The following is a 72,089-nucleotide window of genomic DNA, read 5'->3' as shown; positions in this document are numbered from 1 at the left end:
ATGTATGTATGTATGTATGTATGTATGTATGTATGTATGCATGTATGAATGGATAGATGGATGGATGTATGTATGTACGCATGCATGTATGTATGTATGTATGTATGTATGTATGTATGTATGTATGTATGTATGTATGTATGTATGTATGTATGTATGTATGTATGCATGTATGTATGTATGTATGTATGTATGTATGTATGTATGTATGTATGGATGGATGGATGGATGTATGTATGTACGCATGCATGTATGTATGTATGTATGTAATGTATGCATGTATGTATTTATATACGCATGTATATACGCATGTATTTATATACGCATGTATGTATGTATGTATGTATGTATGTATGTATGTATGTATGTATGTATGTATGCATGCATGTATGCATGCATGCATGTATGTATGTATGTATGTATGAATGGATGTACGCATGCATGTATGTATGTATGTATGTATGTATGTATGTATGTATGTATGTATGTATGTATGTATGTATGTATGTATGTATGTATGTATGTATGTATTCCCAATCACGTTAAAGACTCCCCCTCTATCATCCAGTTTAAGAGAAAAACAACTATGTACTAAATAATCGACTCCTTGTAACTTTAATTATGCTGACCTTCCTATCTGTATTCAGACTGAGCCTACCATCATTAAAGGTGATTATAACGCTAGACATAGGAATATTGGTAATTCGCAGTTCAGTACTCGTAACGGCAACTAGTGTCACTATTAGGTAGTCACGATGATGCACAGATTGTGGGTGACCTTGAACCGACGCATATCTACGGAGGTATTCCTGATCTATGTCTCGGTTTCAACGTCTCCCACACCGTGTGCGCCTCGTCAATAGTGCCAGTTATGGCGTCTGATCATCTGGCCATATTAGCCACTATAAGCATTGGCCGTTCTATCCTCCCTGGTGGAGTGTTCAAGCGGAAGAGGCTGGCTGTGCCCATCGATCAACGAGACAATCTTGTTGCTCATGTGTCAGAATGGTGCAGTCATCTGAGCCTTCATCAGTTGAAGATTTTAACAATGAGCTCACAGGTACTATCAACCAGTTTATAGAATCACTTGATCCATCGTCCAGGCCACGTAACCCAAATTACACTGGTCATAGCACTTATGTTTATTATAATGATTCTAAATTGCAGACACTAAAACGCACTGCCAGAATAATTGGACTAGCTTGTAGAAGGACCCGCACTGCTGAAATGCTTCGGCTCTTTCAAGCGGCTCTGGCTAAGGCCAGGGAACGTATGGTGGAGCTGAGGCAGACAGACTGGGAAACTTTTGTCCGTGGTCTCAATTCTCACACGCCACTAAGTCGGGCATGGAAGGATATCAACAAGATCAAAGGGAAAAATGCTGCAGAGATCTCGTACCCTAATCCTCTGCACAGAGCAAATGAGCTTGTTGGTGCTTGGGCCACGACTTCCAGCTTTGACAGTCTTCCTCTACCCTCACAGAATGAATTAAATGATAGATATACTGATAGGGCAAGGCTCCTTGACTTCATGCTTCATCAAGAGGATGACTGTGACATGCTTTTACTGAATACGAACTAGATTCTGCTCTACATATAGGCAAAGCTACATCACCCGGGGAGGATGGAGTTACTGACGGCATACTGCATATGCTTCTGCTAGTTCCAGGGAATACCTTTCTTCAATTGTATAATATGAGCTATGTAACTGGGGAGCTTCCTAAGTCATGGACCAACAGTGTTATTATTCCCATTCCTAAACCTCACCAGCCGAGTGCTTTTCGCCCAATCTCCCTCACTAGTTGTCTCTATAAGTGTCTTGAGAGGATGGTTCTCAACCGTCTCCTTTACAAAATTATTAATATGTTGTCTCCCCAGATATATGGCTTTATGCATGGAAAGAGTGTACATCACTGTATTACCACATTCCTCACCCTGCATACTGATAGGTCATACACCACTTTCCTAGATCTTAAGTCAGCCTTTGACATTGCTAACCCACACGTCATTCTGAGAGAACTTGCTAAAATAAATGTTGGAGGATGGCTTCTACGGTGGATAAGAGGCTATCTATCCAACAGGAAGTCATCTGTACTGTTCCATGGGCATAGGAGTGTAACGAGATTTTTTGAACTTGGCACTCCACAGGGAGGTGTCCTCAGTCCTACTCTGTTCAATGTGTTAATCAGTGCACTTTTAAACTTTGTAATTAGAAGGTCCAGCGAACACATCATTAGCTATGTGGATGATAAACTGATCCACACCAATGGGTATACCAACACCCAAAATGTTCTGAACTCTGTATTGTACACATGTCAGGAACTATGCTTAGTCATCTCAGTAAAGAAAACAAAGATCCTGAACCGACACCCACCCAGACGGGGTGGGGCCGATCGCAAAATGCAGTTGGATGATGGCTCTCTGCTCGACTAGTTACCAGATACAAATACCTTGGTCTTGAGGTTCTACTGTACCGCAATGTTTAGCCAGACTGGGTCGCCAATGTAGAGAGAGGCTCCGTGCTCTCAAGGCTGTGGCAGGCTGTGGCAGGCAAACACAACTGTACTGTACAGTGTTATATATTTATTTCAATTTGAACAATTTTTAACATTAAAGGATACCTGGTTGATGGGGTTCTGGGAGTTCTTCTACTCCCCAAGCCCGGCCCGAGGCCAGGCTTGACTTGTGAGAGTTTGGTCCACTAGGCTGTTGCTTGGAGCGGCCCGCAGGCCCACATACCCACCACAGCCCGGTTGGTCCGGCACTCCTTGGAGGAATAAATCTAGTTTCCTCTTGAAAATGTCCTCGGTTGTTCCGGCAATATTTCTTATGCTTGCTGGGAGGACGTTGAACAACCGCGGACCTCTGATGTTTATACAGTGTTCCCTGATTGTGCCTATGGCACCTCCGCTCTTCACTGGTTCTATTCTACATTTTCTTCCATATCGTTCACTCCAGTACGTTGTTATTTTACTGTGTAGATTTGGTACTTGGCCCTCCAGTATCTTCCAGGTGTATATTATTTGATATCTCTCTCGTCTTCTTTCTAGTGAGTACATTTGGAGGGCTTTGAGACGATCCCAATAATTTAGGTGCTTTATTGCGTCTATGCGTGCCGTATATATTCTCTGTATTCCCTCTATTTCAGCAATCTCTCCTGCTCTGAAGGGGGAAGTGAGTACTGAGCAGTACTCAAGACGGGACAACACAAGTGACTTGAAGAGTACAACCATTGTGATGGGATCCCTGGATTTGAAAGTTCTCGTAATCTATCCTATCATTTTTCTGGCTGTCGCAATATTTGCTTGGTTATGCTCCTTAAACGTTAGGTCGTCAGACATTATTATTCCCAAATCCTTTACATGCTGTTTTCCTACTATGGGTACATTTGATTGTGTTTTGTACTCTGTATTATGTTTAAGGTCCTCATTTTTACCGTACCTGAGTACCTGGAATTTATCACTGTTAAACATCATGTTATTTTCTGATGCCCAGTCGAAAACTTTATTAATATCAGCTTGAAGTTTTTCAATATCCTCAGCCGAGGTAATTTTCATACTGATTTTTGTGTCAAATCCTTTAATTAAATCCTTTAAAAAGGATAAATCCTTTAAAAAGGATAAATCCTTTAATTGGTTGAAATTGGTTTTAACATTCGAAATCTAATTTGTTGATGTTAAATAATATAATATGTTGATGTTGATAATATAAGGTTCAAATTTATTAAGATACATACTTTAAAAACTATTTCGATTTGATACCAACAGTATCACGTTAAGAGAAGCGTCTCGCCTTGCTAACCCAAGTATAAAATATATAAAGAAACGGTGCAACTGTACTGGTATCTGCAGTACAAATTTATGTCCCTATTTAAAAAAAAAAAAATAAACTGAACCAATCACTGCCACTCCTCACACCAATGCAACAATAAGGAGAGTGATAACAGTGCTTCACATTCGACAATGTTATGTGACCTCATCAAACAAACTGTGCCAAACCTAGAAGGCCTTCATGACCCAGCGTGGTAGCGGGACCTCTCCTGGCCAGTTACAATTGGTGAATTTATTCAAATTATCCAAGTTGATGGTTGTCACTGGGCCACCGTTTCCAACATTGGAGTAACTGGACAAATTAACATATACGACACCAGGCATAAATTACCATCCAAATCTACTGAAGTTATCTTGTATGCTCTTGCTAATTGCCAGGATGATAAGCTGATATGCAATATAATGAATGTCAGCAGACACAAGGACTCAAGTATGAGTGGGGTATATGCTGTGGCGTTTGCTGCATCACTTGCAAGTGGTGTAGATCCGGTGAACCTCGTATGATATGCAGAATGAGACAACATCTTCAAGAGAACTTTAAAGGAAAGTGTCTCATCTCATTCCCTGCAGCTCAGACACTGAGAAGAAAACGAATCATCCGGTCATGCTCGATGGAAGTGTACTGCATTTGCAGAAAGCTAAATGATTTGAAGCTGATGGTATGCTGTGACCGTTGCAATATTTGGCACCATGAATCATGTGTAGGTGTTACAGAATGTAATGATGATTCGTGGATTTGTTTCTTGTGCGCTAGCAAGTTGTAAATTATAATTTAAAATACTTAATTAATACATTATTATTATTATTATTATTATTATTATTATTATTATAACCTTACCAAATGCTTTGCTGAATCAAATAATGTTATTACTTTCAATGTGTTACAATAGCATAATTAAGTGCTGCAAGTGTCAGGTCTTTTATATAGTCGGTATTTGTTATATTCTGTACTCTTTTAATGTTATTTAAATTTCAAATAGAAATAGTTTTTAAAGTATGTATCTTAATAAATTTGAACCTTATATTATTTAACATCAACAAATTAGATTTCGAATATTAAAACCAATTTCAACCAATTAAAGGATTTATCCTTTAATGTTAAAAATTGTTCAAACTGAAATAAATATATAACACTGTACGGTACAGTTGTGTTTAATTATGTTTTGCGATTCCTTTGGGAAAGGTATTTGTGCACCAAGTACTACTAGGTCATTATGAGATATGCTGAATGTTGTCAATATACCATCTGAATACGCCTCACTTTGCGTTAATCATTGAACGTCCTAATGATTAAGGTCCCCAAAAGGACTTAATCAGACCTCAGTGGATATTTTTACTCTCCCTCTCTCTCTCTCTCTCAGAGCATCCCTTTATGTGTTGTATGTGGGTGCTGAAGTTCAGTCTCTTGTCTATGTACCCAAGCAAACCCAAGCAAACTACTGTGGAAATGTGCAGGACAAACATATCAATTGTGACACTAGCTCTCCACATATAGCATTTGCTTAAGTTAGAAACTGTACTTGTGGTCGATCTCGAACACATGTTGTTGATGTGACGATGTGTTATGAATTTTGTGGCTAGCTCCTCAAGATTGTAACTTGCTTAGATAAATAAATTGTGTGTTCAGTCCCTGAACCCATTATGTGATAAATTAAATAAACTAAAAAACTATAGTATGGCGACGAAACCTGAACTGCATAATGTAAATAGGGATTAACCAGAAAAAGATATAGGTGAAGAATAACACCAGGTAACTGTAAAGCTGCCGCCCAGTTGGGTGGGTGTGGAGCACATGACTGTAAAGCTGCCGCCCAGTTGGGTGGGTGTGGAGCACATGACTGTAAAGCTGCCGCCCAGTTGGGTGGGTGTGGAGCTAGACTAGTAACTGTGCGACTCCTCATAGATGTAAAGTGCCTTGTATAGTGACTGTTGTGAGCCTCTTGTTGAATCACTTGTGACACAAAAGATTACTGATGTGTGTATTTGTGTGGGTGATTAAATATGTATGTGTATTTATATATGTATACGTATGTATATGTACATGTATGCATAAGTATGTGTACATTAATAATTTTGTAACTAGCGTCAAAAGATTGTTATTTGCTTAGCTAAACGAACTAGAGGGTTCAGTTCCTGAACCGATTATGTGCCTCTGTAATCATTTACACCACCGCCCACAGGATGGGTATTATGGGGTGCATAATAAAGAAAGAAAATGAATGGACCGAACCCCACAATTCATTTAGCTAAGCAAGATACAATCTTAATGAGCTAGTTACAAAATTCACTATAAGTCGTCAAATCATAAATGGGTTCGAGATCGACCACAAGTAGTGCATTATATAATTTATCAGTATTGTGCAGCCTGTGATCCCCGCCAGGCTGGATACTGATACCTAGGTAATTTTCATGTGTCCGGACACCGGCGATAAGGTGGTATTATTTATTTAACTTAAGAGATATATATTTTTAAATGTTGTCACATTAACGACTACATCTTCCTTTCTTCTGACATAGATTTTTAAGATTAATTAAAATATATGGAAACTAATTATACAATTTATTGGCTGGTGTGCAGGGCTTCACACTCTCAGAGCAAGCCATCAAGTAACTATCAAAACGCATATATCTTCGTTTTCACTTCAGTTATATTTATGACAAAGGATTTTACATGTATCCTATATTTCTACCTTTCTGATGACATAAATACTTTCGTTAATTACAATATCTAGATCAAACTAACATTGATTTTCAAAAGGTTGTATATTTTCCATCAATGTGTAAGTTTGTTACAAATGGAGAGCCAAGAAACCTTCTTTAAAATATGAATATCTTTCCTCACCTAATAAGACCTAATCTCTGAATAAAACGCAAAAAAAAAACTTGTTTGTAACCTATCCACCCCTGCCCATTGGATGGGGGAGAGGGGGTTATGTGTAGGATAAACATATCAATTGTGACACTAGCCCTCCATATAAATCAGTTGCTTAAATTATAAACTGTACTTGTGGTCGGTCTCGAGCCCATTGTTGATGTGACAATGTGCATTGACTTTTGTAACTAGCTTATCAAGATTATAACTTGCTTGGCTATATGAATTGTGGGGCTCATTCCCTGAGCCCATTATGTGCCTCTGTAACACTCCACTATCGTCCATAGGATGGGTATGGAGTGCATAATAAATGAACTAAACTAAGCTCTGCCTTTTTGATAACATATACAATTATTAGCTTTATTTGTGAATCTCAATTAATTAAACAATATATCACAGAGCCTGTAGGGTTCGGTGAGATGAGCGAAGAGACATGGGAGATTTTACATAAGTACAGTACATGGTAGTTTAAGTAGCGAACGCATGTCAACGAATAACGAGTATATATAACAAAACCATTGTCCTATGAAGTCGATTTAACTTCCAAACATATATTTTTTAATTAATGTTAAATGTTTTCTGGCTAGTTATGTTAGATTTTATTAAAAATACGTATTCTACTTGTTAACATTATAATTTAAATTTGTGATAATTTGAGCAGAGAAGTGCGACAACTGGATATGCCAACAAACACTTTCCAAACAACGATATATCTTGGATAAGTCGCTCCACAACATTGCTGCTTGGACCATCGACTTCCTTTGATGCTACTTATTTCATAATGAAATTATATTAGTTTGGAGTAAATATATGTTTTCTCATGTTCTGCATTCAGCACCCACATTATAGTGAGTAAATATACCATATTACTTCATTACTTAAATAATGCTTGGAGGGTTTGAGTAGCTTTGGGTATTTAGTGCACAGAATCTCCAATAGATGGGGCGAGAGTCGCCCCATCTCCCTCTCACCCGAGAGAGAGTCGAAACTTAATTTAAAATTGATATATCTTTGTTCTCGAACATGATATATTTCATTTGGTGCAATTATAATAATGTTCATATATCGGTCTTTCTGGAGGCATATAAGATTTTAGGCTTTATTAGCGTATCTTTGTTAATTATACAATATATCGGCAAGTGCGTAGGCGTCTGCACTCCATGCCCGACAAGCTACTGAGCGCTACTATAAAAACATATGTATCTTCACTTGAGCTATAAATATGTCTATTGTAATGTATTTAAAATGAAGCTCTTATTTCTATCTTGCTTAAGACTTATAAAACATTTGTGTTTATTAACGAATTTACGTGAAATAAACATTGATCTGAGAGAGAGTTGCTCTGTCGTTCAGTCTGTACGGGGTGGGAGCTCCGTAATTTTTAAAATACAATAATCTTCATTAGAAATTTAAATATGTCTATAGTAAAGTGTTTAAAGTGAAGCTTATATGTCTGTCTTTCTTGAGACATAAAAAAAATATATGTTTACTAACGAATTCACGTGAAATAAACATTGTTCTGAGAGAAAGTTGCTCGGTCGATCGATCTGTCCGGGGTCGGAGCTCGGCTATTATAAAAGTACACGTATCTTCGGTTTAAATTTAAATATGCCCATGGTAAGGTATTTAGAATGAAGCTTATATTTCTATCTTTCTTGTGACATATAAAACTTTTACGTTTATTAAGGAATCTGCGTGAAATAGGCATGGTTCTGAGATGAATGCTGCGGTTTTCGAGCTCGACGCGCGGCAATGGACGCCATATACACATCCAGTGGGTTATTGGACCCCATACCCATTTTATGGGTGGTTGGAGCTCCATACCCATTCTATGGGTGGTTGGAGCCCCATACCCATCCTGTGGGTTGTAGTGGACGCCATACTCATCCTGTGGGTGGTATTTGACCCCATACCCTTCCTGTGGGTGGATGTGATCCCCATACTCATCCTCTGGGTGGATGTGACCCTCATACCCATCCTGTGGGTGGTATTGCACCCCTTACTCACCTAACAGGTGGTAGTGGACAATATACCGATCCTGTAGTTGGTATAGTAGACACAATACCATCCTGTTTAGAGTAGTTTACCCCATAGACATTCCAATGAACCATCGTTTTCTGTTAGCGTTCCTACAAAACATCCTTTAAAGATTTGTAAAGCACCAACTATGGTATATAATATTGATTGGTGAAGGACTGTTATTCTATGTAATAATTTTTAGTGCTTATTATAATTTACTAAGAACAACTAATATTTCTCAAAACAAAACTACGAACCTTCAATAGGAAGTAGCTGATCTATAATATTCTAAGAGCATGGACAATAGTAGGTAAATTTCACAACCCATGTGGGACCTGAAAAGTACAATTTTCCTTATAATTGAACCAATCACGACTATTCTGCTATCTAGGTTGACGGACGGGTACTGTGAGACGCAAGTTGGTACGTGAGGAAGAGTTTGGGCCTTGGGAAAAAAAAGTAACTGGGAATATATCACATATTTACTAATTCATATTCAACATATTGACTTTAAGCATTAAGTCATATATGTGCTGTCTTGTGTGAGAACGGGTTGGATATATATGCGAGAGGACACCCGTACAGGGTTGGGATATATGAGCGAGGGCACCCGTACAAGGGAGGGATATATGAGGGCGAGACCCCATACAAGGGTGGGATATATGCGGGGGGTGCACCCATACATGGGTGGGATATATGAGGGCGGGAACCCGTATAGAGGTGGGATACATGCAGGCGGGCACCCGTACAGGGGTGGGATATATGAGGGCGGGCACCCATACAGGGGTGGGATACATGAGGCCGGGAACCCGTAAAGGGGTGGGATATATATGGGCGGGCACCCGTATAGGGGTGGGATACATGCACGCAGGCACCTGTACAGGGGTGGGATATATGGGGGCGGGCACCCATACAGGGGTGGGATATATGACGGTAGGCACCCACACAGGGGTGGGATATATAAGGGCGTGCACCATAACAGGGGTGGGATATATGAAGGCGAGCACCCGCAAAGGGGTGGGATATATAAGGGCGGGCACCCATACAAGTGTGGGATATATGAAGGTGGGCACCCATAAAGGGGTGGGATATATGAGGGCGGGCACTCGTACAGGGGTAGGATATATGAGGGCGGGCACCCGTATAGAGGTGGGATATATATGCGAGAGGACACCCATACAAGGGTGGGATATATGCGGGCGGGAACCCATATAGGGGTGGGATACATTCAGGCGGGCACCCATACAGGGCTGGTATATATGAGGGCTGGAACCCGTACAGGGGTGGGATATGTGCGGGCGGGCACCCGTATAAGGGTGGGATATATGAGGACGGGCACCCTTGCAGGGTTGGGATATATGAAAGCGGGCACCCGTACAGGGGAGGGATATATGAGGGAGGGCACCCGTACAAGGGAGGGATATATGAGGGCGGGCACCCGTACAGACCTGAGATATATGAGGCGGGAACCCGTACAGGGCTGGGATATATGAGGGCGTGAACCCGTATAGGGGTGGGATATATGCCGCCGGGCACCTGTATAAGGGTGGGATATATGAAGGCGGGCACCCACATAAGGGTGGGATATATGCGGGAGGGCACCCGTACAGGTGTGGGATATATGAGCGCGGGCACCCGTACAAGGGTGGGATATATGAAGGCGGGACCCCCTACAGGGGTGGGATACATGCAGGCGGGCACCCGTACAGGGGTGGGATATATGAGGGCGGGCACCTGTACAGGGGTGGGAAATTTGACGGCGGGCACCCATACAGGGGTGGGATACATTCAGGCAGGCACCCGTACAGGGCTGGGATATATGAGAGCGGGAACCCGTACAGGCGTGGGATATATGCGGGTGGGCACCCGTATTAGGGTGGGATATATGAGGGCGGGCACCCATACCGGGGTGGGATACATTCAGGCGGGCAACCGTATAGGGGTGGTATATATGAGGGCGGGCACCCATGCAGGGGTGGGATATATGAGGGCGGGCACCAGTACAGGGGTGGGATATATAAGGGAGGGCACCCGTGCAGGGTTGGGATATATGAAAGCGGGCACCCGTACAGGGGAGTTATATATGAGGGCGGGCACCCGTACAAGGGTTGGATACATACGGGAGGTCACCTATACAGGGGTGGGATATATAAGGGGCACCCGTACCGGGGTGGAATATATGCGGGCCCGGCATCCGTACAGGTGTGGGATATATGATGGCGGGCACCCTTACAGGGGGAGGGATATATGAGGGCAAGCACCCGTACAAGGGAGGGATATATGAGGACGGGCACCCGTACAGGGGAGGGATATATTAGGGTGGGCACACATACAGGGGTGGAATATATGAGGGCGGGCACCCGTACAGGTGTGGGATATATGTGGCCGGGAACCCCGTACAGAGGTAGGATACATGCGGGCGGGCACCCTTACAGGTGTGGAATACATGCGGGCGGACACCCTTACAGGGGTGGGATATATGAGATTGAGCACACATTCAGGGGTGGGATATATGAGAGAGGGCACCCATACAGGGGTGGGATATATGAGGGTGGCACCCGTACAGGTGGGGGATATTTATGGGCGGGCACCCGTACAGTGGTGGGATATATGTGGCCGAGCACCCTTACCGGGGAGGGATATATGTTGGCAGGCACCCGTACAGGGGTGGGATATACGTGGGGCAGGCACCGCACAGGGGTGGGATATATGAGGGCAGGCACCCGTACAGGGGTGGGATATATGAGGGCGAACACCCGTACAGGGGCGGGATATATGGTGGCTGGCACCAATAAAGAGGTGGGATATATGACAGCGGGCACCCATACAGGGGTGGGATATATACAGGCGGGCACGCGAACAGGGGTGGGATATTTGTAGGTGGGCACCCATAAAGATGTTGGATATATGAGGGTGGGCACCCGCATAGGGGTGGGATATATTAGGGCGGGCACCCATACAGGTGTGGGATATATGCAAACGGGCACCTGTACTGGGGGTGGGATATATGCCAACGATCACCTGCACAGGACTGGGATATATGAGGGCGGGAACCCGTACAGGGATGGGATATACGCGGGCGGGCATACGTATAAGAGTGGGATATATGAAGACGGGCACCCATACCGGGGTGGGATATATGCGGGGGGGGGGAGGTACCCGTACAGGGGTGGGATATATGAAGGCGGGCACCCATATAGGGGTGGGATATATGCGGGAGGGCACCCATACAGGTGTGGGATATATGAGCGCGGGCTCCTGTACAAGGGTGGGATATATGAAGGCGGGACCCTCTACAGGGGTGGGATACATGCAGGCGGGCACCCGTAAAGGGGTGGGATATATGAGGGCGGGCCCCCGTACAGGGGTTGGATATATGAGGGCGGGCACCCATACAGGGGTGGGATATATGAGGGCAGGCACCCATACAGGGGTGGGATACATTCAGGCGGGCACCCATACAGGGCTGGGATATATGAGGGCGGGAACCCATATAGGGGTGGGATATATGTGGGCGGGCACCCGTATAAGGGTGGGATATATGAGGACGGGCACCCCTACCGAGGTGGGATACATTCAGGCGGGGAACCGTATAGGGGTCGGATATATGAGGGAGGGCACCCATACAGGGGTGGGATATATGAGGCCGGGAACCCGTAAAGGGGTGGGATATATGAGGGCGGGCACCCATGCAGTGGTGGGATATATGAGGGCGGGCACCCGTACAGGGGTGGGATATATGAAGGCGGGCACCCACGCAGGGTGGGATATATGAGGGCGGGCACCCGTGCAGGGTTGGGATATATGAAAGCGGGCACCCGTACAGGGGAGGGATATATGAGGGCGGGCACCCATACAAGGGAGGGATATATGAGGGCGGGCACCCGTATTGGGCTGGGATATATGAGAACGGGAACCCGTACAGGGCTGGGATATATGAGGGCGGAAACCCGTAAAGGGGTGGGATATATGCGGGCGGGCACCCGTATAAGGGTGGGATATATGAGGACCGGCACCCTTACCGAGGTGGGATACATTCAGGCGGGGAACCGTATAGGGGTGGGATATATGAGGGAGGGCACCCATACATGGGTGGTATATATTAGGGCGGGCACCCATGCAGTGGTGGGATATATGAGGGCGGGCACCCGTACAGGGGTGGGATATATGAGGGCGGGCACCCTTGCAGGGTGGGATATATGAGGGCGGGCACCCGTGCAGGGTTGGGATATATGAAACCGGGCACCCGTACAGGGGAGGGATATATGTGGGCGGGCACCCGTACAAGGGAGGGATATATGAGGGCGGGCACCCGTACAGGGCTGGGATATATGAGGGCGGAAACCCGTAAAGGGGTGGAATATATGCGGGCGGGCACCCGTATAAGGGTGGGATATATGAAGACGGGCACCTTTACCGGGGTGGGATATATGCGGAGGGAAGGCACCCATACAGAGGTGGAATATATGAAGGCGGGCACCCATATAGGGGTGAGATATATGCGGGGGGGGCACCCGTACAGGTGTGGGATATATGAGCGCGGGCACCCATACAAGGGTGGGATATATGAAGGCGGGACCCCCTACAGGGGTGGGATATATGAGGGCGGGCACCTGTACAGGGGTAGGAAATTTGAGGGTGGGCACCCATACAGGGTTGGGATACATTCAGGCGGGCACCCGTACAGGGCTGGGATATATGAGGGCGGGCACCCATGCAGGGGTGGGATATATGAGGGCGGGCACCTGTACAGGGGTGGGATGTATGAGGGCGGGCACCCATACAGGGGTGGGATATATGAGGGCGGGCACCCATACAGGGGTGGGATACATTCAGGCGGGCACCCATACAGGGCTGGGATATATGAGGGCGGGAACCCGTACAGGGGTGGGATACATGCGGGCGGACACCCGTACAGGGGTGGGATACATGCAGCAGGGTCACCCGTATAGGGGTGGTATATATGAGGGCGGGCACCCATACAGGGTGGGATATATGAGGGCGGGCACCCGTACTGGGGTGGGATATATGAAAGCGGGCACCAGTACAGGGGAGGGATATATGAGGGCGGGCACCCGTACAAGAGTGGGATATTTAAGGGTCACCCGTATATGAGTGGGATATATGCCGCTGGGCACCTGTACAGGGGTGGGATATATGGGGGCGGGCACCCGTACCGGGGAGGGATATATCCCAGGAAACAATTTTAGGTTGCCACAACATATCTGGAAAGTATCGGCAACGTTTGTTTTCACGCATTAGATGCGTAATTTTGTGTGGATGTAAATAAGTTTCTGAAACGTATTGCACGAAACATTGGCTAAAAAAAATTTGAAACCCTGTGGCAACCTTAAATGTTTCATAATCGCAGTTTTCTATTGCTGTTATTTATATAAATGTAGATATATAAAAGTATATTTCAATATTTAGTAATAAGAAACAAGATCAAAATAAAGGTTAATTCATCATTTTTATTTATTATTTTTATATTTTTTTAGGAAGAGGTCGAGGAGGAGGAGGAAGATTTCCAGGTAAGAGGATGAAGTCGAGTAGGAAGGAGGAGGAGGTCAAGGCAGAGGAGGAAGGAGGAGGGCGAGTAGGAAGGAGGAGGCCGAGGTGGAAGGAGGAGTAGGAGGAGGGCGAGGAGGAAGGAGGAGGGCGAGGAGGAAGGAGGAGGAGTAGGGAGAGGAGGGAGAGAGAGAAGGCGGCGGGTGAGGAGTAAGGAGGAGGGTGAGAAGGGAGGGGGGAGGAAGAGGGCGAGAAGGAAGGAGGAGGAGGGCGAAGCGGAAGAATGTGGAGGAGAGCAAGGAGGAAGAAGGAGGCCGAGGAGGAAGAAAGGGGAGGTAGAAGAAGGGCAAGAAGGAAGTAGGAGGAGGAGGGTGAGTAGGAAGGAGGAGGAGGGCGAGAAAGAAGTAGGAGGAGGAGGGAGGAGGGCGCGGAGGAGGGAGGAGGACGAGAAGGAAGGTTGAGGAGGAAGGAAGAGGCCGAGGAGGAAGGACGGGGTGAGCGAGGAGGAAGGAGGAGGAGGAGGAGTAGGGCGAGGAGGAAGGGAAGAGGAGTTAGGAGGAGGACGAGAAGGAAGGAGGAAAGAGGAGGAAGGAGGAAGAAGAAGGAAGAAGGAGGAGGCAGAGAAGAAGAGCGAGGAGGAAGGATTCCAAGTAAGAGGGTGAGGTCGAGGAGGAAGGAGGAGGAGGGGAGCAGGGAGGAAGGAGGAAAGAGGAGGAGAGCGAAGAGGAAGAGGGCTAGGAAGGAGGTGATCGAGGAAGAGGGCGAGAAGGATGAGGTGGAGAAAGGAGGAGGAGGAGGGTCAGGAGGATGGAGGAGGAGGACGAGAAGGAAGGAGGAGGAGGGCGAGAAGGAAGGAGGAGGAGGGCGAGAAGGACGAGGAGGGTGAGAAGGACGAGGAGGGCGAGGAGGAACGAGGAGGAGGGCGAAGACGGAGGAGGAGGAACGAGGAGGAGCACGTGGAAAATGGAGGAGGAGGAAGGAGAGCTAGGGCGAGGAGTAAGGAGGAAGACGAGGAGGAAGGAGGAGGAGAGCGAGAAGGAAGGAGGAGGACGAGGTGGAAGGAGGAGGAGAGCGAGGAGGAAGGAGGGGGAGTAGGGCGAGGAGGGAGAAGGAGGAGGCAGAAGAGGAGTAAGAAGGAGGGCGAGAAGGAAGGAGGAGGACGAGAAGGAAATAGGGGGAGTGAGCAGGCGAGGAGGAAGGAAGTGGGCGAGAAGGAAGGAGTAGGAGGTCGAGGAAGGAGGGCAAGGAGGAGAGCGAGGAGCAGGAGGGCGACGAGGAAGGAGGAGAGCAAGAAGGAAGGAGGATGAGGAGAAAGGAGCAGTAGGAAGGCGAAGAGGAAAGAGGAGGAGGAGGCGAGTGAGGAGGAAGGAGGAAAGAGGAGGAGAGCGAGGAGGAAGGAGAAAGAGGGCCAGGAAGAAGAAGGAGGGCGAGAAAGAAGGAACAATAGGTCGAGGAGGAAGGAGGAGGAGGGAGAGGAGGAAGGAGGTGGAGGAAAAAAGAGGTCAAGGAAGAAGGAGGAGGAGGAGGAAGGAGGAGTAGGAGGGCGAAGAGAAAGGAGGAGGGCGAGGAGGGAGGAAGGAGGAGGAGAGCGAGGAGGAAGGAGGAGGAGAGCGAGGAGGAAGGAGGAGGAGAGCGAGGACAAAGGAGCAGGAAGGAGGAGGGCGAGGAGGAAGGAGGAGAGTGAGGAAGGAGGAGGGCGAGGAGGATGGAGGAGGAGAGCAAGGAGGAAGGGGGAGGAAGAGGGCGAATAGGAATGAGGAGGCCGAGGAGAAAGGAGGAAGACGAGGAGGAAAAGAGCGAAAAGGATGGAGGAAGAGAAGTGCGAGGCGGTAGAGGGAGGAGGGTGAAAAGGAAGGAGGAGGGCGAGAAGGAAGGAGGAGGAGGGCGAGAAGGAAGGAAAATGAGGACGAGAAGGAAGGAAGAGGGCGAGAAGGAAGGAGTAGGAGGTCGAGTAAGAAGGAGGGCAAGGAGGAGAGGGAGGAGCAGGAGGGCGTCGAGGAAGGAGGAGAGCAAGGAGAAATGAGGAGGTAGGTGGAGGAGGAAGGAGGAGGAGGACGAGGAGGAAGGAGGAGTAGGAGGGCGAAGAGGAAGGAGGAGGAGAGCGAGGATGAAGGAGGAGGGTAAGGAGGAAGGAGGAAGGCGAGGAGGAAGGAGGTGGAGGAAGGAGGAGGAGGAAGGCGGAGTAGGAGGGCGAAGAGGAAGGAGGAAAGCGAGGAGGAGGAGGGCGAGGACGAAAAAGGAGGGCGAGGAGGAAGGAAGAGGGCGAGGAGGAAGGAGGAGGAGGGTGAGGAGGAAGGAGGAGGAGGAGAGCGAGGAGGGAGAAGGAGTAGAGCGAGGAGGAAGGAGGAAGGAAGAGGGCGAGGAGAAAGGAGGAGGAGGGTGAGGAGGAAGGAGGAGGAGGAGAGCGAGGAGGGAGAAGGAGTAGAGCGAGGAGGAAGGAGGAGGAGGAAGAGGGCGAGAAGGAAGGACGAGGAGGAAGGAGGAGGAGGGCGTGGAGGAGGAGAGCGAGGAGGAGGAGAGCGAGGAGGAAGGAGTAGGAGGAGGGCGAGGAGGAAGGAAGAGAACGAGGAGGAGGAGGAGGGCGAGGAGGAAGGAGGAGGGCGAGGAGGAAGGAGGAGGAGAGCGAGGAGGAAGGAGGAGGAGGGCGAGGAGGAAGGAGGAGGAGGGCGAGGAGGGAGGAGGGCGAGGAGGAAGGAGGAGGGCGAGGAGGAAGGAGGAAGAGGGCGAGGAGGAAGGAGGAGGGCGAGGAGGAAGGAGAAGGAGGGCGAGGAGGAAGGAGGAGGAGGGCGAGGAGGGAGGAGGGCGAGGAGGAAGGAGGAGGGCGAGGAGGAAGGAGGAGGAGGGCGAGGAGGAAGGAGGAGGAGGGCGAGGAGGAAGGAGGAGGAGGAGGGCGAGGAGGAAGGAGGAGGAGGGCGAGGAGGAAGGAGGAGGAGGAGGGCGAGGAGGAAGGAGGAGGAGGAGGGCGAGGAGGAAGGTGGAGGAGGGCGAGGAGGAAGGAAGAGGGCGAGGAGGAAGGCGAAAAGGAAGGAGGAGGATGTTAAAGAGGAGTTAAGGAGAAGAGCAAGAAGAAAGGAGGAGTGGGAGGTCGAAGAGGAAGGAAGAGTTGGTAAGGTAGGAAGGTCGCGGAGACGGAGGTCGAGAAAGAGGTGAAAGAGGAGGTCGATGAGAAGGAGGGAGGAGGAGGTCGATGAGGAAGAGGTCAAGGAGGAAAAATTCCAGGTAGAAAGATGAGGTCGAGGAAGAAGGAGAATGATGTTGAGGAGGAGATCGAGGAGGAAGAAGAAGCAGATCAAGGAAGAAGGAGGAGGAGGAGGAGGTCGAGGCAGAGGAGGAAGGAGGATGAAAAAGAGGAGGAAGGAGTAGGTCTAAGAGGAAGGAGGAAGAAGGGGGAGAGGAAAAGAGGAGGGGGGGGGGATGAGTAAGAAGGGGAAGAAAGGAGTGGCAAGAGAAGGGGGGGGGGATGAGGAGGAAGGGGAAGAGAAGGAAGGTGAAGAGCAGGGGGAGAGGTAAGCGAAGGGGGGGATGAGGAGGAAGGGGAAGAGAGGAGGGGCAAGAGAAGGGGAGGATGAGGAGGAAGGGGGAAGAGGGGAGGGGGTAAGAGAAGGAAGGGGAAGAGCAGAGGGAGGGGGTGATGGTCACAACCCTCGCTGCCTCACCAACCTGCAGTGTTCACTTAATAATATTTATTTAATTCATTAGTAAAATCAGAGATAAAGTTATGCAAAACATTATTATCTTATTCTTTATTTTTCTTGCTGTATTTTATGAAGATGAACACACCATAGTCATCTACCAAGACATGCCTGTTTAATCCAGCGCCCTAACAAGTCATGGCAACTCTGTAGGCCTATAGTGTACATGCCCCAGCCGTCACACAGATCCTGTTACACTCCCTCTTCTCCACCCCTCCTTCCTCTCTTCCATCCTCCCCTCTCCCCCCCCTCCTCTTCCCATTCCCTTTCTCTTACCCCTCCTCTTTCCCTTCCTTCACATCCCCCCTTCTCTTACCTCCTCCCCCTCCTTATCCCACTTCCCTTACCCCTCCCCCTCCTCTTCCCCTTCTCTTACCCCTCCTCTTTCCCCCTTCTCTTACCCCTCCCCCTCCTTAGCCCCCTGTTCTCTTACTTCTTCCCACTACCCTCACCCCCTCCTCTCCTCTTCCTTCTCATCCCCCTTCCCTCACTCCTCCTCTTCGACCTCTCCCGTTTCCCTCTACTACTTCTACCCCTTCTATTCTCCCCCCTCCTCTTCTCCTCCTTCACTTAGTTCCCCCCTCCCCGACATCCTCCTCCTTCCCTCTCCCCCGTCCTCCTAGACCTACTCTTTCCTCCTCTACGTCATCCTTCTTCCTCCTCTGCCTCGACCTCCTCCCCCTCTTCCTCCTCCTCGATCTCCTCCTCCTTAAATCCTCCTCGCCCTCCTCCTCCTCCTTCCTCCTAGCCCCCCTCCTTCTCCTTCCTCCTCGTTCTGTTCCTTACTCCTCGCCCTCCTCCTCCTTCCCCTCCTCCTCTTCCTTCCTCCTTGCCCTCCTTCTCCTTCCTCCTCGCCCTTCTCCTCCTTCCTCCTCACCCTCCTGCTTCATCTTTGCCCTCCTCCTCCTTCTTCCTCCTTCTCCTTCCTCCTTGCTCTCATCCTCCTTCCTCCTCGCCCTCCTCACCATCCTTCTTCCTCCTTCTTCCTCACCATCCTCCTTCCTCCTCGCCCTCCTCCTTCCTCCTCGCCCTCCTCGTCCTTCCTTCTCGCCCTCCTCGTCCTTCCTTCTCGCCCTCCTCCTCCTTGAATCTGTGGAATCTGTGGAAATGAAAGAGCAAATGTGCTGGCTGCTGAAGGTGCTGACGGAAACCACGTTGGTTTCATTTTGGATACAAATGTCCATGGAAATTCAGAATGGAAACAATAATAGTTGAACATGCAGAGGAGTGTAAGAATCTGTGGTGAGAGTGAAGAACACTGCCTTGAGGTTACCTTGAGGTTACCTTAAGGTGCTTCCGGGGCTCACAGCCTGACGTATGAGTCACAGCCTGGTTGATCACTTCAACCTATACTTCACTATACTTCAGAGAATGTAAACATGTAAACATTGAGAATGTAGGACAACAAAAAGTCTTCAGAAACTTTCACACCGCTATTGAGCAACATTTACAATTTATATAAATTATTTTAGGGAATAATACATATATTTTATATATAAACTTGATATTAGTGTTTAGTGGAATACATAAGGAGTCAAATTGTGTTAAAAAGAGCGATTTTTAGAAAATTTAGAAAACTATACTTTTTCTGATCATAGCTAACTAAAAGTATTTTGAAGGTTTCATTCAGCTATTATATATCATTCACAATTTATTAATGAATTTTACAAAAAAACTCCATAAAAATTATATTTAAACATGTAAAAACTATTTGTAATACATTAGAAACAAAATAGTTGTAGAAAAACTATTTATTATATAACCTATGTGTTTCGATTTTTGGATTAAAAGTTTCTCAAAGGCTCTCCTGCACCATTCTCAATGCAAGTCATTCCTACACCTATGGGAAGAGATAGACGAACGTTTTCTAAATGATTTGTGTTTGCTGGAATATGAGGGCGGGCACCCGAACAGGGGTGGGATTCATGCTGGCGGGCACCCGTACAGGGGAGGGATATATGAGGGCAGGCACACATACAAGGGTGGGATATATGAGGGCGGGCACCCTTACAGGGGTGGGATACATGAAGCCGGGCACCCGTACAGGGGTGGGATATATACGGGCAGGACCCGTACCGGGGTTTGGGATACATGCAGGCGGGCACCCTTACAGAGGTGGGATATATACTGGCGGGACCCGTACCGGGGGTGTGATACATGCAGGCGGGCACCCGTACAGGGGTGGGATACATGCGGGCGGGCACGCGTACAAGGGTGGGATATATGCAGGCGGGCACCAGTACAGGGGTGGGTTATATGAGGGCGGACACCCGTACAGGGTTGGGATATATGAGGGCGGGAACCCATACTGGGGTGGGATATATGCTGGCGGGCACCCATAAACGGGTGGCATACATAAGGGTGGGCACACATACAGGGGTGGGATACATGCTCGCGGGCACCCATACAGGGGTGGGATAAATGCTGGCAGGCACCCGTACAGGGGTGGGATATATGAGGGCAGGCACCCGTACTGGGGAGGGATATGTGAAGGCGGGAACCCATATGTTGGTGGGATATATGAGGGCGGGCACCCGTACAGGAGTGGAATACATGCCGGAGGGCACCCGTACAGGGGTGGGATATATGAGGGCGGGAACACGTACTGGCTTGGGGTTTTTGCTGGCGGGCACCCGTAAAGGGATGGGATATACGAGGGGCGGGCACACGTACAGGGGTGGGATACATGCACGCAGGCACCCGTACAGGGGTGGGATAAATCCTGGCGGGCACCCGTACTGGGGTGGGATATATGCCTGCGGGCACCCGTAAAGGAATGGGAAATATGAGGGCGGGCACACGTACACGGGTGGGATACATGCATGCAGGCACCCGTACAGGTGTGGGATATATGAAGGGAGGCACCCATACAGGAGTGGGATATATGAGGGCGGCCACCCGTACTGGGGTGGGATACATGCAGGCGGGCACCCATACAAGAGTGGGATATATGAGGGCGGGCACCCGTACAGGGGTGGAATATATGCGGGCGGGCACCAGAACAGGTGTGGGATATATGAGGGCGGGCACCCGTACAAGGGTGAAATATATGAGGGCGGGACCCCATACAGGGGTGGGATATATGCAGGGGGTGCACCCATACATGGGTGTGATATATGAGAGCGGGCACCCATATAGGGGTGGGTTACATGCAGGCGGGCACCCGTACAGGGGTGGGATATATGAGGGGGAGCAACCGTACAGGGGTGGGATGTATGAGGGCGGGCACCTGTACAGGGGTGGGATATATGAGGGCGGGCCCCGGTAAAGGGGTGGTATATATGGGGGCGGGCACCCGTGCAGGGGTGGGATATATGAGGGGGGCACCCGTACAGGGGAGGGATATATGAGGGAGGGCACCCGTGCAGGGGTGGGATATATAAGGGGGGCACCCGTACAAGAGTGGGATATATGATAGCGGGCACCCGTACAGGGGTGGGATGCATGTTGCCGGGCACCTGCACAGGGGTGGGATATATGATGGCGGGCAACGTACAGGGGTGGGATATATGAGGGCAGACACCCGTACCGGGGAGGGATATATAAGGGCAGGCACCCGAACAGGGGTGGGAATCATGCTGGTGGGCACCCGTACAGGGGAGGGATATATGAGGGCGGGCACCCGTACAAGGGTGGGATAAATGAGTGCAGGCACCCGTATAGGGGTGGTATATATGAAAGCGAGCACCCATACAGGGGAGGGGTATATGAGGGCGGGCACCCGTACAGGTATGGCATATGTGGGCGGGAGCCCGTACAGGGGTAGGATACATGCAGGCGGGCACCCTTACTGGGGTGGGATACAAGCGGGCGGGCACCCTTACAGGGGTGGGATACATGCAGCCGGGCACCCGCACAGGGGTTCGATATATGAGGGAGGGCACCCGTACAGGGGTGGGATACCTGAGAGGGGCACCCGTACAGGTGTGGGATATTTTAGTGCGGGCAACCGTACAGGTGTGGGATATTTTAGTGCGGGCACCCGTACAGGGGTTGCATACATGCCGGCAGGCACCCGTATAGGGGTGGGATATTCGAGGGGCAGGCACTTGTACAGGGGTGGGATATATGAGGGCGGGCACCCGTACAGGGGTGGGATATATGGGGGCGGGCACCCGTAAATTGGTGGGATATATTAGGGCGGACACCCGTACAGGGGTGGGATATATGGGGGCGGGCACCCATACAGGGGTGGGATATATGACGGTGGGAACCCGTACAGGGTGGGATATATTAGGGCGGGCACCCGCACAGAGATGGGATATATGAGGGCGGCCACCCGTAAAGGGGTGGTATATATGAGGGCGGGCACCCGTGCAGGGGTGGGATATATGAAGGCGGGCACTCGTACAGGGGTGGTATATATGAGGGCGGGCACCCGTGCAGGGGTGGGATATATGAAGGCGGGCACCTGTACAAGGGTGGGATATATGATAGCGGGCACACGTACAAGAGGTGGGATATATGAGGGCGGGCACCCGTACAGGTGTCGGATATATTAGGGTGGGTCCCCGTAGAAGGGTGGGGTATTTTAGGGCGGGCACCCGTACAGGGGTGAGATATGTAAGGGCGGGCACCAGTACAGGGGTGGGATATATGAAGAGTGGCACCCGAACAGTTGTGGAATATGAGAGAGGGCAGTTGTACAGGGGTTGGATACATGCAGGAGGGCACCAATACAGGTGTGGGATATATGAGAGCGGGCACCCATACCTGGGAGGGATATATGAGAGCGGGCACCAGTACAGGGGTGGGTTATATGAGGGCGGGCACCCGAACAGGGGTGGGATGAATGCCAGCGGGCACACGTACCAGGGAGGGATATATGAGGGCGGGCACCCATACAGGGGTGGGATTCATGCAGGTGGGCACCCGAAAAGGGGTGGGATATATACAAGCGGGTCCCGTTCAGGGTTGGGATACATGAAGGCGGGCACCCGTGCAGGGGTGGAATAAATGAGGGCGGGCACCCGGACAGGGGTGGGATACATAAAGGCGGGCACCCGTACAGGGGTGGGATACATGCAGGTGGGCACCCGTACAGGGGAGGGATACATGCAGGCGGGCACCCGAACAGGGGTGGGATACATGCAGCCGGGCACCCGTACAGGGGTGGGATATATGCAGGTGGGCACATGTACAGGGGTGGGATATATGCAGGTGGACACCCAAACAGAGGTGAGATACATACAGGTGGGCACCTGTACAAGGGTAGGATACATGCTGGGGTGCACCCGTACTGGGGTGGGATATATGCAAGTGGGCACCCGTACAGGGACGGGATATATAAGGGCGGGCACCCGTACATGGGTCGAATATATGAGAGCAGGCACCCGTACAAGCGGGGGATATATAAGGGCGGGCACCCGTACCGAGGATGGATATATGAGAACGGGCACCAGTACAGGGGTGGGATATATATGAGCGGGCACCCGTATAGGTGTGGCATATATGAAAGCGTACACCCATACAGGGGTGGGATATATTAAGGCGGGCACCTGTACAAGGGTGGGATACATACTGGCAGGCACCCGTGCAGGTGTGGGATACCTGCGGGCGGGCACCCGTACAAGGGTGAGACATATGAGGGCGGGCACCCGTACTGGTGTGGGATACCTGCGGGCGGGCTCCAGTACAAGGGTGAGACATATGAGGGCGGGCACCCGTACAGGGGAAGAATATATGAGGGCGGGCACCGGTAGAAGTGTGTGATATATGAAGGCGGGCACCCATACAGGGGTGGGATACATGCCAGCGGGCACCTGTACAGCGGTGGAATATATGAGGGCGGGCACCCGTACAAGGGTGGGATACATGCAGGCGGGCACCTGTACAGGAGTGGGATATATGAGGGCGGGATCCTGTACAAGGGTGGGATACATGCAGGTGGGCACCTGTACAGGTATGGGATACATGTAGGCGGCCACCTGTACAGAGGTGGGATACATGCAGGCGGGTACCTGTACAGGTATGGGATACATGTAGGCGGGCACCTGTACAGAGGTTGGATATATGAGGGCGGGCACCTGTACTGGTATGGGATACATGTAGGCGGGCACCTGTACAGGGGTGGGATATATGAGGGCGGGCACCCATACAGGGGTGGGATACATGCAGGCAGGCACCTGTACAGGGATGGGATATATGAGGGCGGGCACCCATACAGGGGTGGGATACATGCAGGCGGGCACCTGTACAGGGGTGGGATATATGAGGGCGGGCACCTGTACTGGTATGGGATACATGTAGGCGGGCACCTGTACAGGGGTGGGATATATGAGGGCGGGCACCCATACAGGGGTGGGATACATGAAGGCTTCTGATCTGATTACTTGTTGTGGTGTTGCTTGCGCTTGGCGTGGTTTTGCGGTGGTTTGTTTGTATTATGCTCTCTTTCAAATTTGTTATGTCTATGTTCTGTTTACTATGTTTTGAACATTGCTTTGTTGCTTTGTTATACATCACGTTACTATGTTGTCTATACTATGTTATGTTTGCTATGTTTTGTTTCCAAGTTTATATGTACTGTGTTGTATGGTGCTTGTTGTATTCCTTTGTTATATTTACTGTGTTCTACTTACTATGATGTATTTCCAGTGTTATATTTACCATGTTCTATTTCATGTCTTTCGGTTCTGTGTTCACAATTTGTTTTTCATTGGTGCTGTCTTGGTTTGTACGCAAGGTTTGTGTGTCATGGGGCATGTATTTTTCGACTGTGCTGGGTGTCGTCTGTGTATTCTGTGCTATAGTTATGTAGTATGGTGTCTGTTGATGAATGGCGTGAAACGTGGTGCATGTGTTCTGGTTTTGTTTTACGTGGTATATATGTATTTTTGTTTTGTTTCCACATTTGTTTTCATTGGATTTCTATGTACATTTTTGTCGTTACAGACACCTTTGGCACTCCCCGTCTGGGTAATGCAGCTTTTGTATTTATGCATGTTCCTATTTATTTTTTATTGTTCTTTGTTTCACTTTTATGTTCTATTGCTCTGTGTGCCTTGTTATCTGTATTATTGTCATTCTGTGTTATTCTGTTGGATGTTACTGTGGTGTTACTGTGCCTGCTCTGTGTTGTTGTTTTTTGGTTTGGTGCTTCAGCATCTTTTATGCTGTATTTACTTTGTCTTACAAATAAAAATCAAACAAATAAAAAACTACCACCCACACTACCCCTCCACCATGACCACCAACACTACACCTCCACCACTTCCACCAACACTACACCTTCACAACTTTCACCAACACTACTCCTCAAACACTACCAACCACATTAAACCACTACTACCCAAACTACACCTCCACAATAACCACCCACACTACACCTCCACCACTATCACCCACACTACCCCTCCACCACCATCACTAAAAATACCCCTCCACCACTACTCACCACAGAACCCTTCAAACACCACCACCCACACTACACCTCGACCACCATCACCCACACTACCACTCAACCACTACCACACAAACTACCCCTCCAACCCCACCACCCACACTACCCTTCCACAACTACCACAAACACTACCCCTTCGTCCTAAACTCCACTATCCTCTACTCCTACACACCGCTACAGCCTCCTCCTAAACTCCTCTACCCCCTCCTCTTGCACACCACTACCCCCTCCTCCAACACACCACTAGCTACCCCCTCCTCCTACACTCCACTACCCCCTACTCCTAAACACCACTAACCCCCTCCTCCTACACTCCACTACCCCCACCTCCTACACTCCACTAACCCCTCCTCCAATACTCCACTACCCTCTCCTCCAAAACACCACTACCACCTCCTCCTACACTCCACAACCCCCCTCCTCCTACACACCACTACCCCCCTCGTCATACACACCACTTCCCCCGCCTTCTACACTCCACTACCCCCTCATCCTGCACTCCACTAACCTCCTCCTCCTACACACCACTTCCCCCTCCTCCTACACACCACAACCCCCTCCTCCTTCTCTCCACTACCCCCGCCACCTACACTCCACTACTCCCCTCCTCCTACACACCACAAATCCCTCCTCCTACACCTCACTACCCCCTCCTCCTACACTACACAACCCACTCCTCCTACACTCCACTACCCCCTCCTCCTACACTACACAACCCCCTCCTCCTACACTCCACTACACCCTCCTCCTACACTCCACTACCCCCTCCTCCTACACTCCACTACCCCCTCCTCCTACACTCCACTACCCCCTCCTCCTAGACTCCCCTACAACCCTCCTCTTCTTACACACCACTTCCCCCTCCTCCTACACTCCCCTACCACCATCCTCCTACACTCCACTACCACCTCCTCCTACACACCACTACCCTCTCCTCCTACACTCCACTAACCCCTCCTCCAATACTCCACTACCCTCTCCTCCAAAACACCACTACCACCTCCTCCTACACTCCACAACCCCCCTCCTCCTACACACCACTTTCCCCTCCTCCTACACACCACTACCCCCTCGTCATACACACCACGTCCCCCTCCTCCTTCACACCACAACCCCCGCCGTCTACACTCCACTACCCCCTCATCCTGCACTCCACTAACCTCCTCCTCCTACACACCACTTCCCCCTCCTCCTACACACCACTACCCCTTCCTCCTTCTCTCCACTACCCCCGCCACCTACACTCTACTACTCCCCTCCTCCTACACACCACAAATCCCTCCTCCTACACCTCACTACCCCCTCCTCCTACACTCCACTACCCCCTCCTCCTACACTACACAACCCACTCCTCCTACACTCCACTACCCCCTCCTCCTACACTACACATCCCCCTCCTCCTACACTCCACTACCCCCTCCTCCTACACTCCACTATCCCCTCCTCCAACACCCCACTACCCCCTCCTCCAACACCCCACTACCCCCTCCTCCTACACACCACTAACCCCTCCTCCTTCACTCCACTACCACCCTCCTCCTACACTGCACTACCCCCTCCTCCTACACTGCACTACTCCCTCCTCCAACACACCACTAACGCCTCCTCCTACACTCCACTACCCCCTCCTCCAAAACCCCACTACTCCCTCCTCCTTCCCACCACTACCCCCTCCTCCTACACACCACTACGGCCTCCTCCTGCATACCACTACCCCCTCCTCCTACACTCCTCAACCACCCTCCTCCTACTCACCACTTCCCCCTCCTACACACCATTACCTCCTCCTCCTACACTCCACTACCCCCCTGCTCCAACACTCCACTACCCCCTCCTCCTACCCACCACTACAACCCTCCTCCTACACACCACTATCCCCACTTCCTACGCTCCTCTAACCCTTCCTCCTACACACAACTACCCCCCTCCTCCTACACTTCATTACCCCCTCCTCCTTCACACCACTACCCCCACCTACACACCACTACCCCCCTGCTTCTACACTCCACTACCCCCACCTACACTCCACTACTCCCACCTCCTACACTCCTCTACCCCTTCCCTCCTACACACCACTACCCCCTCCTCCTTCACACCATTACCCCCACCTACTCACCACTACCCCCTGCTCCTACACTCCACTACCCCCTCCTCCTGCACTTAACTAACCCCTCCTCGTGCACTCCACTACCCCCTCCTCTTACACTACACAACCCCCTCCTCCTACACTCAACTGCCCCCTCCTCCTAGACTCTACTACCTTCGTCTTCCTACACACAACTACCCCCTCCTCCTACACTCCACTACCCCCTCCTCCTACACACCACTAACCCCTCCTCCTACACTCCACTACCCCCTCCTCCTACACTTCACTACCCCCTCCTACTTCACACCACCGCCCCCTCCTCCTACACTCCACTACCCCCTCCTCTTACACACCACTACCACCCTGCTCCTTCACACCACTACCTCCTCCTCCTACACTCCACTCCCCACCTCCTACACTCCACTACCCCCTCCTCTTGCACTCCTCTACCCCCTCCTACTACACTCCACTACGCCCTCCTCCTACACACCACAACCCCCTCCTCCTACTTTCCACTACCCCCCTCCTCCTACACTCCCCTACCTATCTCCTTCTACACTCCACTACCCCCCTCCTCCTACACTCCACTACCCCCCTCCTCCTACACTCCACTACCCCCTCCTCCTACACACCATTACTCAATCCTCCTAAACATCCACTACCCCCTCCTCCTACCCACTACTACCCCCCTCCCCTTACACTCCACTACCCCCTCCTCCTACACTCCACTACCTTCTTCCTGACAATAGGTGCAGTTTGCATGAAGGGTTTACCCTCCCGATGACTGCACCAGGACAAATGTAGGGAGATGCGTTGACGTTAAGGAGGAGAAGCAAGTCAAAAGTGTTAGATATGACGGGTCGTAGAGAGAGGAGTGGCGACGGAAACAGAGGGGGATGTTAGAGGGAGACTTCCCGCACTGTAGGGCGGGGCGACGAAGTCACGGCGGCAGCTGATCAGATGTGAACTAATACTTTTCGGGGAACTTGTATATCGGAAAGCGCAAGCAGTACGCCTCCCAAATCACCCACGTGTGATCGGGCACCTGGCCACCAGGCGGTGGCCTCGGCTGAGACATCTTATTCGGCACCCTATACACAAACTCCTTCACCTGTGACACCCAGACAGTGGACGAGCACCACGGGACCGGAAGCACCCACCCGGGCATCCCGATAAGGGCCCAACACCGGACTCCCACAGGAGCTGGGACTAGGCTTCCCCCAGACCGGGGCAATGAAGGAGGGGGAACCGCAGGAGATGCAGGCGCGGCATCGACCCCACTACAAGGCACAGGAACCCCCCAGCGCACATCTTTCCGCAACATTACGACGAGGTCCCAATCATCAGGGACAACCCCCCACTGCGGAGATCCAACAGCAGGAGACGCAGGAGGAGAGGCACAGGTAGCAACTTCGGAGTCCCTCACAGCACCATCATCCACAACAGGGGACGCCAGAGTATCATACTCCCCCACCTCCTCCCAAGGAACACCACGAAGGGGAGATACACTCCGAGCCCGCTTTCAGACAGGCCGCACCACACTACGCCCAGCAGGCCCCGCCGCAGGCACAGCCACCATCGTCATATCCACACAGGCCACACCCGCACCGTCCGAAGAGTCCACAGAGGCCACATCACCCGCACTGTCTACATCATCCAGGGAAACAGCCTCAGAACACCGAAGCGCCCGCTTCTGCAAAGGGATGGAAAGAGCAGAACTACAGTCGTCAACACACACAGGCACGGCAGGCACCTCACCATGCCGAAGCACCCCCTCCAAAACAGCAGAACCCACGTCCCCGGGAGCCGGTATCACATCCACAGGCGGGGGCGGGACATGGACCTCTACCGGGACACCCTTCACTACACGCAGCGCAGGCGACGGCCCGACACCTACACACACCGGCTCAACAACCCCAGGGGCCACTGCAGTCACCAGACGTGTCGCACAGGCTGTAGAACTCGCCTCAACAGGCGGAGCAGCAGACGGGCAGTCAGGCCTGTCAGCACCCACTTCGTCCTCAGAACCGTCCGAACGCAACAGGGGCGGAAAATCCTCCGCACGAAGAACATGCACCCGACCAATTGCTCCCTCGTCGCACGCCGCAGCCAGATGACCCTCGTGACCACACTGATAACAGGTGCGCGGTTGACCACAGTACAAGCAGCAGAGCGTGTAACCCAACACAGACATCGGTCGACTGCTAGCAGCTGTGGACTGAGGACGTTTACCGACCCTCCGTGGCTGTTGGAGTTGTTTGCTGTTTTGGTCGCCAGGTGGTGTGGGCGTCCCTGCCCTACCTGTTTTGTTGCCTGCCTGGCTGCGTTGACGTGGCAGTTATGACATGGGGGGGCCATCTTCCTCCTGTTCAGCGTGTGAACTCCATGGGCCTAGAGTTCACTGGTAAGGCTGGTTATCCGACCATCGAGATGGTGATGTGTGACATGCTTCGTGTCCCGGTGGAAGCTGTTTACGGTGTGGAGCTAGTTACGGCCCGTGGGGTTGTTATTAAGTTCGTGGGGAGGACGAGTACCGGGACTTCCTCCGTCGGTACGGGGGGCGTACGTTGCCGTTGCCAGACGATGCCGGCTCTGTGGCGATTTCGGACTGCTGTGGTGCCCTGACTTATGTTAGTATCCATGGTGCGCCCCTGGAATTCCCTGATGACCTCCTCCGGCGTTACTTCGGGGGGTTTGGTACTGTTGTCAGCGTGCGGGTGAACACGCTCTCCTCGGGGCGGTATGCTGGGAGGCGTACAAACATTCGCACGTTGGGGATGCGCCTGCGGTCAGATATACCTTCTTCTGTCCGGCTTATGGGTCCCCGACTCGGGTGACTCGGGTCCCGGATGTGCTTGGTGCTGGGGTGGCTGCGGAGCCTCCTGCTGTGTGTGGCCCGGTTCCCCCTGTGGTAGAGGCTGCTGCCGTCCTGGCGTCGGTTCCTTCGGCTCGTGGTACCCGTGTTTCTGGGTCACTTACCGGCTCTGACGATATCCGGACGGTGCCCAAACGTTCCCGGCGTTCGTCTTCTTCCTGGGCCGACATTGGTGACTTCAGTGACTGTGGGGCTTCAGATGTTGACAGTGAAGGATACGGATACGTCGATGTCTCCGCGGTTCGTGGTGGCGGAGGTCCATGTGCCTGCCGGTGCTGGTGCCTGTGTCTCGGACGTGCCTTCGGCTCTTTCTCCACCGGGGGACTCTCCACAGGGGTGTTGGCTTCCGCTGCCAGGGATGGTGTGGACTCTGGTGCTGGGCGTGGCCTGGTGGTGACGTTACGGAAGGATGCGCGCCGTCCGGGTTCCCTGCTGTCGTCTGGTGGTGTGCCCGGGGCCGCGGGTACCCCTGTAATGCGGGTGCGCGTTGGGGCCCTGGGGGACGTGTTGCCGGCGTCTGTGATGCCACCGGGCCACTGGTCGAAGACTGCCGAGTTACTGCTGTCTGACGGACCGGAGTGCTTTCGTGGGGGGGGGGGGCAAGTTCCCTTCCTGTGGGGGCGAGTGGCGACTTCTCGCCTCATGAGTACTACCATCTGGGTCCCCAGTTTGCAGGAGTTTGTTGCCCCGGTTCCGGATGTTATTGCGTCCCCGGTGGATGGACGAGACCCTTGGCAATGGGTGCTCTGGGAGGCGTTTAATGTAAGGTTCCCGTGGGCCAAGTTCCCAGGCAAGTATGTGCTCTGATTTCCTGTGCATTTGCTCTGACATGCTGTGTGCCCTTCTGGCTGTTTGTTTGTTTGCCCTGTTTGTTTTTTTTGAGATATATACAAGAGTTGCTACATTCTTGTACAGCCACTAGTACGCGTAGCGTTTCGGGCAAGTCCTTAATCCTAAGGTCCTTGGAATACGATACCCTGCCGCGAAGAATCGTTTTTTCATCCAAGTACACATTTTACTGTTGCGTTAAACAGAGGCTACAGTTAAGGAATTGCGCCCAGTAAATCCTCCCCGGCCAGGATACGAACCCATGACATAGCGCTCGCGGAACGCCAGGCGAGTGTCTTACCACTACACCACGGAGACTGTTCTATTCTGTACTTCTCCCTCTCCCTTTGTGCGTAGCTTTGCCGTGTGGCATATTAGTTTCTAGTGCTTGGCGTCACTCGTCTCGCGTTTTGGCTTGGCATTTCGCCTTTCCTGGCTTTGCGATTCACCCTTCACGGGTACGCCGACGCGCATCCGATCCCACGATCGTCGTCGCCCCTAACTCAACAACATCAACAACAACACAGACATGGACGACGGTACACTACACTTCAGCGACATCGTCAGGGTGAGGATGACGATGTCGCTGACAGTGTTAACGAACACTTAACACTGTCCCAAATCGTTCAAAACAGGAGGCTAAAAAGTCATCCTGAAATTTGAAGGGGGCACCATGCACCGCCACAGACGTCAAGGTGACACTAAGATTTACCACCTTAACGGAGCTAGCATCATCAGGGAGAGGGTAAACACGCCCCTCACACCGCTCGAGAAACACCTGAAAGGCAGCCTGGAGGCAGAACTTGACTACAGCACGGTGGCCCTGAAGCAGCTGGATGCCCACCAAGTCAGACAGCTGTACATGTAGCACATCCACCAGGGCGACACCAACTAATGGATGGTCCACCGGCACCGTAAACGCGAGACCAGCCGACAACGTCCTCTTCATTGGAGGGCAAGACGTCCGTCAGTGGCAAACCACCACCAGCAGGGCAAACCAGCAATCACCCAACGTAAACACTAGCCAGGAGCGGAGAGACCTCAGGAACGTCCGACCTGGCCGGCGATCACCACGCAACTCCCAACTCCACTACCCCACCTCCTACACTCCTTACCCCCTCCTCCTACACTCCTCTACCCCCTCCTCCTACACACCACTACCCCACCTCCTACACTCCACTACACCCCCGTCCCACACACCACTACCCCCTCCTCCTACACCACACTACCCACTCCTCCTACACCCCACTACCCCTCCTCCTACACTCCACTACCCCCTCCTCCTACACTCCACTACACCCTCCTCATACACTCCACTACCCCCTCCTCCTACACTCCACTATCCCCTACTCCAACACACCACTACACCCTCCTCCTACACCTCACTACCCCCTCCTCCTAGACCACACTACCCCTTCCTCCTACACACCACTACCCCTCCTCCTACAATCCACTACCCTCTCCTCCAACACACCACTACCCCCTCCTGCTACACACCACTACACCCACCTCCTCCACCCCACTACCCCCTTCTCCTACACCACACTACCCCTTCCTCCTACACACCACTACCCCCTCCTCCTACACACCACTACCCCCTCCTATACACCACTACCCCCTCCTCCTACACACCACTGCCCCCTCCTCCTAAACACCACTACCCCCTCCTCCTACACTCCTCTACCCCCTCCTCTTACATACCACTACCCCCTCTTCCTACACTCCACTACTCCATCCTCCTACACTCCACTACCCCCCTCCTCTTACACTCCACTACCCCCCCCCCTCCTGCACTCCACTATCCTCTCCTACACACCACTACCCCCTGCTCGTACACACCATTTCCCCCATCCCCCTACTCTCCACTACCCTCTCCACCTACACTTCACTACCCCCCACCTCCTACACTCGTCTATCCCTTCCCTCCTACACACCACTACCCCCTCCTCCTACACTCCACTACCCCATCACACCTCCTACACTCCTGTACCCCTTCCTCCTACACACAACTACCCCTCCTCCTACACTCCTCTACCCCCTCCTCCTACACTCCATTACCCCTTCCTCCTACACACCACTACCCCCTCCTCCTACACACCACTACCCCTTCCTCCTACACACCACTACCCCTCCTCCTACACTCCACTACCCCCTCCTCCAACACACCACCCTCCTACACACCACTACCCTTCCTCCTACACTCCACTACCCCCTCCTCCAACACAAAACTACCCCCTCCTCTTACACTCCATTACCCCCTACTCCTACACACCACTACCCCATCCTCCTACACACCACTACCCCTCCTACACTCCACTACCCTCTCCTCCAACACACCACTACCCCCTCCTCCTTCACACCACTACCCCCTCCTCCTACACACCACTACCCCATCCTCCTACATACCACTACCCCTCCTCCTACACTCCACTACCCCCTCCTCCAACACGCCACTACCCCCTCCTCCTTCACTCCACTACCCCCTCCTCCTACACACCACTACCCCATCCTCCTACACTCCACTACCACTCTTCTCCTTCACTCCACTACCCCTCCTCCTACACTACACTACCCCCTCCTCCTACACTTCACTACCCCCACCTCCTACACTCCACTACACCCTACACTTCCCTACCCTCACCTCCTACACTCCAGAAAGTAGAGAGAGATACCAGAGAACCAGGAACGAGTATGTTAGTGTGAGAAGAGCAGCTGAGAAATGGTATGAAAATGATATAGCTAATAAAGCCAAGACCGAACCAAAGCTACTACACAGTCACATCAGGAGGAAGACAACAGTGAAGGAACAGGTGATGAAACTTAGGGTGGGCGAGGACAGGTACACAGAGAATGACAAAGAGGTGTGTGAAGAACTCAACAAAAGGTTCCGGGAGGTCTTTACAATAGAACAGGGAGAAATCACGGCGCTAGGAGAGGTGGCAGCAAACCAGGTGACCTTGGAAAGGTTCGAAATTACAACTGATGAGGTCAAGAAGCACCTATTGGAGCTGGATGTGAGAAAAGCTGTTGGGCCGGATGGAATCTCACCATGGGTATTGAATGAGTGTGCAGGAGCACTTTGCTTGCCACTCTCCATAGTGTATAGTAGGTCACTGGAAACGGGAGACCTACCTGAATAATGGAAAACTGCTAATGTAGTACCAAAAAGGGGTGACAGACAAGAGGCACTGAACTTCAGGCCAGTGTCCTTAACTTGTATACCATGCAAGGTGATGGAGAAGATTGTGAGAAAAAACCTAGTAACACAACTGGAGAGAGGAGACTTCGTGACAACCCATCAACATGGGTTCAGGGTGGGTAAATCTTGCCTTACAGGCTTGATAGAATTCTACGATCAGGTGACAAAGATTAAGCAAGAAAGAGAAGGATGGGCGGACTGCATTTTTTTGGATTGTCGGAAACCCTTTGACACAGTACCACATAAAAGGTTGAAGCATAAGCTGGAGAAACAGGCAGGAGTAACTGCTAGGGCGCTCCGGTGGATAAGGGAGTACATAAGCAATAGGAAGCAGAGAGTTATAGTGAGGGGTGAGACCTCAGAATGGCGTGAAGTCACCAGTGGCGTCCCACAGGGCTCTGTGCTTGGACCTATCCTGTTTCTGATATACGTAAATGATCTCCCAGAGGCTATAGACTCATTCCTCTCAATGTTTGCTGACGACGCCAAAATTATGAGAAGGATTAAGACATAGGAGGACAGCTTGAGGTTTCAAGAAGACCTGGACAAGCTGCAGGAATGGTCGAAGAAATGGCTGTTAGAGTTTAACCCAAGCAAATGTTGTGTAATGAAGATAGGGGTAGGAAGCAGGAGACCAGATACAAGGTATCACTTGGGAGATGAAATACTTCAAGAGTCAGAGAGAGAGAAAGACCTGGGGGTTGATTTCACGCCAGACCTGTCCCCTGAAGCTCATATCAAGAGGATAACATCAGCAGCATATGCCAGGTTGGCTAACATAAGAACGGCCTTTAGAAACTTGTGTAAGGAATCTTTCAGAACATTGTATACTACATATGTCAGACCAATCCTGGAGTATGCGGCTCGAGCATGGAGTCCATATCTAGTCAAGCACAAGACTAAACTGGAAGAGGTTCCAAGGTTTGCCACCAGACTAGTACCCGAGCTGAGAGGTATGAGCTACGAGGAGAGACTACGGGAATTGAACCTCACTTCGTTGGAAGACAGAAGTGTTAGGGGGGACATGATCACCACATTCATGATTCTCAAGGGAATCAACAGGGTTGATTAAGACAGGCAATTTAACACAAGGGGCACACGCACTAGGCGACACAGGTGGAAACTGAGTGCCCAAATGAGCCACAGAGATATTAGAAAGAACTTTTTTAGTGTCAGAGTGGTTGACAAATGGAATGCATTAGGAAGCAATGTGATGGAGGCTGAGTCCATACACAGTTTCAAGTGTAGATATGATAGAGCCCAATAGGCTCAGGAACCTGTACACCTGTTGATTGACGGTTGAGAGGCGGGACCAAAGAGCCAGAGCTCAACCCCCACAAGCACAACTAGGTGAGTACAACTAGGTGAGTACCCTCCTCCTACACTCCACTACCACTTTTCTCCTACCCTCCACTAGCCCCTCCTCCTACAATCCACTACCCCCTCCTCCTACACACCACTACCCTCTCCTAATTCACTCCACTACCCTCTCCTCCTACACACCACTATCCCCTCCTCCTACACCCCACCCCCTCCTCCTAGACTCCACTACCCCCTCCTCGAACATTCCACTTCCCCCTCCTCCTACACTCCACTACCCCACCTCCTACACTCCTCTACCCCTTCCTCCTACACACAACTACCCCCTCCTCCTACACTCCACTACCACTCTTCTCCTACACACCACTACCCCACCCTCCTACACTCCACTAACACTAATCTCCTACACTCCACTACCGCTCTTCTCCTACACTCCACTACACCCACCTCCTACACTCTACTACCCCAACCTCCTACACTCCACTACCACTCTTCTCCTACACTCCACTACCCCCTCCACCTAGACTCCACTACCCCCTCCTCGTACACACCACTACCCCCTCCTCCTACACTCCACTACCCCCACCTACACACCACTATCCCCAGCTCCTACACTCCACTACACCCACATACACACAACTACCCCCTCCTCCTACACACCACTACCCCCTCCTCCTAAACCCCACTACCCCCCTCCTCCTACACTCCCCAACCTATCTCTTCCTACACACCACTACCCCCCTCCTCCTACACTCCACTACCCCCTCCTCCTGCACACCATTACCCTCTCCTCCTAGACTCCACAACCCCCCTCCTACTACACTTCACTACCCCCTCCTCCTACACACCACTATCCCCTCCTCCTACACTCCACTACCCCCTCCTCCTACACACCACTATCCGTTCCTCGTTCACTCCACTACCCCCTCCTCGTACACATCACTACCCCCCTTCTCCTACACTCCACTACCCCCTCCCCCTATATTTCATTACCCCCTCCTCCTATACTCCACTACCCCCTCCTCCTACACACCACTATCCCTTCATCTTTCACTCCACTACCCTATCCTCGTACACCTCACTACCCCCTCCTTCTGCACTCCACTTCTACTCTTCTCCTACACTCCACTACCTATCTCCTCCTACACTGCACTATCCCCCTCCTCCTACACTCAACTACCCCCCACAAACACACCACTACCCCCTCCTCCAACACTCCAATACCCTTCCTCCTACACACCACTACCCCCTCCTCCTATACACCACTACCCCCTCCTTCTACACTCCACTACCCCCTCCTCCTACACACCACTACCCTCTTTCTCCTACACACAACTACCCCTTCCTCCTACACACCACTACCCCCTCCTCCTTCTTTCCACTACCCCCTCCTCCTACACACCACTACCCCCTCATCCTACACACCACTACCCTCTCCTCCTTCAATCCACTACCCCCTCCTCCTACACACCACTACCCCCCTCCTTCTACACTCCACTACCCCCTCCTCCTACACTCCACTACCCCCTCCTCCTACACTCCACTACCCCCTCCTCCTACACTCCACTACCCTCTCCTCCTTCACTCCACTACCCCCTCCTCCTATACACAACTACCCCCTCCTTCTACACTCCACTACCCCCCCTCCTCCTACACACCACTACCCTCTTCTCCTTCAATCCACTACCCCATCCTCCTACACACCACTACCCCCTTCCTCCTACACTCCACTACACTCTCCTCGTACGCACCACTACCCCATCTCCTACACTCGTCTACCCCCTCCTCCTACACACCACTACCCTCTCCTTCTACACTCCACTACCCCCTCCTCCTACACACCACTACCCTCTCCTTCTACACTCCACTACCTCCTCTTCCTACACACCACTAACCCCCTTCCTCCTACACACCACTACCCCCTTCCTCCTACACTCCACTACCCCCTCCTTCTACACACCACTACCCCCCTCCTCCTACAATCCTCTTCCCCTTCCTCTTACACACCACTAGTCCCTCCTCCTACACACCACTACCCCCACCTACAAACCACTACCCCCACCTACACACCACTACCCCTCTCCTCTTACACTCAACTACCCCCTCCTCCAACGCTCCAGCACCCCTCTCCCCCTACACTCCACTACTCCCTCCTCCTACACACAACTAACTTCTCCTCCTACACACTACTAAACCCCTCCTCCTACTCACCACTTCCCCCTCCTCCTACACTTCATTACCCCCTCCTCCTTCACTCCACTACCCTCTCCTCTTGCACTCCTCTACCTCCCTCCTACTACACTTCACTACCCCCTGGTCCTGCACACCACAACCCCCTAATCCTATACTCCTCTACCCTCTCCTCCTACACATCACTACCCTTCCCCTCTTTCACTCCACTTCCCCCTCCTCCTACACTCCACTACCCCCCTTCTCCTACACTCCCCTACCTATCTCCTCCTACACTCCACTATCCCCCTCCTCCTACTCTCCCCTACCCCCTCCTCCTGCACACTTACTACCCCCTCCTCTTACACTCCACTACCCCTTCCTCCTACACTCCACTTCCCCCTCCTCCTACACCCCACTACCCCCCCCACAAACACACCACTACCCCCTCCTCCAACACTCCACTACCCTCTCCTCCTACACACCACAACCCCCTCCTCCTATACTCCACTACCCCCCTCCTACTACACTTCACTACCCCCTCCTCTTTCACTCCTCTACCCCCTCCTACTACACTTAACTACCCCCTCCTCCTACGCACAACTAACTTTTCCTCCTACTCACCACTTCCCCCTCCTCCTACACTCCACTTCCCTTCTCCTCCTTCACTCCACTACCCCCTCCTCCTACACTCCTCTACCCCCTCCACCTAACCACCACTACCCCCCTCCTCTTACACTCCACTTCCCCCCTCCTCCTACACTCCACTATCCCCTCCTCCTAAACTCCACTACCCCTTCCTCCTACACTCCACAACCCCCTCTTCCTACTCATAACTAACTTTTCCTCCTACTCACCACTTCCCCCTCCTCCTACACTCGACTTCCTTTCTCCTCCTTCACTCCACTACCCCCCTCCTCTTACACTCCACTACCCCCTCCTCCTACACTCCTCTTCCCTTTTCCTCCTTCACTCCACTATCCCCTCCTCCTACACACCACTACTCCATCCTCCTAAACTTCACTACCCCCCTCCACTTACACCCCACTTTCCCCTCCTCCTACACTCCACTACCCCCTCCTCCAACACTACACAACCCCCTCCTCCTATACTCCACTACCACCCTCCTCCAACGCTCCACTACGCTCTCCTCCTAAACACCACTACCCCCTCCTGGGAGTGCACCTGGAGCTGCCGTGAGGTACAGACGTGTCGTCCGGCCTCTGGTAGTTTGGGGTGTTTGCCGTTTTTCGTCGCCAGGGGGTGTGGGTGTTCCCACCCTCCCTGCATTTGCTGCTTGGCTGGTGGTGACGTCGCAGGCTTGCGATGGGGGTCCCTCTCCCTCCTGTGTTGAGAGTAAACTTCGTGGGACTGGAGTTTACGGGCCGTGTTGGATATCCTTTAGTTGAGCTTGTCATGTGTTTACTAGTTGTGTTTTTGCGGGGGTTGAGCTTTGCTCTTTCGGCCCGCCTCTCAACTGTCAATCAACTGTTTTACTAACTTTTTTTTTTTTTTTTTTTTCTCCACACCACACACACCCCAGGAAGTAGCCCGTGACAGCTGACTAACTCCCAGGTACCTATTTACTGCTAGGTAACAGGGGCATTCAGGGTGAAAGAAACTTTGGAAGAAGCATGGAGTGACATGTGTGACATGCTCCGTGTCCCGGTCGACGACGTCTACGGGATTGAGATGGTAACTGCTTACCGGGTTATTATCAAGTTGGCGGGGTAGGAGGTGTATCGTGCTTTCCTCCGCCGTTACGAGGGGCGTTCCTTGTCGCTGCCAGATGGTGTCGGCTCTGTGACTATTACAGACCGTAGTGGTGCCTTGACTTACGTGAGTGTGCACGGGGCGCCCTTGGAGTTTCCCGAACAACTACTCCGGCGTTACTTCCAGCAGTTTGGCGCAGTCGTCAGTGTGCGGGTGCACAAGCTTTCCTCAGGGAGGTATAAGGGTATGCGGATGAACATTCGTACCCTTGGGATGCGCCTGAGGTCTGACATCCCTTCTTCGGTCCAGCTTCTGGGGCAACCCCGTACCTGCTTTCGGTGTGGCCTGTTGGGGCATCAGGCTGCCGGATGCTCGGAGGCTGCTGTTGCTCCTGTGAACCTGTTCCAGGAGGAGGATTTCCCGGCGCTCCCTGTTGGGGTGGATTCCGTGGGTGAGGATGTTGACGTCCCGTTGGCTGCTGCGGCTACCCCTGCGTCGCCCAGCAGTCCTCCTGATGGTGCGGCTCCTCCTCCGGGTGTTCCGTTGCCGTCGGCTGATCTTCCTGCCCCTGTCGCTGTCACAGCTGCTCCCGGGGGTCTTCCAGATGGTCTCTGCGTGTCGTCGACGTCTTCGTCTTCCTCGTCTCCTGCTGCTGCATCTGGCCCTGCGCCTTCGCCGGGTGTTTCGGCTGAGCTGGGTGCTGGGGGGGCTGCGGAGCGTCCTGTTGTGTGCGGCCCGGTTCCCCCTGTGGTTGAGGCTGCTGCCGTCATGCGACGGGCATCGGTTTGCACGGCTTGTGAAGCCCGTGGTTCTGGGTCAGCCTCTGGCTCTGAGGATGTGCGGCTGGAGCCCAACCGGTCCCGGCGATCTTCTACTGATTAGGCTGATGTGGGGGATTTCGACGCCAGTGGGTCTTCAGGCGATGATGTGGTAGATCGCGAAGCACCCGGATCCATGTCGATGGTGGTTGTTTCTTCTGCAGAAGGTTCTCCGCAGTGGGGGGTGGTCGCTCCTACGGACGTAGGTGGTGAGGGTGCTGGTGCAGGCTGCGACCTTGTATTGTTGCTGAAGAAGGATGTTCGGCGTGGGGGGCCCCTGCAGGTGACATGTCCGGTGGTTGCCGTGAAGCCCTGTGGAACTGCCAAGGAGGCTGCGAGTGCGCTGCCCGTTGTCCGGCCCCGTGGGGGAAAGCTCCTACCAATCGTCTTGGCCTCCGGCGTAGCATATGATAGGAAGAATAACCCTTTGTCGTTTTACTTTGTTGACCGCGTGCAGCCTGTCCCGTGGTGCCCCTCGACCATCTGGGTTCCGCAGGCTCGGTGTTTTGTTGTGGGTGTGCCGGACTTGATGCCTGATCCTCGTACGGCCCATGCTCACCCTGTTCCGGACATGTTGCTTTGGGAGGCGTATTGTATTCGTTTCCCGGCGGCGGAGTGGCCGGAGAAGTATGAGCAATCTGAGTAGTTTGTGTGATTGCTGTGTGTCTAGTGTATGCATGGGACCTGTGGTATGTTCTGCTATGCGTTTTATTTCTTGTGCGCCCTTCTGGCCGGTGTTATTTTTAGTTTTCTCAATGTCCCTGTTTATTGTGTTCCTAACATGTTTTAACATACTTTGCGTGTAGCTATACCATTTACTGCTTCTCTGTTCCTTTGATTATGCTGTAATATGTGGCCCTTTGGCTAATATGTTTGCCCTAGTGCGTTCTGTGCTTGTGCCTCTCCATTTATTTCTTGCACTGCAAGTGGTTAGTTGTGCATGTTATTGCTTATTGTTTGTGTTGTTATTGTGCCATGTATGGATTATGTTTGTTTCTTGGCTTGTTGTATATTTTATGATTTTATAATTTTGTATTTTTATGTTTGTCTTTTTTGTTCTTTGTTCTCCTTATGCTTTCCCTGTGTGTTATGATGTTTGTTTGTTTTGTTTTATGTATTATGGTGTTTTTTTGTATTGCTAGCCTGTTTACACTATTTACTCTTGTGATCTGTTGATGTTTGCTGTTTTTGTACTGTGCTGTCGGTCCTTCTGGCCGGTGGTTTTTTGTTTTGCTTATTTTGTTTATTCTGTTCTTTTTATTGTATTTATTGCCTTATACTTACATGCAGGCATGTAAAAATAAAAAAAAATAAAAAAAAAACTACCCCCACTTCCTACACTCCTCAACCCCTTCCTCCTACACACCACAACCCCTCCTCCTGCACTCCTCTGCCCACGCTCCTACACACAACTACCCCCCCTCCTAATACACTCCATTACTTCCTCCTCTAACACTTCCCCCTCCTCCTACACTTCACTACCCACTCCTCCTTCACTCCACTACCCACTCCTCCTGCATTCCTCTACCCCCTCCTACTACACTCCACTAACCCCTCCTACACTCCACTATCCCCTCCTATGCTCCACTACCCCCTCTTCTTACACATCACTACCTACACACCTACACACCTCTGCCTCCTCCTCCTACACTTCACTACCCCCTCCTCCTTTATCCTTTACACCACCACCCCCTCCTCCTACACTCCACTATCCCCTCCTATGCTCCACTACCCCCTCTTCTTACACATCACTACCTACACACCTACACACCTCTGCCTCCTCCTCCTACACTTCACTACCACCTCCTCCTTTATCCTTAACACCACCACCCCCTCCTCCTACACTCCACTACCCCCCCTCCTCCTACACTCCATTATCCCCTCCTCCTACTCACCATTACCCCTTCCTCCTACACTTGTTATTCACAAACAATGATGAACTAATCAGAGACATTACAATCTCAGATACTTTATACTCAGATCATAAGCTCATTGAAGTGCGAACTATCATAAATAACGGTAGTAGGTCTAAGAGACCCAACAATCGAGAAGAAATATTCAATCAATTCAATTTCAACAATAAGAGGATCGACTGGGAAAAAATAAATGTAGACCTTGCAACCATTCAATGGGAGACGGTCTTAAGCGAGAAAACTCCCACACAGGGAGTGTGGGAGTTTTGTCACTTAAGTTTTGAGCAACTTCAGCTGCTCAACTGACAGCTGAAGCTTACAAGGTCTGCTTGAAGCACGTGCCTGTGAGGAGGGGCAGAAAGAGGACCACTCTAGAAAGAGAACGCAGACGACTGTACAGAAAGAAAAAAATAACGGACGTGCTTCGGCAGACACAACTATCACAAGCAAGGAAAATAAGCCTAAGCATGGAGATTGAAGAAATAGAACAGACGTTGAAGCAATCATATGAGTCTGAGGAAATGGTAATGGAACAGAAAGTTATACAAGAGATAAGGAAAAATCCGAAATATTTTTTCACATATGCAAAATCAAAATCAAAAACTTCGACCAGTACTGGACCGTTAATTACAAATGAAGGTACGTACACAGAGGACAACAAAGAGATTAGTGAAATTCTAAGAAGCCAGTATGAGGCTATGTTTAGCACACCAATAAACAACATGAAAGTTGATGACCCAGACAGCTTCTTTATGAATGACATTCAAGCAGAAGATAATATAACGGATATTACCACAAACTCGGAAGACTTTGAAAGAGAAATTGACAATATGCCTATGCACTCAGCTCCTGGGCCTGACTCATGGAATTCAATATTCATAAAGAAATGTAAAGTACCAGTAGCGATAGCACTCAGCGTAATATGGAGAAAGAGCCTGGATACAGGAGAGATACCAGCAGCACTTAAATCTGCAGATCTATCTCCGTTGCACAAGGGGGGCAGCAAAGCCTTGGCAAAAAATTATAGGCCTGTTGCACTAACATCACACATAATAAAAGTGTTTGAAATAGTGATTAGGAATCAAAATTCTAGTTTTATGGAAAACAATGAATTGCACAACCCAGGACAACATGGATTTAGAGCGGGAAGATCCTGTCTATCACAGTTACTCAACCACTATGACAAAATCACAGAAGCCCTAGAAGAAAAGCAAAAAGCAGATGTTGTATACACAGACTTTGCAAAGGCGTTTGACAAATGTGACCATGGGGTGATAGCTCACAAAATGAGGTCACTGGGAATAACTGGAAAAGTAGGACGCTGGATACTCAATTTCCTGTCGAACAGAACACAAAGAGTAACAGTCAATCAGATAAAATCGAGTCCAAGTGATGTTAAAAGCTCTCTATCTCAAGGTACAGTCCTTGCACCACTACTGTTACTTATTCACATATCTGATATAGACAAAAATACACGTCACAGCTTCGTGGTGTCCTTTGCAGATGACACAAAAATCTGCATGAAAATTACCTCTACTGAAGACATTGAAAAACTACAAGCAGATGTCAACAAAGTTTTCGATTGGGCAGCAGAAAATAACATGATGTTTAACAGTGATAAATTTCAAGTACTCAGGTACGGCAAAAATGAGGATCTGAAACATATTACAGGGTACAAAACACAATCAAATCTTCCCATAGTAGAAAAACAGCATGTCGAGGACTTGGGAATAATGATGTCCTACGATCTAACATTTAGGGAGCATAATGAAGCAAATATTGCGTCAGCCAGAAAAATGATCGGATGGATTACAAGAACTTTCAATTCCAGGGATCCTATCACAATGGTTGTACTCTTGAAGTCACTTGTGTTGTCCCGTCTTGAGTACTGTTCAGTACTAACTTCTGCCTTCAGAGCAGGAGAGATTGCTGAAATATGGGAAATACAGAGAACGTATATGGCATGCATAGACGAGATAAAACACCTAAATTATTGGAATCGTCTCAAAGCTCTCCAAATGTACTCTCTAGAAAGGAGACAAGAGAAATACCAAATAATATACACATGGAAAATACTGGTGGGCCAGGTCCCAAATCTACACAGTAAAATAACAACGAACTGGAGTGAACGATATGGAAGAAAATGCAAGATTGAACCAGTGAAGAGCAGAGGTGCCATAGGCACAATCAGAGAGCACTGTATAAACATCAGAGGTCCGCGGTTGTTCAACGTCCTCCCAGTAACTATAAGAAATATTGCCGGAACAACCATGGACATCTTCAAGAGAAAACTGGACTGTTTTCTAAGAGAAGTTCCAGATCAGCTAAGCTGTGGTGGGTACGTGGCCCTGCGGGCCGCTCCAAGCAACAACCTGGTGAACGAAACTCTCACAAGTCGAGCCTGGCCTCGGACCGGGCTTGGGGAGTAGAAGAACTCCCAGAACCCCATCAAGCAGGTACCTAGCAGTGCTCACTAAGTTGTACTCACCTACTTGTATTCACCTAGCAGTGCTCACTAAGTTATACTCACCTATATGTACTCCTAGTTTTACATTTCAAAAGACATATATTTAATATATAAACATGAGCAAATAATAATAATATAAAATGGAACAAATAGTATTATGTAAGTTAATATATTAGCAATCTAACCCAAAAATTATAATCCAATCTTCGAGTAACTAAATGTTTTACGAATGTTTCATAAAGCTATGGAACAAAAATCACAATTTATATGTAATGTACATCAATTTAATATTTGAACAAGAAAAATGTATTTTTGTAATATATTAGTGTGAAACTAGTGTTAGAAAAATCATCATTTACCATATTATATAAATAAAAACTTTTATCATTCTTGGGTTAACGGTTGCTCATGTGCCTGTTGAACCACATGCAACTTGTCTTTTTCACAACCCTATTGAAATGTTTTTGGAGGTTGCCACAACGTTTTGTTTATGCTGGGTAGGGTGTTCAATATTTAGAACAACACTAGGCTATTTTAATATAAATGAGACTAGGTTGATCAATATTTAAATCAACACTAATCAATGGTAACATCCTACCTATAACGCAAGTTGGCCTCTAGCTACTAGAATATTTTGTAGTGGAGACAAAAGGCGATATATTTTAATTGGAGTTGTAGTTTATATGGTAAATATCTCTGCACTCAGAGAAATTATATACACAATTGTTGTTGGTAGCCTATCATTAACCTCTGGTGTTATTTTGGTAGTAATTATTTTATTAGTTACCGTTTACAAAATTAAACATCACAATATAGTAGGTAAACTCAGCAAAAACAAAGCTACAATTTGGATGTATTTAATTTATGTGGTAAAACTCCACAGATATAACACTCCATGAATATTTATTTATTTTTTATTTTTACATGCATGCATGCATATAAATACTAGAACAAAACAAACAGAACACAAACACAAATTACAAAATTACAAAGTACAAAATCAAAGAAAATACCGGCTTGAAGGGCTGACAACAAAACCCAAACATAATGCAATATAGTATAAAAAGAACAGTGAATACATGTCGTTCATATATAACACACAGGCAAGCACGCATACAATTACAATAAAATGAGAACAGACAAACAGATCACAAAATCACAAATTACAGTCACAAAAGTACAAATTATCAAATACACAAAACACTGGCCTGAAGGGCCGACAAGACAACCAACAATAAGCACATAAGTACAAGTACAAAGTACCCAACCCGCACCCAACAATCCAACTATTGAAACCCAACACAAAACAAGCTTACAGGCCCCAGAAACCACACGGAGAGGCACAAGTACATAACTACAATAAAATAAATATAACACAGAAACATAAGGAAAATCACTGCGCCAATTCATGACAAAGAGACCAAACAGAAGCAGAGCAACACAAGCAGCCCGAAGGGCAGCAACTACCCCACAACAAGCACAGATCACGCAAGAACCAGAAAAACAAACCTGGCCCACCCACACACAGGCACGCAACCGCACCCCACATCCACGCATACAAACGGACACAACACATAGCACACACACACAAAAAAAAACCACTTAAAGGGAGAAAACACCTCAATGGGAGGCGAATATTTCTCAGCAAAGTCATGCGGAGGATATGTCTGCTTATAGGCCTCCCATATTAAATACTCCCGGTCGGTAGGACAACGATTCCCCTGCCTCAGGGGGGGAGTGCATAAACTCAGGAATCGTCAGATCAGGCGAAAGTGGCAGCTCCTGGAGCTGGGTGGCAATAGTCGTATAAAGAGGTAAGGTAGAGCAAACCACCCCCTCCCTGGAAGTAGAAGACAAGAAAGAAGCGGATGTAGGCGACCAGGACGGCCCGGCCGCCTGATGCACAGAAGAAGATGATGGCCGCCGAGACGGCAACACCACACCAGACACCGCAGGAGATGCAGAAGAGACGGTCGGAGATGGGAGAAGCGGGAAAACTGCCGCCGATGAAACTTGCGACAAAGCTGGGGGCACGGAACCCCCAGAGCAAACCGTCTTCTTTAATACCACCACCAGGTCACCACGCTCACTAGCAGGAGGAACCAAAACCATCCGATGCAGTCAACGCACCAGAAGCAAGCTTCACAGGCACCACACCAGAAGAAACACCGACACTGGCAGCCACAGGCACATGGCTGTGCCTCCGCCACCACTGAAGAATGTGACACAACCGGAACCTCACCGCCATCGCTGGAAGATCCAGTCGTTGAAATCTCCCACATCAGCCCTGACAGAAGAAGAACGCCAGGAACGCTTGGGCTCTGGCCTCACATCATCAGATCCAAAGGCCAACCCAGAAACATGGGCATCACAAGCAGTGCGAACCAATTCTCTCCACAGGATGGCAGCATCCTCAACCACATGGGGTACCAGGCCAAGCACAATAGGAGGCCCTGTATCCATCCCAGCACCCAGCACAGCCGAGACACATGGCGAGGGTGCAGGGACATGTGCAGCAGGTGGAGAAGACGGAGACGACGTACATAGATCCACCGGAAGACCCACGGGACCATCAGGGACACCAACGGGAGCAGGCTACACATCTGAAGGCAAGACAACTCCTGCAAGAGAGGCCACCACAGCAGGAGATGCGTTGGGCGCCACAGGGGGGCCCTCAGCAGCCAATGGGATGGACACATCCCCACCCACTGAATCCTCCTCCACAGGGAGCAGTGGAAAATCCTCCTCACGGAAGAGGTTCACTGGGGCGACAGCAGCCTCAGAACACCCGGCAGCCTGATGCCCCAGCAGGCCACACCGAAAACATGTCTGTGGTTGACAGGAATAATACACTCGAACATAATATCCGAGGAGCCGAATGGAGGACAGAATGTCCACCCTCAGGCGCATCGCCAGGGTCCAAATGTTTGTATGCAAACCCTGGAACTTCCCTGAGGAAAGCTTGTGCAGCCTCACACTGACGACAGCATCAAACCTCCCGAAGTAACGCCACAAGAGGTCCTCGGAAAACTCCAAGGGCGCCCCATGAACACTCATGTACGTCAATGCACCACTCTGATCGGAAATCTCCACAGTGCCGACACCACCCGGCAGGGGCAGTGCTGGAGAAACGCCTGTACTCCGCGTCTCCCACAAATTTAACAATCACTCGATGAGCAGTAACCAGTTCAATACCGTAAATCACATCCACAGGGACAAGGAGCATGTCACACATTACAAGTTCAACCTCCGGATACCCGGCACGACCAGAAAATTCCAGGCCTACAAAGTGCACACGCACAACAGGGGGGAAGAAGTCCCCCCATCACAGAGAATCACCGATGATCACCCAAGCACCACTTGGCGAATGCATGGAGGGCAAAAACACCCACACCCCTCAACTAAAGCGGCAAGCCACCACCAACCGCCGGAGAGGTCAGGCGACACGTCCTCACTCCACGGTGGCAGTGTACCAATCACACTCCACGAATTTGGTGGATAAACTCCACAAAACTGCGGTGAGGCTAGGCTACTGACCAGTCTGTGACTGATGCTATGTGTTTAATATATCATTGATTTATTGCACTAGTTTATTTAATTTGATGGACCTGTGTGATCCATTATCATTAAGGAACAATCTAGGTTCGGAGGACTATAAATTATATTTCTGGTTCAAGAACCAATAATTTCATTATTTCTGTATATGATGAACCAGTTTAGCATTTCTGGTTCATCCAGTTTAAAGCACCATAAATTATGTGGGGAAATTTACTGGTGATTGATTTCATTATTAATTAAAAAAAAATTATTTAATTGTATTTAATACTTTTCTGCAGAGAGTATAACATATTTTGTAACTTATTTTCACCAGTAAACATCCATTAACACATTTTGGTGGGGTTATATTTAAACCTTACCATAATTAAGTGGTAGACTTAATTGTTATGCCCTGGGAGGCGCTTGCCTTAATAGCCTTCAACACCGCCTGGCGCAAAAAAATAAAAAATATTTTTCTTTGTTTATCGTCTTATAAAAGTATTCATTCGAGTTCCCTAATCACTGGAAAAAAAAATAAATTGTAGGTAACATATTTTGGCCACAATAGGGCAGGGAAGTTTGACAAAATTGAGGCGTTTACAGAGTAAGCGTCCTGTGGTGGATTACTCCACCCTGACAGGCGGGAGTTGCCACAAAGGTATATTATCTAATTATTTCAATATCTCAATTAATTTTTCTCACTTTTTTGCAGTAATATTATTCAATAGTGTGTAGTGTCATATTTATATAATAAAATGCGTGACCCAAATGTACTACTAATCTGGTATGGTGTCCAAACAACATAGTGGTCACCAATACCCCAGCAAGCAAACGATGTTACCTCAGTCACCAACATTCCTCATCCCACTATACTGTTTGTGCTGTTATTATGCTATATATACACAAACATTTTCTTTAAGTATCTACATGTTGCATTCACAATCATTGAACAACCAAGCTGGTATTACGACAAGGTGAAGATGTAGTGCTCATGGCTTACCAGTTGGTGCCTGAGGCTTATAGGCAGAAGTTCAGGAACCTGAAGAAGTCCTCGAAGCACACGTTCACCGAGTTTGCGACCATAAAGGAACGGCTTTTTCAGGAGTGGTGTGCTTCTCGGAAGGTGAAGACAAAAGAAGACCTCGAGCAGCTCAAACTGCTAGAGGACTTCAAAGACTGCCTATCAGGGGATCTGAAGACATACTTAGAGGAACAACAGGTGGAGACCTTAAGTGCAGCAGCCACTATGGCTGAAGAATACATCTTGACGCATAGGCCATCTGCTAGGTATGTCCCAAAGACCTACTCAAGATATTCGGCAAAACATAAACCAGAGGAGAAGACCGCCCCTCGTAGTGCCACCAAGTTAACCCAAGATAGTCCTAAGAGGTTTAGTCCAAAAAGGGACATAATGTGTTGGACCTGTGGAAAGAAAGGGCACATGGCTGCTAAGTGTCGTAGCAATATGGGTAACAATCCACATAGGGAAGTTATGCTGGTAAGTAGTATAGTACCACCGATGGCCACCCTAGAGAAGAGGAAAGAGTTGTTCGCCCCATATACTTCACAAGGGGATGTATCAAGTGACCACTCGGGTAAGCCCGTGGTAGTACTCAGAGACAGTGGAGCTGCCCAGTCTCTGATTTTGGAAAAGTCATTACCCGAAGGTGTATCAGTGAATGTGACACAGAAGGTAATCCTAGGCGGTTTTCCTTCCACATTGTACGTTGCCCCTTTGATAAAGGTATATCTAGAGTCCCAACACTTCAAAGGCGAGAGTGTAAGTTAGCTGTGGTGGACAGTCTTCCCATAGAAGGAATTGACGTTATTTTGGCCAATGACTGAGCCCTAGGTTTGTTTCCTAACTATCCCCTGGTCATGGAAGATCCAAGTCCAATTACGATAGTGCAAACAAGGTCTCAGGCTCAATTCCAGGTACCATCAGATTTAAATACTTTGTTTGACTCTCCTCCTATCCCACAGGTTACGAGTAGCCATTCACCTGACCCGCCCGTCCCGATGCCAGTTCCTGAATGCTGGACTAAAGCTAGTCTGCTAGAAGAGCAGAGGAAGGACCCTCAGGTACAAAAGTTGGCTAATACCATAGAGTCTCCTACGAAAGAAGGTTATCTGTACGTCTGGTCGAATGAAGTACTGTGTCGCAGGTGTCCACCGAAATACCCCCAGTCAACTGAGGTAGGAAAGCAGATAGTCGTCCCAGCCGTGTTCCAATCTAAGCTGTTAGAAACGGCTCATGCCGATAGATTTGTTGGACATGGTGGGGTCTCGAAAACCTTTCATCGACTAGCTAAGAGTTTCTACTGGCTGCACATGAAGAAGGACATACGTCGCTTCTGCAAAACCTGTCACGCATGCCAGATGGCAGGGAAAGCAAACCAGCCTGTCCCCAAAGCTCCTTTATGCCCTATCCCATCCATAGGTGAGCCCTTCGAGCACCTCATTCTGGATATAGTTGGCCCGCTTCCGCCTTCTACCTCAGGGGTGCAGTATTTGCTCACTATATTTAATCGGGTTAGTAGGTACCCAGAAGCGATCCCCCTTAAGACCATCACAGCTAAGGTCTTGGTGAAACATTTACTCTGGTTCGTCTCGTGATCTGGTCTCCCTAAGACCATTCAGACGGATCAGGAATCGAATATTATGTCTCGTTTGTTTCGCCAACAGATCGCCGACCTAGGAATCCAACATATTACCTCCAGTGCCTACCATCCCGAGTCGCAAGGAGCTTTGAAGCGTTTCCACCAGACGCTGAAGGGCATGCTTAGGAAGTTTTGCTATGACCAGCAGAGTTAGTGGGTTGAAGACCTACCCTACCTCCTATTTGCGGTAAGATCAGTACCTAATGAATCGCTAGGAATCTCCCCATTCGAAATGATTTATGGCCACTCTGTGAGAGGTCCCTTAGAAGTGGCACTAGACCTTGTGAACGACTGAACGAGGAGACCAACGTAGACGTTGTGGACTGGCTATCTACAAATAAAGGTAGGTTGTTCTCTGCTTGGGAGATGGCAAAGAAAACCTTAGAGAATACTCAGAAGATCACCAAGAGCAGGTACGATAAGAGCACCAAACAAAGGGATTTCCTGGTAGGGGATCTAGTTTTGGTATGTACTCGTACAGTGACTGGAAGTTTAAGTGCTAAATTTGTATGTCCTTACCAGGTCTTAAGAAAGGTTACTAGTCACAATTACCTTCTTAACACTCCAGACCGCAGAAAGAAGGAAACTTAGGTTCATGTCAACCAGATTAAAAAAATATGAGGGCCAAGATACACTCCCAATAACCACGGTGACAACTAAAGATGGCATTGAGGAGGATGAGAATGTACTAACTAATTCCGAGATTCTGTGCAATTTGCAGGCAAAATTGACGCATGTGAACGGAGGAGGTCAACCTTCATTGCTGAAAATGATCCGTAGATACAAGACAATCTTCAGAGATGTTCCAGGACTAACATGCCTGTCCTACAGCATGACGTTGTACTGGAGGAAGGAGTCCGGCCTATAAAGCAACACCCCTACCGACTCTATCCCCTGAAGAAAAAGGTGGTGGAAGATGAGGTGGAGTACATGTTGAAACACCATCTGATAGCCCCAAGCACGAGCCCATGGTCATCCCCGATGCTACTAGTGCCCAAACCTGGTAAGAAATACCGTTTCTGTATTGATTATCGCCAGGTGAATAAGGTCACAGTAGCTGATACCTATCCTCTCCCCAGAGTAGAGGAATGTCTCGATGCCATAGGCAAAGCTAGCTACCTGACGAAATTTGACCTATTTAAGGGCTATTGGCAAGTTCCCCTCACGGAGAGGGCCAAACCCATATCTGCGTTCGTGACTCCCGACGGCCTGTTTGAATGTCAGGTGATGCCGTTTGGGATGAAAAACGCAGCATCCACCTTCCAGAGGCTGATGGGTATTGTGTTGCGTGACGTAGAAAATACCTTGGTCTACATCGATGATGTATTAATATATGATGTTAATTGGCAGGACCATCTACGTCACATAGAGGACTTCTTCGAGGCCATACTCCAGTCAGGGTTGGTAGTCAACCTGCACAAATCTGAGTTTGCCAAAACTTCTGTCATCTTTTTAGGTCATAAGGTAGGAGGAGGATGGATTGCGCCAAAGGCCAGCAAAGTAGAGGCAATAGTCCAGTACCCTACACCAGCCACCAGGAAGGACATCTTGCGTTTCCTTGGTATAGCTGGTTTCTATCGTAAGTTTGTCCCTAATTTTTCATCCATAGCCGCCTCCCTGACAAATCTTTTGAGGATGGGTGTGAAACTGTCATGGGATGAACATTGCCAGGAAGCTTTTGAGAGCCTCAAGGCGATTCTAATCTCTTCTCCAATCCTCAGGTCCCCGAGTTATGAGGATAGATTTATCCTAACAGTCGAAGCTTCCGACTATGGCCTGGGGCCTGTATTATCTCAGTCAGATGAAAAAGGGGTGGAACATCCTGTAGCCTACCATTCTAAGAAGTTTACCCCCAGTCAGCTAAACTATTCCGTCATAGAGAAAGAGACGTTGGCTTTGATCAGTTCAGTCCAACACTATGAAGTGTATCTAACTAGTAATAGTCACCCTATCCTAGTACGAACTGACCACAACCTTCTAAAGTTTCTCGCCCAGTTTAAACAGAAGAATCTTCGACTCACCAGATGGAGTCTACATCTGCAACAATATCCCCTCCAGATTGAGCACATGAAAGGAGTGGATAATGTTGTAGCCGTTGCATTGTCTCGCATCTAAACAACTGATTAAATTGGTTTGTTTCCTTTATTGTTTTTAGAAACCCAAACCAATTTTTTTTGGTGGGGAGGTGTTACGAACCAAAATTCCTCACCAGAGCACGAAGCCGTGAAGTCCACGCCATCTGTGAGTCCGCTCTCGAAAATCCCACAACATGGTGCCAGGGTTAATGTAAAGAGTAAGTAACAGTATAAGTATAAATAACCGTACTTAATATCCCGTCAATGGACGCCAATGTCGGGGTGTCCCTCTCTCCCTTCAGACACCACCAAGTAGTATTAGCGATAACTGTTACTCACCGTAACCCTGCGGGTCTTCACTCAATCCTCACGACGCCACTGTTCGCCAGGAGATTATCCCAGTCGATCTCCAGCCGGCCTTATAGCCAAAGATGAGTGAGAACACAGTCAGCTCTCTCCCAACCGTGTGCCCACCCCGACAAGGGCTCTACAACTAACTGCAAGGTCGCCAACTGGTGTTTCCCGTGTCCAGTAACATGTCAGTGGTATCGTGGGATTGTGGTACTAGTGGCAGAGAGCTCACTCGTTAAAACTGGTCACAGGCAGGTATGTATTTCTATCACTCTCACTCTTTCCAACTGTTCTATAGCAACAAGATAGGGGAGGGATAATACAAACGCAAAGGTAGTTTTGTATTTTACTTAAAACACACAAGGTAGTATATCCATATCAACAACGAAGCAACAAGTACATGGCAGTAAATCACTCTCTCTTCATAAAACTGGAACTCATCAATACTCCCCCTCCTGTCATATTCAGCTGGGCAGCCCTCCTCACCGTGTGAACTCCTCTGTACTTGTTTCCTGGCGTTAAGCGCCTGTTTCTTTAAATTCGCAGTAATCACAATATTTGCAATCAACACAATATCTGCTATAATGGCAATAGAACGCAATGAGTCACTTCACTGGTCTCAAGCTCCATAAATCATTTCTACAGCAATAAACACAGTAATTCACTGTAAAGGCATTATGCACGGCAGATCATAATAATGATAATGAATGCAATTAACCACTGTACTGGCCTTAGACTCAGTAATTCCTTTCGAAGGCGATAACACAATAAATCACTGTACACATGAAAATGTTATTCAACACTCTAGCATATATATATATATATATATATATATATATATATATATATATATATATATATATATATATATATATATATATATATATATATATATATATTTATATATATATATATATCAATTCCTCAATATCAATAATAATAAGATAGTACTGGGCACACAGCCTAACACGAATAACTGGTACACTTATATATATATATATATATATATATATATATATATATATATATATATATATATATATATATATATATATATATTTATATATATATATATATATATATATATATATATATATATATATATATATATATATATATATATATATATATATATTCCCTGGCATAATTTATAATATTAATGTCACATGAAAGAAATCATCCGGGACACAGCAATCTCTTCAATAATCACCGGTGCTCCCACACACCACAAATATATTCTGTGAGAGCTTTATACAGCCTCACTCTTCACAACTGTGTCCTACCGTGACATAGACATTAGTGAGCCTTGCTCACGACATAGAAGATACTCTGGCTAAATATAGCTGACTAAAGGGGAATTGGGAGGGAAACTAGAATCACCTACTTCCACCTCACTAATGTGGACTCGCCCTCCGGTGATAGTCGAATTGCAGCTCCTGGTCCCGGCTCTCGACTCGTAGGGAACGTCCCCACACACACACTGATGCTCTCTCCAGGAACCCAATCAACATCCCAAAATAACGCGTCGTCTCCGTGCTCTGTCCTCTGCAGGCCCCGTGCTCCTCCACAACTTGAAGGGTTGGAGTCGGTCTCCTGGCCGTCGACTTCTCCTCGCCAGTACGTCTGCAGTCCTACTCTCGGCTGCAGTCGTCCTGATTCCAAATTAGTGTTCTTCTTCCGCTGTTTCCCGGTGGATTGGCCCAGCCGCTACGTCGTCACAAGACGGGTGAACTGTCTCAGACGTCACATACGTCACTGCACAGACTTCACTTCTTCTTGCCAAGCATCTGTCCCTGGAGCACTTGTTGCTCAATATTCCGTCAATTCCCTCTTCGGTCCAACACATGAATGAAGGAAGACCTCACAGCGTACTTGCATACTCCGGGTGACGCGTAAAATCCACGGGAGCGGGGTACAACTGTGAAACTGACAGGACTAACGTACGCACGTCCGACCTCGTCAACGTGTCGTATCCAACTGGTAGCGCGAGGGCGATCTCCGGACCCCCCTGCTCTCGTGACGTCATACTTGCCAGGGGCGTTTCTCATGGGCTCCCTGTGCCACGTCACTGTCCATGACCAATCTGGTGCCACTGACGTCATACAGTTTTGGCGGGAGAACGGAGGGACCGGCGCCATATTGGCGTCCAAAAGGGCCTAAACCAAAGGCCAAAATACTCTTCTTTCACCAATTTCTCGCCAACACGAGAACACTACACGTTCCCACATACGTCAAATTGTTGCCCACAACGTAGAGATCGCTCGGGTAAAGTGGATATGACTTTTACAGCTGGCGTGGGAGAAATATAAGGGGGGGAACACCGTCACAATGGACAATGCCATCTAGTGATGACAGGAGATGCCGGCAATAAGTGCTGGATGCCTGTCCTAGTCGGCTCGTGACGTAGCCGCTGCTGACCTCTGGTTGTGAGGAGGTGGTTCACCAGCTCACTTACAATAGTGCTCTTATGCCTGTGGGAGCCAGTACACTTGTTAAGTGCACTTGTTAAGTGGGCGGACTTAAGTTTTGTACCAGCAACCGAAACATCTAGTGTTTGGGCTCATGTGAGAGCCCCAGTCATCAGCAGTCCATAAATGTTACCCTGGCCGGGGTGGCATGTCTGTGGACAGTGCTAGAGCTGATAGCATCATCTCATTGTATGGCATGGAGCCAGACAACTTTGCGCGCGAACGCCTAGGCCGCAGGCGTGGGGTGAAACATGTGGGGTCCCACGCTCGCTGGCCACTTGAGTGGTTGTCATGGAGACAGCCGCCATCTTAGTAAACATCTTGAGCCGCCATGTTGGTCGGCCATCTTGGAGCTGCCCTAGGGGCTATGCTACACCGTCGCTGATTGGATGAGAGGGGTAGGCCGCTGTATGCCTTCCTCTCATTGGTTATTTCGAGAAGGACGCGGGAATAGCCGTTGTGTAGCATCATTCTGAACTCAGCCGCCACCTTGTCAAGACGTTCCTGTACTCAATTCGGCCAAATTGATGTATAGGGCGTGGTGGTGGCTGGACTACAACTGCTGATGCTTCCTGCTTCACCTACGACATCGGTCGTCACAGAATCCGGCCGAAGTCGTCGCTTGGAGGGGTTTAAGACATTATTGTATGCAGGGGGTAGAGGTACAGTGATCTGGGATCGTGGGGGAATGTGCATACGAGCAGCAACAGACTCGTAGATCCCATACCAGTGATGATTAGACTTGCTAGTGCTCTGTAGCAGTCGATGGGAACGGGGAAATTCGTGTCAGTGTTAAGGCAATTTCCCGTGTTTGTACTACGGTCAGGAACTACCGCCGCCTACGCCACCCGGAGCGAGCCAGCTACCTATAGCGGGGTGCCTGATGTATGGGAATGGTGTGTAAAGCCGGAAGTGTGAATGAGTAAGTACCTATGTGTGTATTTCGGTGATTAGTAGTCTCTAAAGCTTGAATTCGAGGTCAAGTGTTCCGTCACATTGTCACGCAGCACCTGTTCAGGTGGAGTGAATTGTGGGCGAGGAGATTAATCACCTGTGTTGTCATCTTGTCAGTCCAGAGGGACTTGGTGTACACAGACGTGCAGTGTGTGTGTGTGTGTGTGGGTACACACGGGGAACAGAATATACATAGTTTAACCAAGGACGGAGAGGATGTCCATGTAATAAATTCTTTTATTTCATTGTGGTAATCATTTTTGATCGTCCGTGGGACGGAGTGATATCATTTCCATGTGTGGTCTTGCAGGTGTGGAATTCCAACACTGAGCGCTCAGGTATGTGTAACGCCAGTGATTCCTGGCAATGATTATTGTGGAGTGTGCCACAGTGTGGCTTAAATTTCTTGTAGTGTTCCCAGGGCCGTGACAAGTGTGATTTATATAAATATATATATATTGTGGTTGCAGTATTAATTAACGTAATTTTGGTGAGGTTTGGTGAGTGACGAGGCCGTCTAGAGAGACCGCCCCCGCTCTGTCGAGTAACGTAACTCTCGAGTGTTTATCGGCATGCGTGACCGATAAATCACTCACCCATGTGATTTAAGGAGTGTGAGATTCTCCTTAGTGTTCCCAATAACGTTTGATAGCTGTAGGCTACATGTGTCAGCAATAATTATAATTATATATATATATAATCGTAGTGTCACGGTGCCCAGTGTTAATGTGTTATTTACTGTGTGGTGATTGTAATATAGTGACCTATGTTCTAGGGGTCATTTGCAGCAGTAAGTAAGTGTGTGCAGTATCCTAATATTTGGAAATTAGAGTACTTGCCGTGTGTGTTATTGCAAAGGGGTTGTTATTTGATGGTGATTGTTGCTAGTGTTGAGCAATCACCGTATGTGATTGCAGTTCAGTAAAACCATTGTGGGGCAGGGTTCTAGAGGGTTCATGTCCTGTAGGTTATTTTACTAGGTTCTGCAGTATTGTCATTGCAACCGGATTGTAACGTAAATCACTGTGATTTGTTAGTGTGATTTGTCATTGTTGTGGGTGAGCTCGGCTGTAGACGAGTACTTGGATACAAATATATTCTCCTGGTTATCTGGTAGGACATCGAAGTCCAGTATTCAGTGAGGTGATTGCGAGGCAATTAATATAACGTAACCAAGGGAACGCCCATTACTTTGAGAGAATTTGTTCTTTGACAATTTGAGTAACGTAGAATGCGTTTGGGTTAATTTACTTTCCTGCAAGCAGCTACGGTAGTCTCAAGGAGCCTAGCCATCAGCCAGATAAGAATTAGAGTATTGTCTGTCGTAATTAACGGTCAGTGGGCCGGGTAATTGACGTGTTTCAGGAAGTCAAAGTAATTAATCTCGATCCTTGTTTGATCGACTCACACGAAGGCTACATTGTTCCATTAACGTAACGTCGTTATCTGCCCGGAAGTACCGGCATTTGATTGACTCGTGAGAGGAGTAACGTCATTTAAGAATAACGTAAACGTGGGGCTAATTACTGTTATTAGTCGCCTGAATTGGTCTGAGTATGGAAGGCTCAGACGGAATTCGTACCTTAATGTAAATTGTTGAGCCAGTGTGAAAGGTTGCGTATTTTAATTGTTTAATTATTGATCTTGAGGATAGTAATTAATTACTCTAAAGGTAATCACGAGTGATTACCGTTCTCTTAGCACTTTGGACATTGCAAATCAGAGTTTACCATCGCTGAGTGATTAGTAACCGATTAACGTAAATTAACGTAACTAGTAAAGAGATTAATCAGCTGTCTGGAAGTACTGGGATTAATGGGATTTTCTCACTGAATGCTCGACGGGTAGAGTGTTGTTTGATTTCCGCGTTACTAGTGACAGTTGTAAGAGTTGTTAATTTAACGTAAATGTTACCTTGTTATTAACGTAAATGTTATTGTGTTATTAACGTAAATCAATTGTTATTGATTGTTGATCGTCCGTGGGACGGAGTGTTAACGTAAGGATTAATTTGTGGAAGGGTGCTGGAGTTGCCAGTGAACCCATTAGTTATTGTTGTCATTGAAAGACTACTGATTTGATTGCATTGCAACCGCTGTTGCAGGAGTAGACTGCACTGAGGCGTAGAACAGTTAGGAGGTTACTGGAGACGTGTTTCAGAACCTACTGTGTCATTTGTTGTAATTGTGATTATAGATCTGTTAGTTCTTGCTTGCTTGTTGATTCCTCTGTGGTCACGCTTATGTTCGAGTTAGTTCATTATGCAGTCCGAGGGGCTGGTGTCTAGCTGTCATTGATAGTGTCACAGGAAGGTTTTCGAGTAACGTCATTGACATTTCTTTTGTTTTGTTGTAGTAGTTAGTACTTTATTGAATAAACTAAGTTGTTATGGTTAACACTGTCTTTTCGTTACACCCCCACACATTATTATTGTTATGCAAATGTTCTTCACACTCGACTAAAATTGAGACTAATTTTCTGAGCTTTGGATCAAATATACGGCACCACACAACAATAAATTATTGTTGTGAGAGCCCGTGACCTACTCGTTAGATTCGCTTCGGCGATTGGCGAAGGTCGGCGGCCTAAGTGGGGGGGATTTCAATTTTCATTGGGGTCTCGGCGTTTGCTCGCGCCTAGTCAATTGTTCATACATGGTCCCAAAGTGAGGAATGAGCTGGTTACTACACTGGTGTGTTAGCTAAGCAAGTCCTTCCTCAGGCGACCAAGTTGAATATCACGACGGGAATAAAGGTTAAAGAATAAAGAAAGTTCTTAGAAATTTTCCGAGCTAAAATTCCTTATACCAATTTCAATTTATTCCAAAACTTCTCACAAGTTAAAAACAAAAACTCTCACAGCGTGGCGCCCAACGTGGGGCCGTAGACTTTTGATTCATAATCAGAAAAGTGAGATTCATCAAGTTGAGAAACCTATGAAAGGTGTGCAGAACATTGCAGAACAATATTGCTGTGGGTGTGTATGTAGTCGGTTAGCAGGATTAGGTACACACGCACCACACACACAGAATGGATGAGGATTATAGAAAGAAGTACGTATATCTGTATGTGACTAAGTATGGCGTGCTGCCAAAGGATAGAAACAGTCGTACAGATGAGGAATGTAGGCGGTATGTTGAGGACCATAATGCCTATGTACGGCGTCTATGTCTAGAAAGAGCAAACAGAAGTGATCTAGGGGACAAGGGAGTTCCCCTAGCCGACCGTGGTATAGTCGGTATGTCAGGGGGTGTGGGATTGAGTCCACCCCAGGAGAAGGAAGGGGAGTCGCGACCCCAGCCTAGGCTAAGGACTGATTCCTTGGGCCACAGAAACGTTTCGTTAGAAGTAGTCAATCAGATACCAGAACAACCTCTCAGGAGGGGGACTGAACAACCCCAGGAGGAAATTACTTTAGAGTACCTAGCAGCTCAAGCTGATGCTATGAAACTGCAAAGAGAGGATAAGGCCAAATTTGTGGCTTACATGTGGAATGCCCACCACGAGAGATTGACTAGATTGGAAATTGCAAGAGTGCAATCCGAGGCAAGGACGGGGAGTCAAGCCCCTCCTGCCGCGCCAAGCTCAGAGGTACAGGCGCTGGAAGTAGAGATACCTCCTCTATTGCCAAGAGAGGAGAAGATCGATCCTAGGGATGCATACCTAGATCGATGTGTGACGAAGGTTGAAAGGTTTACTCAAGCTCCAAGTAAGGGAGCCAAACCTAAAGAAAGTAAGTCTAAGGGACACCAACAGAAACCCAAGGTTAAGGGACCCAGGTGCTTCACATGCAACATGGCAGGTCACCGAGCAGCTAAGTGCCCGAGCAACACTAGGCTTAAGACTAAGAAGGTGACCAAGGTGCACGTTACAGGCATGAGTACCGTGGGAGGTGATGCCCTAAGACACACACTCGAGTTAACTAGAGGAAGAGTTAATGGGCAATGGACGAGTGTCTTTCGAGACCGGGGTGCTACAGTTAACATGGTCAGGAACAGTTTGGTTGAGCCTGAGAGCAGAACAGGTCGAACCCTCCATGTCCAGTACCCAGATGGCACTGGTAAGGACATGGAAGAAGTGTCCGTGTTGGTAGATACCCCATATATCAAAGGTAAGATCAAAGCTGCGCTAAGTAGAAAGGCAGTGTATGGACTTTTGATAGGTAATACTCCTGGTATAGAGAACCAGGTGGGTCTGTCCTGTGGAAATGACCCAGAGGAAACAGGAACAGGTGAGAGGAAGGTTAAACCCGCTGGCGTTGACACCAAGCGTCAGCCGGCCGGTCGAGCAGAGATCACCGCCGCTCAGACAGAAGAGGCGCAGCAGGTGAAAGGAAACCGGAGCCATCCTCCTCTCCCTATTGCACAGAAAACGAGAACTGATTCAGAGGGACTCAGATGGGTCTCACCAGCTGACGGCGATGTCACACGGCCGCCAGCTGAGGAAGTCAAGGTCGCCTCTTATCAGGCGAAAGATCAGGTGCATGAGGTAAAAGGAAAAATGAGCAATTTTCCCTCTTTCATTTCACAGAAAACGGAGGTGAGCCCAGTGAGACGGGTGTGGCCCGGATCAGGTGATCCCGCCACAACCTGTCGACCAGCCCGACCCGCGAGGGTTAACACCACTCAGGAGAGTAAACGTCTGCTTGATGTTACCAGTGGTGAGGCTAAGGTAGCTGTGGTTCCCACAAGTGAAGTGGATATTCTGGACCAATCTTTCAGGCTGTTGGAAGATCGTTCAGACAAACGAACGGTCGCGGAGAGATTGAAGAACGAGCAGGTCAGTGACCAAGTGCTCAGTGAGGGGCGAGGTTTGACAGCTGCTGAAGAGGCCTCAGCCCAGTCAACTCAGTCGGTAGAGCAACCCGGTCTGAGACTGACAGGCAGACAGGAAGAAAGACCCTGTCACCGGGAAGTCAAGACAGTCTGCTAACTGTCGGGATTGTGTCGGTAGGGTAGGGAAGGTGTTGAGTCTACTTCATTGGTAAGTCCATCCCAGTGTGCTACCTATTGTGTCCAGTATGACACAGACCTGTGGGGCGAGAGTGTGAAGGGACTGAGGAAGGGAAGCTGCGAGGCGTCGAGCCGGCTTAACCTGGACCCAGAACCTGAGCACGACCGCACTATGGTCAGGAAGTACCACCCTGGACGAGCCAGTGACGTCACATCTTGTCCCGCCAGCCACCGACGTCAACAGAAAACAGATGAATCACCACCACCACCCAGCCGCCGCGCACTTAATTAAGAGCCAAGTGTAAGTGGCTGGTGATTTTAAGATGAAATTTTCCTCCGGGAAATTTTATCTTTTTGGTGGGGAGTTATGTGAGGAGGTGGTTCACCAGCTCACTTACAATAGTGCTCTTATGCCTGTGGGAGCCAGTACACTTGTTAAGTGCACTTGTTAAGTGGGCGGACTTAAGTTTTGTACCAGCAACCGAAACATCTAGTGTTTGGGCTCATGTGAGAGCCCCAGTCATCAGCAGTCCATAAATGTTACCCTGGCCGGGGTGGCATGTCTGTGGACAGTGCTAGAGCTGATAGCATCATCTCATTGTATGGCATGGAGCCAGACAACTTTGCGCGCGAACGCCTAGGCCGCAGGCGTGGGGTGAAACATGTGGGGTCCCACGCTCGCTGGCCACTTGAGTGGTTGTCATGGAGACAGCCGCCATCTTAGTAAACATCTTGAGCCGCCATGTTGGTCGGCCATCTTGGAGCTGCCCTAGGGGCTATGCTACACCGTCGCTGATTGGATGAGAGGGGTAGGCCGCTGTATGCCTTCCTCTCATTGGTTATTTCGAGAAGGACGCGGGAATAGCCGTTGTGTAGCATCATTCTGAACTCAGCCGCCACCTTGTCAAGACGTTCCTGTACTCAATTCGGCCAAATTGATGTATAGGGCGTCGTGGTGGCTGGACTACAACTGCTGATGCTTCCTGCTTCACCTACGACATCGGTCGTCACAGAATCCGGCCGAAGTCGTCGCTTGGAGGGGTTTAAGACATTATTGTATGCAGGGGGTAGAGGTACAGTGATCTGGGATCGTGGGGGAATGTGCATACGAGCAGCAACAGACTCGTAGATCCCATACCAGTGATGATTAGACTTGCTAGTGCTCTGTAGCAGTCGATGGGAACGGGGAAATTCGTGTCAGTGTTAAGGCAATTTCCCGTGTTTGTACTACGGTCAGGAACTACCGCCGCCTACGCCACCCGGAGCGAGCCAGCCACCTATAGCGGGGTGCCTGATGTATGGGAATGGTGTGTAAAGCCGGAAGTGTGAATGAGTAAGTACCTATGTGTGTATTTCGGTGATTAGTAGTCTCTAAAGCTTGAATTCGAGGTCAAGTGTTCCGTCACATTGTCACGCAGCACCTGTTCAGGTGGAGTGAATTGTGGGCGAGGAGATTAATCACCTGTGTTGTCATCTTGTCAGTCCAGAGGGACTTGGTGTACACAGACGTGCAGTGTGTGTGTGTGTGTGTGGGTACACACGGGGAACAGAATATACATAGTTTAACCAAGGACGGAGAGGATGTCCATGTAATAAATTCTTTTATTTCATTGTGGTAATCATTTTTGATCGTCCGTGGGACGGAGTGATATCATTTCCATGTGTGGTCTTGCAGGTGTGGAATTCCAACACTGAGCGCTCAGGTATGTGTAACGCCAGTGATTCCTGGCAATGATTATTGTGGAGTGTGCCACAGTGTGGCTTAAATTTCTTGTAGTGTTCCCAGGGCCGTGACAAGTGTGATTTATATAAATATATATATATATTGTGGTTGCAGTATTAATTAACGTAATTTTGGTGAGGTTTGGTGAGTGACGAGGCCGTCTAGAGAGACCGCCCCCGCTCTGTCGAGTAACGTAACTCTCGAGTGTTTATCGGCATGCGTGACCGATAAATCACTCACCCATGTGATTTAAGGAGTGTGAGATTCTCCTTAGTGTTCCCAATAACGTTTGATAGCTGTAGGCTACATGTGTCAGCAATAATTATAATTATATATATATATAATCGTAGTGTCACGGTGCCCAGTGTTAATGTGTTATTTACTGTGTGGTGATTGTAATATAGTGACCTATGTTCTAGGGGTCATTTGCAGCAGTAAGTAAGTGTGTGCAGTATCCTAATATTTGGAAATTAGAGTACTTGCCGTGTGTGTTATTGCAAAGGGGGTTGTTATTTGATGGTGATTGTTGCTAGTGTTGAGCAATCACCGTATGTGATTGCAGTTCAGTAAAACCATTGTGGGGCAGGGTTCTAGAGGGTTCATGTCCTGTAGGTTATTTTACTAGGTTCTGCAGTATTGTCATTGCAACCGGATTGTAACGTAAATCACTGTGATTTGTTAGTGTGATTTGTCATTGTTGTGGGTGAGCTCGGCTGTAGACGAGTACTTGGATACAAATATATTCTCCTGGTTATCTGGTAGGACATCGAAGTCCAGTATTCAGTGAGGTGATTGCGAGGCAATTAATATAACGTAACCAAGGGAACGCCCATTGCTTTGAGAGAATTTGTTCTTTGACAATTTGAGTAACGTAGAATGCGTTTGGGTTAATTTACTTTCCTGCAAGCAGCTACGGTAGTCTCAAGGAGCCTAGCCATCAGCCAGATAAGAATTAGAGTATTGTCTGTCGTAATTAACGGTCAGTGGGCCGGGTAATTGACGTGTTTCAGGAAGTCAAAGTAATTAATCTCGATCCTTGTTTGATCGACTCACACGAAGGCTACATTGTTCCATTAACGTAACGTCGTTATCTGCCCGGAAGTACCGGCATTTGATTGACTCGTGAGAGGAGTAACGTCATTTAAGAATAACGTAAACGTGGGGCTAATTACTGTTATTAGTCGCCTGAATTGGTCTGAGTATGGAAGGCTCAGACGGAATTCGTACCTTAATGTAAATTGCTGAGCCAGTGTGAAAGGTTGCGTATTTTAATTGTTTAATTATTGATCTTGAGGATAGTAATTAATTACTCTAAAGGTAATCACGAGTGATTACCGTTCTCTTAGCACTTTGGACATTGCAAATCAGAGTTTACCATCGCTGATTGATTAGTAACCGATTAACGTAAATTAACGTAACTAGTAAAGAGATTAATCAGCTGTCTGGAAGTACAGGGATTAATGGGATTTTCTCACTGAATGCTCGACGGGTAGAGTGTTGTTTGATTTCCGCGTTACTAGTGACAGTTGTAAGAGTTGTTAATTTAACGTAAATGTTACCTTGTTATTAACGTAAATGTTATTGTGTTATTAACGTAAATCAATTGTTATTGATTGTTGATCGTCCGTGGGACGGAGTGTTAACGTAAGGATTAATTTGTGGAAGGGTGCTGGAGTTGCCAGTGAACCCATTAGTTATTGTTGTCATTGAAAGACTACTGATTTGATTGCATTGCAACCGCTGTTGCAGGAGTAGACTGCACTGAGGCGTAGAACAGTTAGGAGGTTACTGGAGACGTGTTTCAGAACCTACTGTGTCATTTGTTGTAATTGTGATTATAGATCTGTTAGTTCTTGCTTGCTTGTTGATTCCTCTGTGGTCACGCTTATGTTCGAGTTAGTTCATTATGCAGTCCGAGGGGCTGGTGTCTAGCTGTCATTGATAGTGTCACAGGAAGGATTTCGAGTAACGTCATTGACATTTCTTTTGTTTTGTTGTAGTAGTTAGTACTTTATTGAATAAACTAAGTTGTTATGGTTAACACTGTCTTTTCGTTACACCCCCACACATTATTATTGTTATGCAAATGTTCTTCACACTCGACTAAAATTGAGACTAATTTTCTGAGCTTTGGATCAAATATACGGCACCACACAACAATAAATTATTGTTGTGAGAGCCCGTGACCTACTCGTTAGATTCGCTTCGGCGATTGGCGAAGGTCGGCGGCCTAAGTGGGGGGGATTTCAATTTTCATTGGGGTCTCGGCGTTTGCTCGCGCCTAATCAATTGTTCATACATGGTCCCAAAGTGAGGAATGAGCTGGTTACTACATTGGTGTGTTAGCTAAGCAAGTCCTTCCTCAGGCGACCTAGTTGAATATCACGACAGGAATAAAGGTTAAAGAATAAAGAAAGTTCTTAGAAATTTTCCGAGCTAAAATTCCTTATACCAATTTCAATTTATTCCAAAACTTCTCAGAAGTTAAAAACAAAAACTCTCACACTGGTAAGGTGGCGCCTAGACAGTGAACGCCATCTATGGAGCGAATAGGTGGACGTTTGTGTCTAAGCTAGTAAGTGATGTTTCCTAGTGATCCCATGTAGTGTCCCCAGTACTGATGACGTGTCTGCTTTCAGAGTCAACCTAGGACGGCTGTGAGGTACGTTGAATCAGTCTACCCAAGGCAGCTAAGGTCTCTTCACCAGTCTGCTTTGTAGAAGCTGTGAGCCACCCCCAGACGAGCTCTGCTGAGTGTGTGATTGCCTGCCTGAGGAGAGGCAGTAACGGGATTCGCCGTATCCAGGGCTGGCTGGTGGAAGAGACCACCCACTGCGGTGCCGACCGAGGAGATTGACCAGTGAATCACACGAGGCTCCTGCCTAGGGCTCACAACCCTAGTATTAGTCATGGAGTAGCCTAACAGCGAGGCTGACTAGTACCTGCCAGCTACAGGCAGGATTGTGGTTGTAGGCCATCACGACGAGGCACCCAGTGGGATTGTAATTTGGCTGGCATGTGGCCAGGGTAGATTCATCGTGGGTTCTGGGCCAGGGAAGAGGAAACCAGGAAAGGCTACCCAGAGTGAGCATCGCCAAAAGACGAAGATATAAATACTGTGTAGTAATAATTCCTTTTTGTGACTTTAATTTACAAATGGTGGTGGGAAAGGAATATATATAATTAAGTATTCTTGTGTATTTAATGTATCTTCCCCGTTGATTTTACTTGCGTTACGGAGCTCACCCCTTGAAAGCCTCTACTAACTTGGGGCTGGATACCCAAAAAACTAATACCATCAGAAAAGAACCTGGTTGCGTCCCAGTAGGGCCGTAACAGGATGACTTGTTCTGGGTCCTCCTGGGTCATATGTGTTGCGATGTTTGTCTATGTATATTTGTGTGTGGTTGTTGCTTGGCTGCCGTGTGTGTGTGTGTTTTCCCGGTGCCTGCAGGTTCCGGGGGGTCTCTGTGTGTGTGGTATGGGAGTTTCTACCTGGTTCCTGCGTGACCCTGTGCTTTGTTTTCTGTTTGGCCTTTTGGTTTGCGTTGGCCTGTGCTCCCTGTATAGGGGGTAGCGTTCTACTGTCTTGTGTAGATGTTGTGTGTTGCTGTTTGTTGATGTTTGTCACTGTTTACATGGTATATTTGTGTTATTGTTTTGGGTGTGGCTGTATTTTGTATTATTTATGTTATTTATTTCTTGTATTTCTTTGTGTTGTTCTATTTTTGTTATGTATCCAGTGCCTGATTCGGGGTTTTGTGTTTTGTAAAAAAAAAATTAACTTTTGGTTCTAGTTATGTATGTTTAGTCTGTTTTTCATGTGTTCATGATTTCTTACCTTGTTATGTTTCTACTGTATTGTTCGTGTGCGTGTGTACATTTTGGACATTGGTTTTATTTTATAAAAAAAAAATTAATGGCCACAGAAAACTGCATGACAAGTGACACAGCTGCTAGCAGACGACAGCCTCACTCCCTCCCTCACTAACACCACCCTCACCAAAATGGATCCTCCCAGCATACTCCTTTTGCTGTTATTACAATATTAATGTGACCACACGTGAGCTGTGTGGCCACATTAACATGGTAGTCATCCAGTGGAACATTCCCTGGCGGTGAGGTCACATTAACATGGTAGTCATCCAGTGGAACATTCCCTGGCTGTGTGGTCTCATTAACGTGGTAGTCATCCAGTAGAACAATCCCTGGCTTTGTGGTCACATTATCATGGTAGTCATCCAGTGGAACATTCCCTGGCTGTGTGGTCTCATTAACGTGATAGTCATGCAGTGGAACATTCCCTGGCTGTGTGGTCACATTAACGTGGTAGTCATCTAGTGGAACACATGACCAGTTAACTTCTTTGACGCAAATGGTATTGCTATCATTATAATACACCGTATTACATGTATACTCGATAAATACATGTTTGAGAGGTGTTGGATCAAGATGAACATTACCCGGAATGTGTTAAGCTGATCACTATGGTGATCATACATCTTATGTTCCTGTGTTCTTGTAATACTATTCTTTGCTTATTTATAATAGTATTACTCTAGTACTATAACAGAAGAAGCCATTGGAATGGCTTTCTGTGACATGCTTTGATATTTTAAAGGTAATTTAAAGCGTTGTTTAATGTCCTGAACTCATAAATAAAAATTTATATTTTGTCTTTGGTTTTATATATTTGTTCCTTCAGTAACAAAGGATGTTACTGATGTTTGCAATAATGTTTGTTCCTGTCGTGTTGGTCCTGGTGACGATAATCGACCTTGAAGCTTGGCTGGATGTTAGAGCAATTGTTATCATGTTTAAACACTTCTTGCTTTCTTGTGAGATATTCCTTAATAACATGTTTAGTTCTTCTTGGTTAGTGGTCATTACAGTGTCACCATCAGGGTCTTCGAGGATGTTGCCTAGTGATGCACCTATATATTAATGATCTTATTAGCACTGTAAGCTTGCGACAATGTATATTACAGTCCAAAATTACGTTTATGCTAATTAGCAAAATACCGAAATGTGATGAATATTTCTCCAGTGTGTTTTGTGACTGGGATCTATTTCCTTGTTGTAAGATTTGTATTCTGACTTAGAACACTACACAAAAACTATATATGCTGTTTTAAAGAAATGAGACACTATTTACACTTAGCTAAAGCATATCCTCCCTTAATATGCTATGGTACAGTAAGAAGGTTTGGCCCACAGTTACTGATAACTCCAGTTTAGGTCACAGTTATAATGAAGGACTTACGGATAATATCAGCCTGGCCTGTAATTGGTAAGAAAGTAGCAGCTAACCAGCTCTTCCACTTCAGTTTGCAACCCATAAGTTCCAGGAATGTGCTCCTTTATGTTTCATCCTTATTACCCACCTAGGTGTGATTACGGAGGTTGAGCTTAGGCTCTTTGGTCCCTCCTCTCAACCGTCAATCAACAAGTTAACAGGTTCCAGAGCCTATTGGGCTCCATCATATGTAAATTTGAAACTATGTATGGAATCCGCCTTTACCACATCACCACCTAATGTATTTTAGTATTTAACTACTATGTCACTAAAAATGTTCTTTCTAATGTCTCTATGGTTCATTAAGGTACTAAATTTTCACCTGTATCTGCTAGTGCGTGTACCCCTTGTGTGTCTTTATTTACCCTTTCAATTCCTCTGAGAGATCATGTCTGTGGTTATGTGGTGATCATGTCTCCCCTATCTTTTCTGTCTTCTACTGAAGTGAGATTTAGTTCCAGTAACCTCTCCTATTAGATCATACCCCTCATCTTGTGTACTAGTCTGGTGGCTAACCTCATACCCATCTCCAATTTAGTGTTGTGCTTGATGTAATCTCCTGCATGGTTCCATAAGTCAGGTATATTGAACAATCCATAAATGTAGTCTATTTTATGTTCCCTTTAATATAGTGAATGTTGTGTCTGTAAAAGTATCAGCAAAAGTGAGATGTATTATATATCATTAAAGTGTAACATTTTTTTTTACTATATAAGAATATTTATACCAAAAAAATTGTAGCTTTTATTGAATCTACTTCTCTTGTTTCTTTATTTCCTTTTGAAACCAGTACATTTCCAACTTCGGTAACTTACAATCATCTTCGGTTTTCCTTATCAATAACATTGTTGGAAATTATTTTAAATATCTGTTATATTAACGAAATTATACGTAAATTTGTGTAAATTTAGTCCGCCGCCGATTGTGACATCCTTTTATCTAGGCTCCGGCGTGAGTCTCGGGGGGGGGGGGGGGGTCCTTAGCTAGACCCGTGAGGCAACACTCACCAATATTATTACTTATTTGTGCTCCCAAACCCAAGGAACACTAAATTATTTGTTTCCTCGATTTTCTGTACTCTACATTTTTTAAAATTTAAGATAATAATAAAATACAAAATATTTAGTGTTTGGTTTAAATGAGTTATTATTTTATATTTCTTATTGTGCTGATTTGCTCCACTATATATAAGCAAATTTGAATTGTTTTGAATCTTGAAATTATTTATATATGTTTTGCATAACTTGGTACAAATTTGTTTTTGTTGATTTTCTTACATTTTGTCTGGGGAGAGTTAAGGCCCAAACCTTCTCAACTCCGCATTTACCACAAAATACAACTAATTTTCTTAAAATTTATTGTAATTAATTTATTAGCACATAACAAAATAAATATTGTTTAATCTATTATTTATATATCAGTAAATCTGGAACCTGTCAGAGAAAACTCATATCATTTCAGTGCTAAACTGTTACATGAGTAATAGTTATATATATTTCCTCCCAAATTTGCCATAACGTTTCCTAAAATTTAAAAAAAATGAATTCTTTGTTGAATTTTGTCAACAAGCCAATAGTTAGGAGTCGTTTATGTACATTTTCTATATATTAATTGTCAAATTTGTACTCAAAACATGGGAAAGTATTTGATTGATTGATTTCCAAGCAAAATTCTAGTTGTGTTATTGACTAATTGTGAGTCATCATCTAAATGATTGTTTGGTGTTGTCATAAGTGTAGTGCATGGGGTGACCTCACATATACTGTGCATTGTGTGCTACACTAAATATGCTTCACTGTGACTTAAACTTGGTTCCTTTTTGTTTTTTCTTTGTTTCGTGCCCTTATAAGCATGGTGTATTGAGAGACACCATATTTGGTGTCCATAATGGTAGTTTGTCACCATCAGTGTTGTGAAATATGTCACACATTAAGTGTATTGCATTGTTTGATGCCATATGTGAAGTGTGTTTTGGGACACTATATGATATGTATAACCCCTTAAGTTGTGTATTATGTGTTCAATATGTGACGTAGTGTGATGTGTTCAATACGTGACGTAGTGTGATGTGTTCAATACGTGACGTAGTGTGATGTGTTCAATATGTGACGTAGTGTGAGGTGTTCAATTCGTGATGTAGTGTCATGTGTTCAATGTGTGATGTGTTCAATACGTGACGTAGTGTGATGTGTTCAATATGTGACGTAGTGTGATGTGTTCAATATGTGACGTAGTGTGATGTGTTCAATACATGATGTAGAGTGATGTGTTCAATACGTGACATAGTGTGATGTGTTCAATACGTGACATAGTGTGATGTGTTCAATACGTGGCATAGTGTGATGTGTTCAATACGTGACATAGTGTGATGTGTTCAATATGTGGCATAGTGTGATGTGTTCAATACGTGATGTAGTGTGATGTGTTCAATACGTGACATAGTGTGATGTGTTCAATACGTGGCATAGTGTGATGTGTTCAATACGTGACATAGTGTGATGTGTTCAATATGTGGCATAGTGTGATGTGTTCAATACGTGATGTAGTGTGATGTGTTCAATACATGACGTAGTGTGATGTGTTCAATATGTGACATAGTGTGATGTATTCACTACGTGATGTAGTGTGATGTGTTCAATATGTGATGTAGTGTGATGTGCTCAATATGTGACGTAGTGTGATGTGTTCAATATGTGACGTAGTGTGATGTGTTCAATATGTGACGTAGTGTGATGTGTTCAATACGTGACGTAGTGTGATGTGTTCAGTATGTGACGTAGTGTGATGTGTTCAATACGTGATGTATTCAAGAGGTGACTTAGTGTGAGGTATTCAATATGTGATGTAGTGTGAGGTATTCAACATGTGACTTAGTGTGAGGTGTTCAAAATGTGACGTAGTGTGATGTGTTCAATATGTGACGTAGTGTGATGTGTTCAATACATGACGTAGTGTGATGTGTTCAGTATGTGACGTAGTGTGATGTGTTCAATATGTGACGTAGATGGGGCCTCGTAGCCTGGTGGATAGCGCGCAGGACTCGTAATTCTGTGGCGCGGGTTCAATTCCCGCACGAGGCGGAAACAAATGGGCAAAAGTTTCTTTCACCCTGAATGCCCCTGTTACCTAGCAGTAAATAGGTACCTGGGTGTTAGTCAGCTGTCACGGGCTGCTTCCTGGGGGTGGAGGCCTGGTCGAGGACCGGGCCGCGGGGACACTAAAGCCCCGAAATCATCTCAAGATATAGTGTGAGATGTCATATATGTGACGTAGTGTGAGGTTTCATAAATGTGCAGTATTGAGTGATACCATAAATGTTTTATGTTGTGTGTCACTCTATGGGAACTCTAATATGTAACACCGT

General features: G+C 48.2%; 1 protein-coding gene across 1 annotated transcript; it reads left to right on the top strand.

The window, feature by feature from the left end:
• The first annotated feature begins 49,238 nt into the window (after positions 1-49,238).
• On the top strand, positions 49,239-51,687 carry LOC138356135 (uncharacterized). Its single transcript, XM_069311881.1, has 4 exons — positions 49,239-50,027; positions 50,231-50,779; positions 50,933-51,056; positions 51,629-51,687. Exons 1-4 carry the CDS (start codon positions 49,239-49,241, stop codon positions 51,685-51,687), a joined length of 1,521 nt encoding a protein of 506 aa, XP_069167982.1.
• Positions 51,688-72,089: the final 20,402 nt, after the last annotated feature.

The sequence above is a fragment of the Procambarus clarkii genome, chromosome 70 (assembly GCF_040958095.1).
Source record: "Procambarus clarkii isolate CNS0578487 chromosome 70, FALCON_Pclarkii_2.0, whole genome shotgun sequence".
Classification (NCBI taxonomy): Eukaryota; Metazoa; Arthropoda; class Malacostraca; order Decapoda; family Cambaridae; genus Procambarus; species Procambarus clarkii.
Note: the sequence above shows the minus strand (reverse complement) of the source record. Positions and strands in the feature narration are given on the sequence as shown.

Bases quoted from the DNA above. Each gene is read 5' to 3' on its own strand.
- LOC138356135 (XM_069311881.1), top strand. From the start codon at position 49,239: ATGGCTTACCAGTTGGTGCCTGAGGCTTATAGGCAGAAGTTCAGGAAC. The intron at 50,780-50,932 runs GTTAGTAGGTAC...TTTCGCCAACAG, and splicing joins TGCTCACTATATTTAATCGG to ATCGCCGACCTAGGAATCCA. The intron at 51,057-51,628 runs GTTAGTGGGTTG...TGCAATTTGCAG, and splicing joins GTTTTGCTATGACCAGCAGA to GCAAAATTGACGCATGTGAA.